The 72,089-nt window shown below is 38.2% G+C and overlaps 3 protein-coding genes across 9 annotated transcripts in view; 2 read left to right on the top strand and 1 right to left on the bottom strand.

Moving 5' to 3' along the window:
- The window catches only part of LOC108702277 (collagen alpha-3(VI) chain), a 23,309-nt gene extending 10,710 nt beyond the window's left edge, over positions 1 to 12,599 (bottom strand). Inside the window, exons 1-2 of the mRNA XM_041578533.1 lie at positions 12,389 to 12,599; positions 3,473 to 3,591 (exon numbers count right to left, since the gene is read on the bottom strand). Coding sequence (XP_041434467.1) covers positions 3,473 to 3,554 — 82 coding nt within the window. The 5' untranslated portion in view covers positions 3,555 to 3,591; positions 12,389 to 12,599. The remainder of the gene's footprint in view (positions 1 to 3,472; positions 3,592 to 12,388) is intronic.
- Positions 12,600 to 27,017: 14,418 nt separating this feature from the next.
- Positions 27,018 to 62,394, top strand: LOC108703030 (melanophilin). 7 transcript variants are annotated; one of them, XM_041578603.1, is made up of 17 exons: positions 27,018 to 27,112; positions 37,471 to 37,646; positions 40,224 to 40,445; positions 40,720 to 40,847; positions 43,020 to 43,058; positions 44,699 to 44,787; positions 45,621 to 45,746; positions 45,953 to 46,157; positions 47,242 to 47,468; positions 49,614 to 49,697; positions 49,773 to 49,940; positions 53,672 to 53,827; positions 54,575 to 54,667; positions 56,312 to 56,401; positions 56,644 to 56,701; positions 60,207 to 60,298; positions 61,745 to 62,394. In XM_041578603.1, the coding sequence occupies exons 2-17, from the start codon at positions 37,537 to 37,539 to the stop codon at positions 61,766 to 61,768; spliced, it is 1,911 nt and encodes a 636-aa protein (XP_041434537.1). In that variant the 5' UTR covers positions 27,018 to 27,112; positions 37,471 to 37,536; the 3' UTR covers positions 61,769 to 62,394. The 7 variants fall into 7 exon arrangements, with proteins under 7 accessions (XP_041434537.1, XP_041434541.1, XP_041434539.1 ...); XM_018238936.2 differs by having other exon boundaries at positions 27,019 to 27,112; positions 47,323 to 47,468; XM_041578604.1 differs by lacking the exon at positions 27,018 to 27,112 and adding an exon at positions 27,812 to 27,965.
- Positions 62,395 to 65,243: 2,849 nt separating this feature from the next.
- On the top strand, positions 65,244 to 71,070 carry LOC121399171 (prolactin-releasing peptide-like). The gene is made up of 4 exons (XM_041579124.1): positions 65,244 to 65,402; positions 67,472 to 67,627; positions 68,093 to 68,134; positions 70,519 to 71,070. The coding sequence occupies exons 2-4, from the start codon at positions 67,528 to 67,530 to the stop codon at positions 70,683 to 70,685; spliced, it is 309 nt and encodes a 102-aa protein (XP_041435058.1). The 5' UTR covers positions 65,244 to 65,402; positions 67,472 to 67,527; the 3' UTR covers positions 70,686 to 71,070.
- The last annotated feature ends 1,019 nt before the right edge of the window (positions 71,071 to 72,089 follow it).

The following is a 72,089-nucleotide window of genomic DNA, read 5'->3' as shown; positions in this document are numbered from 1 at the left end:
TTTTCCTGATTATTGAGTTGTGGTGATGTCAAATGCTAATCTCACAAAAAAAAATCCAAAACGTCTAAAATGGAATTTTACAAACCCAGCTAAGGAGACACTCAGAGGGAACATAATTGGTGTTTAAAATATATGGATTTGGTGTATCATCAAACATAGCCAAACTGATGACAACTGCATAAGTCCCAATAGTTGAATGCTTATTTTATGGTTAGCGTATCTAAAAAGGTGGTACAATATGCCAACAAGCATCTTCCTACCTACCTTCTGTAATAATTGTTGGGGGCTGTAGGACAATAGTCCTTTGTGCTACCCCATTAATATAGGGAAAAATGACCCTCTCTAAGGTGTTCAAAACCTGTATTTGGGAAATTGAAAACACAAAGGATTCATCGCTTGCAATTTGCTGTAATTCAGCAATGTCAGCCCTTTCCACCCCAATTCCAAAGGTGATTATGCTGTTTGGTTTCAAAGCATTTGTGGCCTCTTTGAAGTCATCACTGGATGGTCCAGCAGTGATTATAATTGGTGACTCCTTCTTCTCTACGGCTGCCTGCTGCTGTTGTGAAAACATTCTCCACAACATAATCAAGGGCAGAACCCAAATTCGCATCTTCACCACCAATAAAGCGAAGATTCGTAATAGCTTCTATTGGCCTTTAGTGGGATATGCATCCAAGGTAAGTTCAATTTTGACATTGTCACTATACTGTACCACTCCCACTTGCATCCGATTCCTCTCCACCTCCATACGATTTTGAACATAATTCACCAGGAAATCACAGATAAAAGGAAAATCACTGCATCCAACATTGTTTGAGCCATCAATAAGGAAAACCAGGTCAGCTGGTGTTAATTTATGGAGGAGTAAGGTTTTGCGGTGGATTTAGAATTTATAGATAAAATTAAAAAAAGGAAAATAGAACAGAGAGAAATGCAAAGGTGAAAGTTTTAATTCATGTGCTGTGATTGCATGCAGTTGCACAGTACGGACATGTTTCTCTGAAAACTTCATAAAGAAACATGATGCAATGGAAGCTGCAGATTTTACTATGGACATTGCTAATTCCTGTTCAGCTACACAAATGCTATCGATTTCTGTGATATAAGCACACACTTGGCATGGCTCTAATGTGGAGATCGTCAAAAGCACCAAATTCCTTGGTGTCCACCTGGAGGAGAACCTCACCTGGTCCCACAACAACAGCTACTTAGCCAAGAAGCCCAACAGCGCCTCTACTTCCTGCGCAAGCTGAGGAAATCCCATCTCCCACCATCCATACTCAAAACCTTCTACAGAGGGACTATCGAGAGCATCCTGAGCAGCTGTATCACTGTCTGGGCTGGGAACTGCACTGTCATAGAGCGCAAGACCCTACAGAGGATAGTGAAGACAGCAGAGAAGATCATAGGTGTCTCTCTTCCTTCCATCACGGACATTTACACCACTCGCTGCATCCGTAAAGCCACCAGCATTGTGGCTGATCCAACACACCCCTCACAATCACTGTTCACACTCCTGCCATCTGGAAAAAGGTACCGAAGCATTAGGGCCCTCACTACTAGACTGTGTAACAGTTTCTTCCTCCAAGATATAAGGCTCCTGAATATTCAGGGACCGGACAGTCTCTCTCTGAGAACTCTTTATTTCTTTGGTTATCTAAAGTAATATAGATTTGATAATCTTCTTTTACATAAATAAATCCCATCTGGGTTTTATGTTGTGTTGTTGGCAAACCATTGTAGTAATTCATGTTAAGTTTCTTATTAATTCATGTTAAGTCTCTTTTGTAATGGTACAAAAAGTGGACAATAGAGAAGTAATTGTGGTCACCTTGTTTGCTGGTCACCTGGATCTGGTAAATCGATTATTCAATCAAGCAATGCAGAATCATGTTAATGAAATATAGAAAATGCCAGTGATGACCAGAGACCTACAATCCATAAGACCGGCCCAGTGTTCAAGCAGAAACTCCAGACACTATATTCAGAGAAACATTTTCTGACCTATAAAGGTTTAACTGTTGGACAAAGGAAGCTTTGTAATTGTGTTTTTATTATATTGCAAAAAGAAGCTTGGCATTACCCAGTTGCAAGTGGAAATGGCCATCGGGCCAGGTGATTTTTGCAGAAAACCAAAGCTAAACCACAGGCTTTTAAGGGATTCTTCCTTATCGTGTTGCCCTAACATTTGTTAGACTCATTACACTGATTATTCCTTTGGTAATATAACAAAGCTTTGTCAGGCAAATCAGTATTTGTTGCCAGACTTCAGCACCATTACAAGTGGAAAGTCAAAGGTATTCTTACTCTTAACACTCTAACTCCAACCCCAGAAATATTTGTATTTCTGAATGTTGCAACCTCATAGCTCAGTACAAACTGTGCACTAGGTGATGGGACAATCATTTACAGTACAGATAAATGCAGATGCAATGCAGGAACTGCATCTTGATGGCCTACAGATGTTGGTGAGATGCAGTGAGTTGACAATACAAAGCTATTGATTGGCATTTCTGTCTTGAATTATGTGTGCCAGTCTATTCACCATACAAGTAATTCAGGGAATCAGTGGCCTTAATCTAACACTTCAACTTGCATCTATGAAGCCAATAAAAGCTATTCTCAGTAACCCAGAAGTCTGTTGAACATTTTCCCCTATGAAATGAAGAGCATCAAAAAATACAAGTATAGTCTAAATGGTTCCAATATTTTCTCAGTATATTAATTGTAGCAATTATTTTCTGGGCGGTCAGTGGATTGAGGAAATTGAATGACTGTTTTGAAAAATCTAAGTGACACCTCTAGAACAAGTTTAAGACACAATGAATACACAAGAAACATGCATCTGACACAGCTACCAAGCACTGGATGTGTAAGCCTGCAAGCTGAAAGACACACAGTCATAATTGAGTGCATAAAGCAGGTGTACCCGTAAACCCTTATTTACTGAAACCTAAAGTTTTTTAAATTTATGAATTATGTAATGCCCATGGCATTTATAGACAGAAGAGGCATCATGGAATTACAAACTTATTATGAAGTCAGGCTAATATATGTTCTATCCTCATAGCTTGATATTAGATGATGTCCTACTATCTAGGCAAGGTGCAATGGAAACTAATTTTGAACCAGGTTTTGCCCACTGCTGTGAGAAAGAAAAGTTAATGCCACACTCCATAGAAAGAACTCTGGAAAAGGACAAATGACAGGCATGGGATGCTGCAACTGGCCTAGTGGAAAATTGACTAGCAATTATGAGAAGTTATCAAAACCTATAGTGATAAAATAACAAACACCACAATGCATGTGTCACCAACAAGCTCCTAAAGAAGATAGAAGGACTAACTTTACTTTCAAGACAAGAAAGTTTATTCTTAATTTGGACTGCAATTATTTAACTTATTAAAGTTATTAACTTCTACAGTACCTTCATTCTCTCCTTACCTTCTGGCTATGGTTTGACACTTACCAACTTGTGCATCTACCTGGTGAATCGCTGAGAGCATGAGGCAGAACACAGCTACCACCAACAGGACACCACTTTCCCTCATCTTGCCAAGTATGGTAAATTAGCACCAGATGCTTGAACTGAAATGAAAAGAGATTTAATTGCAATTCTGCTCTACCAACAACGGTACCCTAAGGAACTCTATAAAGACTACAGAACAGTTCCATCAAAAAGCATGGATCCATGAATGAGACCTGTCCATATTAATGGGAAGATCAGTGGCAAGGAAACCAAACTTATAAATGGGTATATGTTTGTGTATTTCTGGGTAAGCCTCAAACATGTAGTTGATTAAAGCAAATAAAGACATGCCCATCTAACCCCCTCAGGTGTGTTTGCTTCCCATTTAAGAATTTTAAGACAAAAAAATACAATGGCTCAGTCATGGTCAAATCTGACTTATCAGCACCTTTATGAATGTTATAGGAAGCCTTGCAATAAGAACACAATAACAGATCCACCTCCTACCCAACAGATTCACCTCCTACACCAACCAGATAAAGGCAACACCATTTTAATATTTCTGTTAGCTGAAACTAATTTTGTAGAATGTTTTTGAAATTAATAGAGCTACAATATTAACAATTATTCTAATGGGGCAGGCAACATTGGTTCTTATTAGCTGAATAGGTACCCTTTCAAAAGTAGGTGCTGTCAATCACATGCTCTCAAAATACTTGCTTTTGGCCATTATCATAGTTACAGTATATCTTAAGGGATTTTACTAATAATAAAAAAGAAGAAAAAGTACCCCACTTGCTCAACCTCGCTCAGCAGTCTCTTAATTGTTCCAACTACCTATTAGACAATATCTATGTTAACATGCAATATTACTGATTACCTTATAATAATCACAGAAAAATTAAAGGTTTAAAGTGCAGTGCTATAATTAAACAGTTTGAACCACAAATTCAATTAAAACTTATGTTAATTAAAATTAAAGTGCAGATACGATACAGTTCATTCCGTTAAATATAGTAAAAAGCTTAAAACCGTATAGTGGTATGATCCTTACTAGAATCAATTATACTTCACAATGATTAATATCCTTTCCAATGAGGTGTATTATCAAATAAATTGTTAATATGCCCACATCCAAACAGATTTGCGAATTAATTACATTGGATTTAAAGTGCTTAATAATTGATTGTGACTATGGCAATTAACTTGAATTCATTCAAACTTAAAAATTATTTCATTAAGTTTAAAGTGCTTAACAGTGCTTGATAATTGATTATAAATTAGATAATTGATTTGGAAGAGACCGCAATTAATAGTATAAATATTACAAAAACATACATGTAAAACATGAACTATATCGTATCTGCACTTTAATTCTAACTAACATAAGTTTTAATTGAATTGGTGGTTCAAACAGTTTAATTATAACACTGCACTTTAAACCTTTAATTTTTCTGTGATTACTATAGGGTTATCAGTAATATTTCACAGTTAACATAGATATTGTTGGAACAATTGAGAGACTGCTGAGCGAGTTTGAGCAAGTGGGGTATTTTTTCTTCTTTTTTATTATTGAATCAATCCTTACTGACTTAGGTCAGACCTCTGCTTCAACCGCAGGATAAATAAATTTGGAAAGGGATCACTTTTTTGTTTGATTGGATTTTACTAATATCTAACACCTGATATAAATTCCAGACCAGACGTGTCGTTTTTACGTCATGTTTTTAAAAAAGAACCACACGCGACCATCAACATGCGTTTTTCAGCACGTAGGTTTTTTTTCCCAAAATGCACTTCTCATTGTTCTCATTGAGAATCTGGTAGCCATATTTAAAATGCGCTGCATATTTACGCAAAGTGTGGTTTCCGAAGTGCAGATCCCATAGAGTCTATTGATTTAGTAGTTTCTTGACATATTGGTGTTTCTGCTGAAAAACTCCAATACTGGCGTCCTGTGTAAATTGCCATAGTGTGTTTTCCATCAGTTTCAGTGGTAGTGCAGTTTGTGCGTATTTACAACTGGCAGATTTTTTTTAAAAATGCAGTGTAAAAACGCCACATCTGGCCTTGCCCTAAAAAGGAATGCAGCACCTGGAAATTATTAGCAGCACAGTTTGGGGAGCTTGAGAATTTTAATATTCGTAAGCCTGTATTTAGGGTCAGAAAATGTTTTGTCAAAAAGAAACCATATTTATTGGACATATCCCAAAATGCATCAGAAAGAACAAAAGCATACTGATTGTCATAGCTTATATATTGAAGTTAATTATCAAGTACTTCCTTCTCCAGTTCTAATTAAAGACAATTAGAGTACAAATTTACATACAATGATCAGCAATGTCAGATAGCTGAGAGAATAATGTCAAATAATCATTATATTGTTCAGTTTAGTCCTTACAGAAGAACAAAAGCCAACATTGATCTAGCACCCACTTTTCATTAGAGAAGGACAGAAGATGAATGTAAATATGGCATGATATGTTTATGTGATGGAATTCACAAGGGTTCTTGGGGGAGGAAAGGTTGATACTAATGGCCTGTCTTATGATGTGTTACTTCTACCTTGGTCCTATGGAGAAATAAGGGTAATGTAACAAAGATGCAAAATTATTTGCTACTATTTAAGTCACCTATACCAATCAATCAGCAGGAACTAGCCAGCTGTTTAAATGCAGTATTGGTTGGTATAGGTCACTGTACCTGAGCAAATGTAGTGCCTTTCATATCAGTGTCATATCAGTTATGGGAATTCTTGAAATATACATATAGGCTCTATTATCTGGAAACCCATTAATCAGAGAACTCCAAAATACAGCACTGCCATTTTCCAGTAGAGTCCTATTAAAACAAGCAATTCAACAATATTACAGAATTCTTTTTTTCTATAAAAATAAGGCAATAAGTTGTTCTGTATGGTAATTAAGCTGCATAAATCCATATTGGTGGTTAAACAATCCTATTTTTAATGCTTAAATGTTTTAGTAGCCTTAAGGCGTGTTGTTTCTTGTTCATAAAACCCTTATCCTTCGGTTTCAAGCATTCGAGAATATAGATCCCAAGCCTCTATCATGTTCTACTATGTAAGTCATTACATAGCAATAACAATATAAACTGTGGGGTGTATTGCTAGGGATGAGCAAACTTTTTCACTCATTTGGTGGCAAAATGCATAGTCTTGTACATGGCAAAAATATGCTTAAATCAATGCTAGAATTTCACCATGTCTTCTGCCCCTAGTAAATAAAAAACTCAATATGTTTGGCCAAAAAAAAAAAAAAAAACCCACAGACGTTATTATCCACCCCTTGTCTTCCACATCAACCAATGGGATGGAAGCCCTCCTCCATCTATCTAATGGGCTGTCCGGGCTGCATGTTTCAAAGAAACAGTTTAGCACAGTCAAAAGGAGCTTCTCTAAATAGCAGTTATGCATCCTGAGTCCCTGAGATGTTTTTTTATAATGGTGCCTGGAGAGCTCTAGTTCAGCCGTTGTTTTCTTGATGCACATTTGTATTCTATCCTCTCTTGTTTTCTTGAGTACACAAGGACACAATCTCAACCAGATGCTGAGTCACAGATACAGGCATTAAAAACTGCTAAAACACTAATTAACAAGAGTTTGACAATTAGCAACTAGTGGTTTAAACAAAAATACAGAGCTTTCTGTTAATTATACTGATTTAGACTGTGTGATCTCTTCCCAAAAACCAAAATGGAATGTAACTGTTCTATAACTAAAATATCATATGCTTATTTGCAGGTCACTGAGCTAGCAGCAGATGTTGGGAACTCTAGTTCGTTCTACAATAATTTGAAAACCAAAGGCAAATAATCAACTTTGAGGGGCACATTTACTTAGGGTCGAATATCGAAGGATAATTAACCCTCGATATTCGACCGTCCAAGTCGAATCCTTCGACTTGTGTATCGAAGTCGAAGGATTTAGGGATATTCATTCGATCGAACGATCGAAGGAAAAAGCGGATTTTATTCCGACGATCGAACGATTTTCCTTCAATCAGAAATTGGTTAGAATGCCTATGGGGACCTTCCCCATAAGCGGATTTTTTTATGATGTTCCCCAGTTAGATAAGTTGGTTTCTCCTACCAACTTAGCTAGCTGGGGAACATCATAAATTATACTTTCATGGCAGTTATATTGCTACAAGCTGATCATCTTTCGCAGATGTTTTTATGAACAAATAAACCGTTCCCTAAGTGCCCGCAGAGTTAATTTCCCTGCTGGATTTGACTTGTTAAAATATTTGCAATAAAAGTTACATTTTTGGAAGCTGGTTGGATTAGTGAATCATTACAGACATTTGTCTGAGAATAATCATAGGCTTGCTTAATAATCCCTGCTCACACACACTGTGCCTCCCCAGCTGAGTGAGTAAGTCATACTCTACTAGTGTAACTGCTCCATCTCTGGGTGATGACTTTAAACATGGTGACATAAAAAAGGGGCAAATCATGTCAGATAATTGTCTTTTGGAAATATATTCTACTATGTTTCAAGCAACAACCACATTGCATTTTGATTGGGGTAAAAGTGAAGGGAAGGCAATTTGGGCTATTTTCTTTCCACTTCCCAGGGCTGTTAAGTCACTGAAGACAACAAATACTATTTATCAGCGGTTGAAGGTAACCATTGTACTTGATTTGCAGATTCCAACTTAGCTGTTTATATAGTTTCGGCATACAATATCAAAAGATTGCTTGTTATACAGAGTTCATTGTGGAACAATGGGAAACTGGAGGTCACCAGGTGAGATAACTTTTAACTCACTGAATTGAATCTGGCCCAAAGTGTCAAAACAGGTGCAATTGAGCTTGTGCCTCTCCTTCCACTCCACCACCAATGTGCAAATGTGCTCTGTGAAAGGAAGCAGATCTGCATTTTCTCCTCTGGTGTATCTAAAAAAGAAATTTTGTTCCATGGCCTTCAGTCCTTATTTCCCCAGCAATAGCATGTAGGACATTGAAGCATTGTGGACCTCCTGCAGGATTTGAAATATGTATGTAACTTGCATGTCTGAATGAAGCACATGTCAGGGAAACATGTCCAGAGAAACCCTGGAGTCAACACCACCACTGTGGACTGTGTCAATAGGCACAGCAGACTTGTACTTAAAGGGATACTGTCATCGGAAAACATGTTTTTTTCAAAATGCATCAGTTAATGCTACTCCAGCAGAATTCTGCACTGAAATCCATTTCTCAAAAGAGCAAACAGATTTTTATATTCAATTTTGAAATCTGACATGGGGCTAGACATTTTGTCAATTTCCCAGCTGCCCCCAGTCATGTGACTTGTGCCTGCACTTTAGGAGAGAAATGCTTTCTGGCAGGCTGCTGTTTTTCCTTCTCAATGTAACTGAATGTGTCTCAATGGGACATGGGTTTTTACTATTCAGTGCTGTTCTTAGATCTACCAGGCAGCTGTTATCTTGTGTTAGGGAGCTGTTATCTGGTTACCTTCCCATTGTTCTTTTGTTTGGCTGCTGGGGGGAGTAAAGTACAGCAGTAAAGAGTGATTGAAGTTTATCAGAGCACAAGTCACATGACTTGGGGCAGCTGGGAAATTGACAATATGTCTAGCCCCATGTCAGATTTCAAAATTGAATATAAAAAAATCTGTTTGCTCTTTTGAGAATTGGATTCAGGAATTCTGCTGGAGCATTTAACTGATTCATTTTGAGAAAAAAAAATTCCCATGACAGTATCCCTTTAAAGAAGTGTATGCAAGCGTTATTTTCACTCCGATCAACAGAAATGACACGATTCCCTCTGGTAATGTTGAAAAATTTTGCATCAAATTCGAGAAAATATGAAAGTGCTCTTATACATTTTTAATGTGCTGGATGCAATAGTGCAGATATCAAGTTTGTGAGCCTACTGATGCAAGATGATCTGGGACCTGCTAGTATCTTCAAGCTGTAGGGTTCCTTTAATAAGCACTGCAGACCTGTACCCAACAAATCTGGTGTAAATATAATTATAACGCAGAGCAATGAAAATGATGCATAGATAGATAGATAGATAGATCGATGGATAGATAGATAATAACTAGATAGATAGATAGATAGATAGATAGATAGATGATAGATAGATTGATTTATAGATAGATGATAGATAGATAGATAGATAGATAGATAGATAGATAGATAGATAGATAGATAGATGATATATCTATGGATAGATAGATAGATGATAGATAGATAGATAGATAGATGATAGATAGATAGATAGATAGATAGATAGATAGATAGATAGATAGATAGATAGATGATAGATAGATAGATAGATGATAGATAGATAGATAGATAGATAGATAGATAGATAGATAGATAGATAGATAGATAGATAGATGAAGATGATAATGATAGATAGATAGATAGATAGATAAAAGATAGATAGATAGATAAAAGATAGATAGATAGATAGATAGATAGATAGATAGATAGATAGATAGATAGATAGATGATAGATAGATAGATAGATAGATAGATAATAGATAGATAGATAGATAGATAGATTGATTTATAGATAGATGATAGATAGATAGATAGATAGATAGATAGATAGATGATAGATAGATAGATAGATAGATAGATGATATATCTATGGATAGATAGATAGATAGATAGATAGATAGATAGATAGATAGATAGATGATAGATAGATAGATGATAGATAGATAGATAATAGATAGATAGATAGATAGATAGATAGATAGATGATAGATAGATAGATAGATAGATAGATGATAGATATAGATAGATAGATAGATAGATAGATAGATAGATAGATAGACAATATACAGATAATAGCTAGCTAGCAGACCCCTGTCTTCCTGTTCGCCTGAAGCTGTGGCTCAGCTCAGTGTGGTTTTTTAATAGCACCCCATTAACCACCCCTTTATACTAATGGTGGTCCTATGCTTTTAAATATAGGCGTTGGTTTAAGCAATCTCTCTCTCTTAAAAGCCCTTGCTGGTGGGGGAGGATTTAGCTTTCAGATTGAAACCAATGCACAACACACACAGTGTACAGGTAATGCTATTATGCAGAGAAGTATCTTTTTATATTGTGACCTGAGTTAAGTAAGTTAGGGACCGCCATATGGGGTTTACCTTGACGTGGTATGGTGGCTTTTCAACTTTATGATCATAACTTTGTAACTAAAAATCCCTGTTTTGTAAACATATGCATTTGCATTTATATTGAATTACTTATGAGACAGGGGCCCAGGGAAGTGCATTGTAAGTAGCACTTCCATTATACTTAAATATATTTTGTGTTAGCCTTAAGAGTGCTTCCACCAACCCCCTAGATTTTCATATATATATATATATATATATATATATATATATATATATATATATATATATATATATATATATATATATACTGTATATATATATATATAATACATTTTCTGCAATATAATTCATAGCAATAAACTTTAATACATCTGTAGATACAACTGTACATTTATTTATTATATATTATATATAATACAACTACAATTTAAATTTTCTATATCACATACATTTTATTTTGTTAACAATATAGTCATTACGTTATTCTTCATTTCTAACATACTATGTCAGTATGTTACACTGCATCTCACTGTAAACCACAATGGAACTAATCTGAAAGCATTGGTGCTAAACTGCAACAGTGCAGGTACCAACAGCAACCAATCAGCAATTAGTTTTCATCAGTTTATTACAAGTTAGAAAATGAAAGCAACATTCTGAATGGTTGCTTTTGGTACCTACACTAGTGCACTTTAGCACCTATGTTAGTATATTAACCCAGTTTATTGCATTGCATAGCACTTCATTCTGGTATCCCTCATTATATTTAGAATACAATAATGTTGGTCAAGCCGTTCTTCTTCTGCTAAACTGGAATATAGCAAATGACTGTACAGTGATATATTAATAAATTGCTCTGCACTTCACCATAAATTCTGCTTCTCATTCTGTAACTGTCCATATGAATACATTACTCTGCATTATACTGTATATCTGCATATCATGGGACAGCTATGGAATCTGTTATTTGGAAAAACTCACAAATACTAGAATGTAATTTCCCGTTGAGTCCTATTGAAGCAAACAATTCTTATTTCTTGACTTTTATCTTTAAAAATAAGTTTTATCTGATGGTAAAAGTATTTTAATGTTCATATGTTTTAGAAACCTTAAAGTATGGTGCTCCAAATTACAGAAAGACTCCTTATCTGTAAAAGCCCAGATGATCCCATACCTGAATGCTATTACATACTTTCACATTACTCTCAACCCCTGTGTACTAGTCCTTGTGGAAATACCTAAATGCCTAAATCACTGATAGATACTGAACTTTTGTGATCTCTGCACACAGCAATGGAATACTCTGCATCCTGCCTGTCCAACACAAAAACTGTATCTCACTGCACAGACGAATATTTTCCATTTCAGAACTTATATCATCATAATGCATTTTAGTAATAATAATGATAATTATCAATTGCATTTAGAGTATAGCATGTCACAGTCTTGCCCCATTCTATAGCTGAACATACTGCACATCCCCTACATGAAGCTACTCCCCTTTTTCTACCAAGTGTAGCATGCTGGCTGCTAGTGTTAATGAAGCTTGCACTTCAGTCATGTTTTACTCATTATTCCATTGCCCATTGCATTGTGTATTCACTCACTTTGTTAAACTGCCTTTTTTAATGAGTACCATTTCTGTTCACGAGCATACAAAAACTTTTACCTGGTTTGGTTAATGATGATGTGTGAATCAATATCTGTGTATTGTGCAAGGGAATATCTGCAGTTAGGTCTCATGTAAAAACTTTACTTTCCATTAAGCATTAATATACTGCCCCTCCCTTCTGTTCCCCTATTCATACCCCTGAGCTGAATTGATAGTAGGTCACTTATCAGCTTCACACATGCATGCCAGTCATGGTCTTCTCCCAGGACACTTTGGGTGCTCTACGGAAGGGGTGTTCTTGCTTCCTATAGGCTCTGATGAGGGGGTCTCAGTTACTGGGATGGTGGAATAGAAGGTAGCAGATCAGGACTGAATCCAGTTCCCCAGAATCCCAACCCAAAATGGGAAGCAGACATGGAACTTCCCTCCCTCTCACACTCCAAACCTGCCCTTTTCTTCTCCCCTCCCAGCCTTGCTCCCATCTGGCTCCCATCACAGGCTGATGTCACTCCTTTTCTTTTTTAACCCTCAAGATATTCTGGAACTTTTACATAACTACTACTCTCTAAACTTGTGCAAGTACAGGTATGGGTAAAAAGACATTCTCCAGAATGGTCATTTCCATGGAACAGTTCTTTTTAATGTTTTCCTTGATTTCTCTGTAATAATAAGACAGTACATTTTACTAGCTCTAATAAATCTATGTTGGTGCCATCTTTTTAATAGGTTTTAATCATACAAGTTATGGAAATATTTTGTATCCAGAAAACTTCAGGTCCCAAATATTCCAGATAATAAATCCCATACCACTAACAGAACTGAAGTGCTTTGCAGCTTTCTTCTATCCTCTGCTGCAACTGGGTCTGGACCTCAGCACAGAGCAGGGGACTGGCACTATTATTATCTTTAAATACCAAGATAAATAAATTCAAATAATGTTTTTTTCCTTGGTCACGTTTGCTCATGGGATGCTTGCCACTGGTATTACTAGTTATCCTGCTTGTGTAGCAGAGAATGATAATTCTAAAATTCTTTGATGCATGCACTCATATGAAGGCAATCTTCCACCAGATTATTAAATGTATGGGTTATTGGGAGGCCCATACGTTGCCCCATACCACTCCATAAAGAAGCTGTAATATTCCTTGAAATAGATTTTTTTTCTGCTTGGTGTTTGTCAGCCTACACATAGCATCACACAAGATTAAGGCTAATGTCACATGGGGGCTTACGGTATCTCGGCCTGCTGAAAAGCACAGACAGAGAATCAGCCTCAACACTGGCATTACCTTTCCTTTTTTGTCTGCGTTGGCCCAAGTGTAGGCACAGGTGGAGTATTTCAGTGCAGAAATGCTCGTGTTTGCTTTTTCTGCCAGTTGAGATCAGTCCAAAGATCATGTGGCATTAGCCTAAGAGACAAGAGGAAGGAGGTCCTTGCCTCATATGGCTTAAAGTCAAAATATTATTCTCTTGATAAAATTTAACAACGAGTATCAACCCTTTAGTTCTTCCCTGACTAAATGCAGCATAAAAGGTCTGAGGGGTGGAAGCCAGGTCAAGCTATCCGTTTCCATCCAAAGAGACCCCTTGGTGAACCCTGCAGAGAACATTTACTCAGCAGCACCTGGTTGTAACTGGGTAAATGCTGTGTTTCCTATGCACAGAGCCTGCTATTGCCAGTGCTGCATATAGTTCCAAGAGAGTGTCTGAAGATCTTCTATGTGTCTATGGCAATCGCATACCCAATTGCATTGAGCATCGCAGTGATAACAGTACTATTTAATATGTAACTATTGCAGTTGAGAAATTACTGACAATGTGATCCAACTGCCCTTCAAGTGTGAGTGCAAATGCGCTCACAGTCAGGTACTTGGAACTGATTCTGTAATTTATTTTACCTGTATTTGTAACAAAAATATCCTTTCTAATCAATATCAATTGAACTCCCTAAGGGTAAGAGCACTGAGTCCAGCAAATTAATTGTAGGCGTATGCTATAGACCCCCTAATGTAAGTGAGGAGGAGGCTAAGCTCCTGATGCAAATAGAAAAGGCTGCTAGTTTGGGTAAAGTAATGATAATGGGGGATTTTAATTACCCAAATATTGACTGGAGCAATAGTACTGCCAGATCAGTTAATGGGAACAAGTTTATAAACTCATTGCATGACAATTTTATGGCACAGGTTGTTGAGGAGCCTACCAGAAAAAATGCTATTCTAGATCTAGTGATCTCAAATGACCCAGAACTTGAACAAATGTGCAAGTCATTGAACCCCTGGGTAGTAGTGACCATAATGTTATATCATTTAATGTCTGGTGCAAAAAACAAATATATACTGGGGCAACAAAAACCATGAATTTTGGAAGAGCTAATTTTAGTGCCTTGAGGGCTGGCCTACAGATTATTGATTGGGGCATTAAGTTTTCAGCTAAAAACACAGAACAGAAATGGTTGTCATTTAAAATGATATTAAATCATTACTGTTCTCAATTTATTCCCTTAAGGAGTAAACATAGAAGCTCTAAGAATCATCCTATGTGGCTTAATACAGAAGTAAATAAGTTAATTGGAAAGAAGAGAAAGGCATTTAAAAACTACAAATCTGTTGGGACAGAAGCTGCATTTAATGAATGTAAACACTGTAATAAATGTTGTAAATCCGCAATCGGGAAGGCACAGAAAGGAAATGAAGAGTTAATTGTGGTGGAGGTGAAAACTAACCCTAAAAAGTTTTTTAAATATATTAATAGTAAAAAGATGCAGATTGAGAATGTTGCTCCATTAAAAAAACGGTACCAGTATGGTTGTAACAGATACAGAAAAGGCAAATGTGCTAAATCAGTTCTTTTCCTCAGTGTATACAATAGAGGAGTTTGAGTTCCCAGGCTCACTTCATAGCTGTACTAATGGCTCAGTCTAGTCAGTGGCTGACTCAGGATATGATTCATAAAGCTGTAATAAAAATGTATGTAAACAAGGCTCCAGGGCCTGATGGCATACACCCCTGGGTTCTAAGAGAGCTTAGTTCAGTTTCAGACCAGCCCCTATTTCTGATTTTCTCAGATTCACTTTCATCTCTTATGTTGCCTATGGATTGGAGAAAAGCTGATGTTATTCCAATACTTAAAAAGGGATTACGATCTCAGCCTGGCAATTATAGGCCACGAGGTCACCCATTCCGATTAGAAGAAAAGAGGTTCTGCCTAAATATTGAGAAGGGGTTTTTTACAGTGAGAGCTGTGAAGTTGTGGAATTCTCTCCCTAAAGCAGTTGTACAGGCTGATACATTAGATAGCTTTAAGAAGGGGTTGGATGGCTTTTTAGCAAGTGAGGGAATACAGGGTTATGGGAGATAGCTCATAGTACAAGCTGATCCAGGGACTAGTCCGATTGCCATTTTGGATCAGGAAGGAATTTTTCCCCATCTGAGGCAAATTGGAGAGGCTTAAGATGTTTTTTTTTTTGCCTTCCTCTAGATCAACTAGCAGGTTGAACTTGATGGACGTGTGTCTTTTTCCAACCTTACTTACTATGTTACTATGTTAAGATTGGGGGAGATTTAGTCGCCCGGTGACAAATCGCCTCTTCTTCGGGTGACTAATCTTCCTGAAAAGCCTTCCCGTCGACTATAATCAAAATCACCGGTGGGATGGCACTCGGAGCGATTTTTTTTCCAAAATCACCAGAAATTTCCTCGTAAGGCAACTCCGGGTGACTTAAAAAAACTAAGCACACCAAGTGACATCCTGCCGGCATTTTCGATTCTAGCCGGGGGAAGGCTTTTCAGGGAGATAAGTCGCCCGAAGAAGAGGTGATTTGCCTCCAGGCAACTAAATCTCTCTGAATCTTAGCGTGTGATCTTACCCCATGGGGGGACCTACAATGGTTTAAGAAGGGTCCAGCCAAATATAGTACAATATGAATCTATTAAATCTGAATTTCTTAGATGTCATTACCCTATTCACATTCCTCCTCCTTCCTCACTCTCTAATTGTGTAGTCAGTGCATGACAATGGGCATCAGATACCTCATTCTGTTGCATAAACTAGATTTTGGCACGTGGCAAAATTTGCCTTAATAACACTTTTCACAAAATGGTAGTTGCCTGCTTCTTGTGATTTTGAATTCCAAGACTGAAAGAAACAAGTAAGTGAGGTTAATTTTACTTGACCATAAAATTAGATTTGGAATTATTTCTTAGGGTGACAGGTCCCCTTTAATATGTTTGATAACCCTGCATCTATAGGAGAGTGACTTTTGTGTCCATGGTTTCATATAACTTTGGCCCAACCAAATGTTTGACTGAAATGCTTTTCCAAATGTTTTTCGTTATTGCAAGGTAAATTGGAGGAAGTGGAACTGAAGAAAGTAACATCCACAGTTTTAATACCTTATGAAGGAGGGTTGCTCCTGTGCTAAATATCTCTGACTCAAGTGGTAAATATAACTGATCTATAAGTTAGTAATGAAAGACAAGCTATTGCTGCTCAACATCTGTAGACCTCAATGTAATTGCAGGTGTTTTGCTAAGTTAGTACAAGCAAAATTAGGAAAATTTAGCTGCATTCTATCAAAGAGACTACTGTCAGACTCTAGAATACATTTTCTGAACAACATCAGTCAATTCAAACCCTCTTTTTCACTCCAGGTCAATGTTCAAATAATGCCCATATTCCCCTTTGACACAGCCAGAGGGGCTGCTATAAAGTGCCTTAGAAGTCAGTATTTAGTGGGCTGGTGGGGGCTGTTTGAGCTTCTGTGTAAATGAAATGGCAGGGCCTATTCTAATTCTCAGTCCGGACCTGGTTCCATCAGTCCTTTATTGGAAATTTTGTATGATATTTATACTTCCCAATAAAGTAATGAAATGGCATAGACATCTGATGTAAACATCTATAGCCTCTTGTGCAGAATTCATCCAGGCATCATTATTCAATCATAATTGTATATTATGTTAATTAAATCTTTGGAGGATGAAAGCTAATTGATTTCCCTAAAACTAGTTTGTCTATCCTTCATTTGGATCATCTATAATATTATTTATAGTATTATAATCCTGGGCACTGGCCTTAGTCCAGACAGCAATGTACAGGAATGAATGAGCAGAACATACACGGTCTTGAAGAAATAAAAGATGACCACTTTTTTAAAAAAAAAATCTCAATGGGTGAACCATATGGCGGAACAAGCACAAGAAAAGAGTCATTAATAAGTATGCTGATTGGACATCAAAAGCTAGATCTGGCATAAAATGTATGGAAACATGACAAGCACAGGGATACCAGATTACAGCAGGTTACAACTGTCAAGATTGGATGGAATGAGGGTCATTATCAACAGGATGGCTCAGATAAGAAGGAAACAATAATATTATATAAATCAGAGGATGATGGATACAGTCTGGGATCTAGACATTCTTTGATAGTTTCACTTTGACACCCAAGCTAACAGCAAAGGTTGTGTTGAGGTTTAACATGTATTTTATGTCTTGCCTGCTCTGTGGTTCCACTTTCATAGCTGCCCCTTTTATAGAGTTATTGTAGAGTAGTACACGAGACACAACAAACCAGTGCAATATTTTAGAGACACTTTATGAGAGGATGAGTCATGCAGTCCAATTTCTAATTTACAACACTATTCTTCTAAAGGCACAAGATAGTTTTCATATTTACTGCTTGCTGTCCGCCCCCATAGTCTTCCCTGTCCCTTCCAATCCACACAATCCAACCTGGATTGGTGCCAACAGCCAGCTGCAAAACATCAGCCTGACACAATAGAGAAGGGGGTGCAGAGGAATATTTACCCTGAGAGAGGGATTTGTGCAGCAAGAAGACAAGTATACAGGCAGACAAAGTCACTTAGCATTGGCTCAACTCCAATATCTGCATCAGGGATGGGAACTATAGTCTCTGTTCATGTACGGTAAAACCCAAAACTTACAGTGCATTGTTTTACTCTATGTTTTTTGCTGTAAAGGGTTAAGCTCCAAAGTTAAATTAAGATGCCAGGGGATGCAGGGCCGCCATCAGGGGAGCACAGGGGGTATAAGACCCAAAAGTCCCAAAAGGAGGCGAAGTTGAAGTCCTGAAGCCACGAGTTCAATTGCTTTGAACATCAATGTATGTTGTTTTTTTTTTAATCCCCTAGCCACCAATGTAATATTCTATAGGCCCCTGCCATCAATGTTTTTTTTTTTTTAAATATTCTTTGGTGCCCCAATTTTTTTTAACTTGTAAGGGGGGCCCTGGTGCCAAAGTTTTTTTAAAAAATATTCTTTGGGGTGCCAATTTTGTTTTTAACTTGTAAGGGGGGCCCTGGCGCCAATGTTTTTTTTTTTTAACTTATAGGGGGGTCACCAATAGCTTTTTATAACCTGTGATGTACCGTGGGGTCGGGGCCCAGGGGGCCCCAAAGATTTTGTTGTATGGGGCCCCGTGATTTCTAATGGCGGCCCTGAGTGGATGCACTAAGACAGTGATCCCCAACCAGTAGCTCGTGAGCAACATGTTGCTCTCCAACCCCTTGGATGTTGCTCTCAGTGTTGTCAAAGCAGATGCTTATTTTTCAAACACCAGGTGTACTGCCAAACAGAGTCTCAATGTAGGTTGATAATCCACATAGGGGATACTAAATGGCCAACCACAGCCCTTATTTGGCACCCCAGGAACATTTTTCATGCATGTGTTGCTCCCCAACTCCTTTAACATCTGAATGTTGCTCACGGGTTCAAAGGGTTGGGGATCCCTGCACTAAGATATATACATATATAATGTTGACCTCCATGGAATGTTTAATAGAAAGTAAGCCAATTACATTCTGGGAATCCCATGTCCTTGAACAATTAGAGGGCTCTTGGGAAAGGTTGACAACAATCTAAATGGATTCTTTATCACATGTCATGGGATTGCAGCAGTGTATGTTTTGCTGTATCAATTTATTGGACCTTAGAACTCAATCGGTACTGTTTATTAGAATCCCCTTTGTGTCTACCAGTCTCTTATTTTCTAAACCTCTGTACACAATGAAATTCTCTTGCTTTAACTGACTTTAACTCTGCCCTTTTCACATCCTGTTTGGATAACATTCCATTCTCCATAGCATCTTCTCTACAAACACCATAGTCACATTAGTTGTTTATGCAAACCCTCCTTTCTGTATATGCAAGGTTAGATTACATTGGGGAAGGATGCAAAATGCAGTGTGATCTCCTACTTCCATACCTGAGGACCACAGATTGTATTATTGCTTATTAAAATGGTTATAAAGTTTTGCAAATTGGATATGGCTCTTCTTTGCCAGACAAAGAATACATGTCTGAAACCTTTCCTTAGGAATAAATAAAACTGCTTCTGCAACATTTGGTGTCCTTCTTATAGCCTACATTTAACCTTTTAAGAGCCTGATCATTCTGCATTAGATTTGCAAGAAGTCACTTCTCTATTTAACAATTAATACTGTAGTGACAAAGCAAAGCCACACAATGCTGCCTTTACAATATGCACTCATAACACTGGGCCAAATGAGACATATTTTTCACCTAGATTTCTATAAATTCCCCTATGAGGTTTCTATATATCTAATGCTGCATTATGAGATTATGGCTGCCCTGAACAAATGTTGGAGTACACCGGGATTCTTTATAACAGGCTAAAACATAGGATTGTAAGCAGAAATTCCATTTTACCAATTTCACCAATATTTTGCCACTGTTGATTCCAAAGGTAATGACACATAAACAATCATTGCTTTAAATCAGTGCTCTTTAGTTTCTTTTTGGCTTAAGGCCCAATGTAATATTGGCCCCAAACTTCTCCCACAATTGACTTTTAAACTAAGCCCTCAAGGAAAGCAAACGTATTCTCCCCATATGTTGCCCTAACTGGTGTTGAGGTCCACCACAGTCACTATTCTGCATCCCACTAGGTGCTAGCCCCACAATTTGGGAACTGCTGACTTACATAAAGTCCAGGATGATTACCATACCACACTGCATTGTATACTGTAATGTGTAGCCTGTGCCAGGCTTTTATGCTCAGCCTTGGAATTCACCTGTAATACCTCTGTAGGCTGCACAAATCACTGCATATATTTCTGAATTCCCTTTCTGTGTTCAACATTGTCCCATATTTTTTAACCAAACTCACCTATACTACCAGCTGCAGTTCATTGTTTTTGTCCAACCGCTACACTTTTGCTACATTTTCCCATAAATCTCTTACAATATACAATATCTGACACCAACACAACCACTAAGCACTGTAAAGTCAAACATGCTAAAGGCTTCACCAGGGCTCACTGCACTCCCTAATAGCCATGTGATGGGATAAACCCCAAATAAATATATACATGGAGACGGTTTAATTGAGTCAGATGGTTCACACAGTCACATCGTTTTTCATGCTAAAATAAATTGTGCACCCTGTACCCTATGTACAGCAGATGTGTGAGTAAAGATACACAAAAACAAATTATTGTGACTATCACAGATAAGAGCTGGAAATGCCACTGGCCAGAAGGCACCTCCTAATCCCACATGTTCAGTGAATTCCATCAGGAAGATTAGAGGAAGAAAACACACATAACCATCACTGTTGTGTCTGTTTCTTTCTGATATTGAATTAAAGAGTAATATAAACAAGCTACAACTACATGTTAATCTCTTTTATTAAAAAAAAGTTCCTCTTTTTCCATAAGAGCATGAGTGTCATGTCCATCTACCTCATCTTGCTTTAAAGGGATTCTGTCCTGGGAAAAAAAACATTTTCAAAATGCATCAGTTAATAGAGCTGCTCCAGCAGAATTCTGCACTGAGATCTGTTTCTCATAAGAGCAAACAGATTTTTAATATTTAATTTTTAAATCTGACATTGTCAGTTTCCCAGCTGCCCCAGTCATGTGACTTGTAGTGATGGGCGAATTTGCGCCGTTTCGCTTCGCCGAAAAAACCGCAAAAAATTCACGAAATGGCGCCGGCGTCTCGTTTTTGGCGCCCGTTTTTTCGAAAAAAAAAATTTTCGCGGGTGTTTCGCGAATTTATTCGCTGGCGGCGAAACACGCAAATTCACCGCGAATTCGCGCCTGGCGAATAAATTCGCCCATCACTAGTGACTTGTGCTCTGAAAACTTTAGTCACTCTTTACTGCTGTACTGCAAGTTGGAGAGATATCATCCCCCTCCCTCCCCAGCAGCCTGACAACAGAACAATGGGAAGGTAACCAGATAGCAGTTCCCTAACACAAGATAACAGCGGCCTGGTAGATCTAAGAACAGCACTCAATAGTAAAATCCAGGTCCCACTGCGACACATTCAATTACATTGAGTAAGAGAAACAACAGCCTACCAGAAAGCAGTTCCATCCTAAAGTTATGGCTCTTTCTGAAAGCACATGACCACGCAAAATGACTTGAGATAGCTGCCTACACACCAATATTACAACTAAAAAAATACACTTGCTGATTCAGGAATGAAATTTTATATTGTAGAGTAACTTATTTGCAGTGTAAACAGTGTGATTTAGAAATAATAACTACATCATACAAATAATAACGACAGAATTAGTTAAAGAAAGTCCAGCAATGGGTAATGGGTAATTCTACTTTGGGCAACACTCAGACAAGGTTGATACTCTCTTTAAAGGGACAATGGCAAGTCATGATTGGCTGCATAGAGCTGCTCCTACAGATAGCTGGAAAGCCACATTCATAAGTAAATATTTCAGATGGCATTTACTCATCTGGCTGCAGCTTGGTAAGAACTTGCAGATATTTTGAGATGCCTGCATAATAGTGTCTCACTGGGATGATGCAGTGTAAAAGATTGGCTCAAATGTTTAGGAATATTTCCCACAAAGATACTTCGATGCCATCAGGCCTGTTTCTAAATTTAAAAACAATAAACATAAGCAAGTTCTCATTTCCGAAATATGTAATATACTTTGATGAAATGGACAGTGTGTCTTCATATAGTATTATGATGTTATGGTACATTAAGGCTAGTCAATTATTCTTTGTATATCTGGCTCATCGTGAAAAGGGGCCTTTATGCATTGTATCTAGTGTGGGCCATGGTAAGTCATTCACTTACATAAACCTATACATACTTTAGTCTCATTGTACTTGGAACAAATATGTGATACATATTAGATCTTTTTAGTTTGCTTCACTGTGACTCTGAGACGTATGTGTTTAAATGTTTCTCTTGTGAACAGTGAAGGTTTCAGGAAGGGCAGAGAGTAGACTTCTAGAGTATGCAGGACACTGTTGGTCTCCAGTTCATATATGGACTAGCTGAGGATTTAACAATTGTCAAGGGCAATATTGCCATGTGGCAAAGTAAGAACCTCTAAAATTATGTAGAACCCTCCCTAGCTGCTCTCCTAATTGAGCTGGCGGGGAGTGGAGAAAGTGGGCAGACAGGTGGGTGGGTACTGGGGTGGGGGGGCTGTGCATTCCGGGCAGGGGGTCCAGCGGCAGGTTTTTATGCCACTGGTACTATTAAATACTGTAGATAGTTCCCGAAAGGGGTACAAGTACAAAGTGGTTTTAGCGGCCAGTTATGTTCCTACCCCCATACATCACCTAACTAAGTTAGGGAGCACGGCCAGGTGCAGACCACATCAGGACTCTGTACTTGCCAAGGAGAGTGCAGCACTGCCTCTAACACAATTTGGAAGTGAATCAACACTAAGGGGAGCTCTCATGCAATTAAAGAAATTGCAGCAATAATATAGCCCCATTAACTAAACAGAGCAAAGTGGTTCCAGGGACTACTCTGGTCTCGCTTATTGAGCCAGGAGGGAAGGTTTCCTGTTCTCAGTCATCTCAGGGCTGGTAGTAATTATCTTAATAATAGGCTAATTGCCATTGTATAAAACTAGACAATTATTATTTTCATTATCTTAGTTCAATTTGCATGTTGCAAATATAGAGTCCTCAAGCTCTCAGTTACAGTCTGATCACATGTAGCTAAAGAATGACTGTGCTAAAAATACTTGGAAAAAATATTTAGAAAGTTATGTAACTGGCGTATTAAGCAATGGCAAGGCAGAGCAGCATGACAGGAGCAGACAGAAGTTTTAAGGGATAATGTCATGGGAAAACATGTTTTTTTCAAAACACATCAGTTAATAGTGCTGCTCCAGCAGAATTCTGCACTGAAATCCATCTTTCAAAAGAGCAAACAGATGTTTTTATATTCAATTTTGAAATCTGACATGGGGCTAGACATATTGTCAGTTTCCCAGCTGCCCCCAGTCATGTGACTTGTGCTCTGATAAACTTTAGTCACTCTTTACTGCTGTACTGCAAATTGGAGTGATATCACCCCCTCCCTCCTCCCCCCCCAGCAGCCTTACAACAGAACAATGGGAAGGTAACGAGAAAGCAGCTCCCTAGCACAAGATAACAACTGCCTGGTAGATCTAAGAACAGCACTCAATAGTAAAAGCCAAGTCTCACTGAGACTGATTCAGTTACATTAAGTAGGAGAAATAACAGCCTGCCACAGCCTGCCAGAAAGTAGTTCCATCCTAAAGTGCAGGCACAAGTCACATGCCTGGGGCAGCTGGGAAACTGACAATATGTCTAGCCCCATGTCAGATTTCAAAATAGAATATAAAAAAATCTGTTTGCTCTTTTTAGAATTGGATTTCAGTGCAGAAGTCTGCTGGAGTTGCACTATTAACTGATGTGTTTTGAAAACACGTTTTCCCATGACAGTATCCCTTTAAGATCAAATTCCACTGACACCCAATTAGAACCACTTTTAAAAGATGTAAGTGGGAATCAGGTAGCACTATCAGCGGGACACCTAGACAGCTCTGGACCCATCATCCCTCCCTTCTTCTAGCCTGCCCATCCTAACTCCCACATCCATCCCCAGTTTTGTGCAGCTTATGAGTAAGGATTTCTTTAAAAGTATAGAGGAAGTAGACCCCGTGTTCTGGGTCACCCTATTTCTCGGGCCCTAGGATTGCCACCTTTCCACATCCCAATTTCCAGCTGTGGGGCGGGGCTGATATCATAGGGGGGTGTGGCTGTGATGTCAGTGTGGGGTTGGGTGATGATGTTGCAGGGCAGGTGCAATCAGTGTGATTGCAAATGAAGACTTTGCATTTATGACACAGCATGCAGTCTTCCCTTATATCAGATGTGTCTTTGATGATTTTATACTCTGACAGATCCGATAGTATAATATATAGATCGATAGAGATGAGTAATGGATAGATATATGGAAATTAGATAGATGATAGATAGATAGATAGATAGATAGATAGATACATACATACATACATACATACATACATACATACATACATACATACAATAGATACATAGATACATAGATGATTCACTTTCTGCAGAAAACTGCACATTCCTTTTCCACCACTAGATGGTGACACGTCTTCATTCGTTCAATGTCTGAATATAGGTTCTGCTCCTGAGAGTTCCTTGGTGTACTATAATTGCTATTTGCCTGATTTCTGGTCCCTGACCCTTCTGCTTCAATTCCTGACTATGCTGTTTGCCCCTAACTTTTTGGCTGGTCATCAACCTTGATTTGCTATCCTCTTGCATACTTACGGGATAGTCCCGATTTTGACAGCTAAACCTGCAGCCTGGATTGTGCCCTGACTTTCTCTTTGAACTGCGCATGCATTTGGGAAATTTGAAGAAATTGGGAAAATTTGAAGAAAAAAGAAGACGGAAGTGGATAGATATGTGGTGCTCACTGATATAACTCCAGGCCGGTGCAGTTTTCTGCTGATAGGAGCACCGGCCGGGGTTTCAGATAAGTCAGTACAATCACTTGAGATGCCTAACATTTGGCACCCCCCAGTGTATGATGCCTTTCCTTCTCCTTTAAAAGGTAATTCACCTTCATTAGCAAAACTGTAATAACACGTCAAAACCCCAGAAATGTGTTCAAATTTTCATAACCTGACAAATTTTATAAAATGAACATGATAATAAGGGGGTGTGGACACAAAAATGGGCAGGGTTAAAACATTTTGCCGTGCTCACCATGGCAAATCCTTTTGTCCCTCTTTCTATTTACAAAATGTTGGGAGGTATAGTACTATGCATTGAACTATTCCTGCTTGTCTGCGTTGCGGCTTACTCCTTGGTCCTGACTTCAGCATTATAAGCTATTAGGCCTTGACTGCACATGCTTAGAGAGATACTGACACCAGAAAATTAACATTTTTACATCTACCATAAAATTGACTTTGCATGTATCTTATCATTTTGCCCAGTGCTTTTATATTACCTATCTGACTCCCTGTTATCGCCTATGAGGGGACTGCCATATTTGTGCAGCAGGAGTCCATTAGCATTAAAACTTTAACTGACAAGCTGAGATGGGACAGTCAGGTTGGCAAAACAGTCAGGTTTATGAACTTTAACAAACAATTACTTACAAAAACAAACCTCTCAGTAAAATGAGTATCAGTATGACCTATAGGTAACTTTTAATGTACGTTCATATTTTAAAAAGTAGTTTTTTGTGTCAGTATCACTTTAAGCACTAAGGAGCACAAGAGCACCACTTAGTACTCACGCAGCAAGCACTTGTGCCCCATGGAATGCTTTATTGTACTTTGGACATGGCACTTTTAAAGCCTGTACCTTCTGCTGCTCCCTAACTTGCTCAACAGAATGACAAGCAAGTTAGGGGACAGGAGTTGGGACACCTGTGTGCCCCCTCCACCCAATCCACCAGTGTCAGACTGGAGCCTTGCGGGCCCACCGGGGCTGGTAGTTCCCGGGGGGCCCCTCACAATCTTATAACTCTTGGTGTCAGCACGTGTATGCTAAAAAAAGTCATCTTCCCGGGTTCCTGGGGACTCTAAAAACATTTGTTGTGGGACCCAGCAATTGTTGATACTACGCTGCTTATTTCAGCACAGATCTTTTCCCTTTAGTAGGAATTTAGCAGAAATTCAATACAATTCAATACACAGCAAACACATCCTCTATAAACACTGTTGGGAGAAATAGTATTAAATAGTTTTAAATTATGTCAGTGAGTAAACAGGTTAAGGACTCTATACAGTAAATGTTCAAGTGTTGGAAGATAATAAGATATGTACCACTGAAAGCTTCTTTTCCCACATTTTCAGCAGGAGATAAATTTGAAGACCTGGGTGATTTGAATAGCTTTGTGTGTGGGAAATGAGTCACAGACTCATTAATGAGATCTCTGCGCACACAGAGCTTTATCAAGCCTTTAAAGGAGAACTAAACCCCCTCTACCAAAAGTCCCCTTAACTTCCTGCCATTGTCCACCTCCCCTCTCCCTCCCTGCACTTTGCACTATTCAAAAAACATCCCCTTAAAAAAATTTGAACATAAAATGCAGAGCGGCACAGTGGAGCTCCCGGGTACCGTCTTCCACCGCTTCGTAATTCTTTCTGGACCGATTTCAGCATGCGCAGTCTGATTCTTGACTTGGGCCAACTATGCATGCTCCTGCCCCGAAAGAATACAAAGCGGTGAAAGACTGTGCTCGGGCAAGGAGAGGAGAGGGTGGCAATGGCAGGCTGTTAAGGGGGGGCTTTTTTGGTACAGGGGATTTAGTTCTCCTTTAACCATTGTAAGACTCCATACTGGAGTGGCTTGCACAAAGAGAACACTGTGATATTTCAAAGGGCCCTGTGCAGGGGCCCCATCCCTTTTGATTGATACATGCAAGTTGTGTTTTCCCTACTGCAGATCTAGATGTGTGCCCTTGCTGTGCCCAGCCCTGTGCTCATGTGATGTGTGAGGCTGATTATCAGAGGGTACTGGAGCTTCCCCCAGGCTTTGGGAGGAGGAACATGTGACACAGGGCAGGGCCTTAACCCTCCCTTCACATGAATACAATCTCTCAGAAGACAGCAGGCCAGCCCAGGCATTCTTGCAGCAGCCAGCAAACAGGTAACTCATTCCTTGGGACAGGGCAGGGCTTTTCCCCATATTCTGCACTATATTTCTAATCTTATTGCAAAGCTTCTTACTCTAAAGGATGGTGTTGGTGACAGGAGGGCTCACCATGGTTGCTGTTTGCTATGTAGAACAGTATGTATTTATACAGAGGTACTTAGCACAAAGCAATATACAAAATTAACAGGAATGTAATACATTGACCAATAGTCACATTACAAGAAAAATATTACATTATGAAGAGGTGTTCTCTGCACCAAAAAGCAGAGCCAACCTAATTTAAGCTTTGTGTGCAGGTGCAGAGGCTGTAATGTGTTTTAGAGATGTATGAATCTGCTCCTTCTGCTTATTGTTGCTCAGACAGTTGCATTTCCCTCACACTACAACTTCTCAATATTCAGCTTTTCAAAAATAAGTTGGTGATCTATAAATCACTTATAAGGGCTGTAAAGTGTATGTGTCTTGACAAGGCAGAAATCCAGCTTATATGAGCTAAATCCCCTATTATCCACACCAGCCTCTATGGATCCAAAATATATCCCATGATCTCACAATACACCGGTGCAAAAACTCAAATTACTTGTGAAATATTTGTAATCAAGAAGAACAGTATGGCGGTATTTTTATATGGGATATAAACACTAAAATAACATTTGTATCAACAATAGAACTTATCATTTAAAGTCATTTCCAATATACATGTATTACAGGTTTTCCAATGGTTTTAAAGTGTATTCCTATTCCCTATCCTTGGGGTTCTGAGTTTGGAAATGATGTAGCAAAAGCCATCTGATTTTAAGACCTGTGAAAAAACTAGCAAGACTCACTTCTGCAACATTGTTTCAAGGTACAAAACCCGCAATGCAGAATGGAACATAAATATACTTTATAGCTATTTTAGCTGCATTTACAAATAGCTTTAAAACTATTGAAAACGTGTATTTAATGTATAATGGAAATTAGCTTACAATTATATTTATTTCTCAATAGGCAACATTTTATTTTGAGATTTTCTTGCCCTTTAAAGAAGGGCTTGCACAGAATTCAGTACAGAGTTTTAGTTTTTATGCATTCATGTAGTGCTTGGTTCTGATACTGTAGGACAGAGTATAGTATAATTCTGCATATATAGTATTATTACTTATATTTTTGTAGTGTGCTGAATATGTTGCCTTTTATTTGCATAGTGAGGCACAAAAATTGTTTCCCAGTGCCTTAATGTTCCATTTCATCCAGTTTGTTTTACCATTATCATACAGGATCACAAAAAAATGCCACTGGGCCCTTTAAATAAAAATGTTTTAATCTCATCAATTGATCTTCACAACAGCCACAGCCAGTCAGTCATGAGATTGTCTGAAAAACAAGCCAGAATCAAACACCATGTACAGATCACTCTGTATCACTTGCTTTAGTTCAGGAGGTTGTGCTCCTAATCCATTGTTCATACATCCCAAATGATGTGTCCAGGAAAACGTTCCAGATCCTGCTTCCTTGTCTACATTGTTACAGCCACACTTTAATTAAAAGGGAAAAGCACTTTATAATTACCATTGTCTATTGAAGGGGCAGTAAAATAAGTAGGTTTATCTTACTGTATGCAGCTGAAATTCATTTCCATGGGGGCCTGTAGAAAAGCAAACCAAAAACCAAAGAGTTATTATAGGAAAGGCTCACAACAGGGTATGGTGAATACTTATAAATGTAGGACCATGTTTACAGGTCTGTTCCCAGATTACTTGGTGTTTCCCACCATGTTTGTTGATTTATCTGGCTGGCATTCTGAGGAGTAGGCAATCCTTCACCAGAAAGAAAGATAGCAGCCATAGTTTGTTGCATATGTATCCCTAGGATTTAAAAAAAAAAAAAAAAAAAAAAGCGTGATATGGAGCACTGTGATGTGGGGCAGTTACAAACCCAAGCCTGACTTGGTGCAAATTTTGGTAACTTGTCTTCCTTTAGTAAATAAACTGAATGCTCTCCTGACTGTTTATTTTTTAGGCAGAATATGTGGAAAATAAACAGTACTGCCCTTTCATGGCAATAGATGACACTTTGTAGTCGTGAACAGTGTTGGACTGGCCCACAGGGATACCAGGAAAAGTCCCGGTGGGCCCAGGTGTCAGTGGCCCTCATGCTGCTAAACATTTGGCCTATTTCATGGTCATTTCCTATTTCTATGAGAACAAAGAGGCTAAATAGATGGAATAATAGATTATAGTGTAGTAAAGAAAAGAGACTAGGAGAATAGAGGTTGAGTGAGGAGAGGAAGATAAATAGTACTAAGAGTGGGCCCCTGGTCTAAGATTAATTGGTAGGCCCTGGTCAAAGGTTTTTGGGTGGGCCCCTGGTGTCCCAGTCCGACACTGTTCGTGAAAATGGGATTGATCATAGCTGGACCTTTGTACTCTTCAAATTATTAACTGGATGTAGCAATAAATATTCAATGGCACAAAGGAATGTACATGTTCTAGAAGGGACATATATCATCTTGCTATTTTTACTGAAATTTAACCCCTAGGCTAACGCTTATAATGAAATGTTGGCTTCACATCAATTTGTACAGGAGTTTGCAGTTTGGTTATACATATATTTATATTTGAATCCATTGTCCAGAAGTACCAATGTTTTTGACACTTTTTGCTTTTATGTTGGTGCATCACTCTGAAACGGTTTATTTATGATCAGACCTTTAAACAAATTAGTATCATAAGTATCAGCATACAGAAGAATTCCTTTTTAATGCTCCCTCTGAGTATGTTTATTATGTTTATCTTGCCAATGCTGATGGCACAATCCCAGCAGCCTGGTGTTTACAGTTGTTTTTAACGGCAGGTAGAAGATAAGTCCACTCAGGCAGCTCATGTTCCAGATACCAATAAGCATGTGTTTGAATGCATCTTAACTGTGCCTGGATTTCCCAAACTAAGGGCTATTCCACACGGGGAGATAGTGACGCGTTTGCGGTCGCGGCGACAAAGCGCCGCGACAGTCGCCGCGACCGGCGCAGGCGACAGTTTTGTATGGGCGCCTATGTAAAAACGCCTGTGCTAACCACACGAGGCGATGCGCTTTTCAACAGTCGCCTGAAAATGACTCGCCAGGCTTTTTCAGGCGACTGTTGAAAAGCGCATCGCCTCGTGTGGTTAGCACAGGCGTTTTTACATAGGCGCCCATACAAAACTGTCGCCTGCGCTGGTCGCGGCGACTGTCGCGGCGCTTTGTCGCCGCGACCGCAAACGCGTCGCTATCTCCCCGTGTGGACTAGCCCTAATGGTGCATAATTGGGCACAATCTTAAAAGTTTATTTCTTTATATTTTTACACACAAAATAGACAAGAGCGATTGCTTTGTGGGAGTGGTTTTATTTTAAAGTAGGTGTATATAAATTGAGTCACATGACACAGGTCATTATTATTTATAACTAAATTAAAAGCATGGCTTTTATCCACTGAATTGTCATTGTACCACCAGTAGTAAAACCCAGTATTTATTATTATTATTATTATTATTATTGTTGTTGTTGTTATTCTCCTCAGTATTCTCTAAAAAGAACTCCAAAAGCATATACAAGCCAAAATTGATTTGGTGCATATCATGATAAATTATATTTTCACACTTTCATAAATATTGCTTTAGTGTTTTACCTCTTTACACATAATGCCTTTATTGCACTTGTTATCTGGAGCACTGTAAAGTCAATAATAATGTAAATACATGAAGTTCCTATTTATCACTCCCTTTCTAAAGGGAAGTTTTATTCTATCCTATTTATTTTCTTTCTTTATTTAAATAGAAGGTATGTATATTGTTTAGAGTACGATGTCTAATGTGATGGTATCATTCAACTGAAATGTACTCTGAAGTGACATAAAACATATGTAGTTATGGAAAAGCAAGTTCATGCATGGGATATATTATCCAGAATGCGTGGGACCTGGTGTTTTCTGAATAAGGGATCTTTCCATAATTTGATCACCATTCCTTATGCAAACATTAAGTAAACCCATTGTTTTGCCACCAATATGGAATCTTATAGCCAAGTTACCTCCAAGTTCAAAGTACTGTTTTATTACAGCAAAGAACAAGAAAGTGGTTTAAAAGGGATGGTTCACCTTTAAGTTAACTTTTAGTATGTTATAAAATGGCCAATTCTTAGCAACATTTCAATTGCATTTATTTTTGAGGCTAGAGTTTTATTGTTGTTAGTATTATTTATCTGGATATTCAGACTGTCCTCTATTAATATCTTAGCTTCTCATTTAAATTAGTTCCTGGTTGCTAATGTATTTGGACCCCAGCAACCAGATACCTGCTAAAAATGCAAACTGGAGAGCTGCTGAACAAAAAGCTAAATAATTAAAAAAAGACACACAAATAATTAAAAAAACAGCAGTTGCTAATTGTCTCAAAATACCACTCTCTACATCATAAAAAAAAGTTCATGAAAAGGTTTATTTGCTTAAAGTAGATTCTATGGGAGACAGCCTTCCTGTAGTTATCTAATTCTCAAAGACTAGACATGGAGAAGCGTAAATGTCGCTGTTTGTCCTGTTTAGCTAAAAAAAATGTTTGTTCAAACATTCGGCAAAAAGTATGTTTAGCGCAAGTCCTATTCATTGCTCTCATATTGAACTAGGGAGTATACTGCCCCTTTAAGGAGAGAGAGAAGGCGTAACACTTGGTAAGAGATAACAGGAAAAAGCTGCCAGTTGCAATAGGATGTGTATAATGCACTGGGAGCTGCCAAAGGCTCAGTAATTAGCTACCAGTTATAATCAAGAAAAGCAAACAATGAACAGGTGCCTAAGTAAACACTGAACTGAATCCTGTATCTACCTGCAGGCAGGACAGATTCTGAGAAGTGAGAGCCAATGCAGGGCAAGGACAGCCCTGGCTTTTCAACCAGCATGGCTGGCAAATGTTACACGCCTTAGGGCTCTTACAGAGGAGCGTTTTTACCTGCATTCCGTTTTTCTGCGTTCAGCCGTAGGGGAGCGCAGGGATAGATGCATTACATTTTTTCCAATGGGGCTGTACTCACACAGGTGCGTGTAGGCGCCGAACGCAGGAAAAATGCAGCATGTTGCGTCTCAACCTGCGTTCGGCGCCTACAGGCGCCTGTGTGAGTACAGCCCCATTGGAAAAAATGTAATGCGTCTATCCCTGCGCTCCCCTGCGGCTGAACGCAGACAAACGGAACGCAGGGGAGCACAGGTAAAAACGCTCGTCTGTAAGAGCCCTTGCAAACACTTATAGGCCCAGGGACATGACCACAGGGTGGGAGAGTCCACTGGGGGGGACCAACTTGGGAACACATCATTTAATTCCATTATTTAGAAGGTTATCAAAGTCCAATTATACATGGAGACATTAAGGGGCAGAATTAAGATTAATAATCTCACATGGAGCTCCAAGGGGCGTTTAGGCCATGATGATGCCACTGTTTGTGTCTGCAGTGAGCAAAGTGAACCTTGTTCTTACCAGTGACTGTACTTAAAGGATTTTTAGTCTTAATGACTTAGGGGAGGGTATTGTAAGTAATGTATCAGTGTTTGTAGATGACACAAAACTATCCAGCCCAATAAATTCCATCCAGGATGCGGCATCCTTGCAAAAATTGGCAATCTGGGCAGACAAGATTCAGTGCTGATAAATGTAAGCCCTGGAATGTGAATATATGCAAGCCACTTATACCCTTAATAGGACTGCACTAGGCAAATCCATTATGGAAAAGGACCTTTGAGTCCTTACAGATAATAAATGTGGCTGTAGCAAGCAATGCCAGTCAGCAGATAAAAAAGCAAACAAGGTTTTAAACTGCATTAAAAAGGGCATAGATTCTCGAGAAGAGGCTTCATTCTACCACTGTACAGAGCACTGATAAGGCCCCATCTAGAATATGCAATGCTGTTTTTGTTGTGTCAGTTGTGTCCCTGAATCAGTTGGACTGGTACATACATTAGATAGCTTCAAGATAGGGTTGGATGGCATTTAGCAAGGGAGGGAATACAGGGTTATTGAAAATAGCTGTTAGTACAAGTTGATCCAGAGACTGGCCCCATTGCCATCTTGAAGTCAGGAATGAATTTTTTCCCCCTCTGCAGCAAATTAGAGAGGCTGCAGCATTGGCAGTTGCGCAGGCTTTATACAGACATAAAAGGTTGAACTCAATGGGTTTTTTTTCAGCCTAAATTGCTATGTTTCTATGTGACTCTTTTGGACAGGGCACTCTTATATTGGTTATTGTTCAGTGCTGCAGAATATGTGAACTCTTATAAATACTATATGTGCTGATAAAAATAAGCATTGTAATTTTTTCCCTTTTTTCACTTGCATTTTTATAGTTAGGCTCATTCTGTATTAGTATTACCAGATCACTTAAAAACAGGACATGTGTAATAAATTTATGTAGCAGGGATGGATTGATTGTGTAAATTAGATTGTAATCAGGGCAAACCTTCAATATGGATTTTCTAGATGTGTCCCTGCATTTTCAAGTGATCTGATAACCTTATTCTATACATAAGTTGTTAGTAGTGCTTCTGTCAAAAGCTATATTTTGTGCTCCCTGTAGTGGGACATTTTGTTAAAGAACATGCTGGTTTGGATGATATGCTTTATTAATGATTGAGTATTAGGCATCATCCTCCAGAAGTCCTGTTACTGCCGTGGCTACATTGCAATTGTCTAGATGTGCATTTGTGACCATGAAGAACAACAGGGATGTCGCGGACTGTTCGCCCACAAACTAATTCGCGCGAACATCGACCGTTCGCGTCCGCCGAATGTTCGCGAACGTCGCGCGACGTTCGCCAATTTGGGTTCACCTTAGCTGGCGCTTATTTTTGCCCTCTCACCCCAGAGCAGCAGATACATGGCAGCCAATCAGGAAGCTCTCCCTCCTGGACCACCCCCACACCCCCTGGACCACTCCCCTTCCATATATAAACTGAAGCCCTGCAGCGTTTTTTCATTCTGCCTGTGTGTGCTTGGAAGAGCTAGTGTAGGGAGAGAGCTGTTTAGTGATTTGAGGGACAGTTGATAGTAACTTTGCTGGCTAGTAATCTACTTGATACTGCTCTGTATTGTAGGGACAGAACTCTGCAGGGATTTGAGGGACAGTAGGTTTAGGTTAGTTAGCTTTGCTGACTAGTAATCTACCTTCTACTGCAGTGCTCTGTATGTAGCTGCTGTGGGCACTGCTTCTGATCTCATCTGCTGACTGCTGTAATAACCCAATAGTCCTTGTAAGGACTGCTTTTATTTTCTTTTTTCTTTTTTTACTTTGCTACTATAAGAGCCCAGTGCTATTAGTCTAGCTGTGTTGGGGAGTGGGACTGGTGTGCTGCTCCTCCTAGTAGTTCACCACTACCAGCACCAACCAGAGTCAAAATTGTTACAAAGTATCTTATTTGCACCTGTTAGCTGTTCTGAGCTCTCTGCCAAAAGCTAATTAAGTTAGAAACTGGTTTTTTTCTGGCTGTTCAGTTCAGAGAAAAGAGGGACTGGTGTGCTGCTCCTCCTAGTAGTTCACCACTACCAGCACCAACCAGAGTCAAAATTGTTACAAAGTATCTTATTTGCACCTGTTAGCTGTTCTGAGCTCTCTGCCAAAAGCTAATTAAGTTAGAAACTGTTTTTTTTCTGGCTGTTCAGTTCAGAGAAAAGAGGGACTTTCCAGTACAAAAGAGGGACAGGGGGTTGAGTGGTCAAAAGAGGGACAGTTGGGAGGTATGCAAGTGCCACCTAGCTGTGTGAGCTTTTTCACATTCTGTCTAAATAACAATAATAATTCCGTGTCCGTAAACATCACCTGAGTGATGTTTTTACAGCAGCAATAATATATTCCGTACCCACTACTGTATACGTTGCCCTTGCAGGCATTGTTTGCCCAGTCTTTAACCAAGTGCCACCTAGCTGTGTGAGCTTTTTCACATTCCGTGTCCAGAAACATCACCTGAGTGACGTAGTGTGATTTCTGCCCTTTACAGCACAAAACGCAGCGCTGTGTCAACAATGTATTTTTCAGATACATTTTTGCCCTTGATCCCCCTCTGGCATGCCACTGTCCAGGTCGTTGCACCCTTTAAACAACTTTAAAATCATTTTTCTGGCCAGAAATGTCTTTTCTAGCTTTTAAAATTCGCCTTCCCATTGAAGTCTATGGGGTTCGCGACGTTCGCGAACCGTTCGCATTTTTGACGCAAGTTCGCGAATATGTTCGCGAACATTTTTTCCGCCGTTCACTACATCCCTAAAGAACAATGATAAAAGTCTGTTTTAGGTTAAAGGCCAGTATTACCTCAAGGCATGATGTTCAGTTAATTCATTGTGATCTGGAAGAATGTATGAATGAATATAGTGAATTTGGACTGACAATAAGAGCATTGATAGTGGCAGACCTAAAGGGATATGGTCTGTGTTCAGACATCAGCTCTCTGCAGTATGATAATCAGCTGACTGCACTGGTCACATACTGCAATGTGCCAACACTCTCACGCTCATTATGGGATGTTACCTCCCCAGCTACGTGCAATAAAAAAACTATCTGGAATCCTTAAATAGCAAACAAAAGGAACAAAATGTTAAGGCATGTGATAATTAATTTTTTGTTCATTTTTTATTAAGGATTGCATAGCATTCGGCAAATCAGTGGCACTTTTAATGAATGCAGTTTGCATGTTGCGCTTGCAAATGGATTACATTATTGAAATGCCTAATATATAATATAACAATATCATATACATTATTGTAACCTTATTTTATAAAAAAGTAACAAATCAGACTTTGTGATACATTAAGTGGTCAGCACTTATTGTAAGCAGAACTTCCCTTGAAGATTGAATCTGGCCTATCATGTACCACGCTATAATTTCCATTGCTCTGGCTTAAAAATGGAATGGTTTTCGCTGTCATTTTTTAATTGGATTATTATGGTTATTATTATTTATTTCTATGGTCTCTTTTAACATGGGCATCAACTAGGCAAAAAAGATCTCACAGAGCTGTAGCACACTGAAGTTTTATGAAAATGGGACATTCAACAAAATCTGACAGTTATAGAATTGGTATTCCATGTTTTTGACATATTAATTAGTTGTTTAAAGGCCTCCATTGCGTTCTAAGTTGTCAGTAAAGTGTTGTAGTGTAAGGACTGCTGTTTCTTTCATATTACTATGACCTGTTGGCTGCAAAATGCATTCAATATGGCTGTATTTTCAAAGGGCTCTTTGCATATTCACATATATAACATGGGGCACATGGTCTTGAATTGAAATACATTCACGTGGCCTAGAAACCTGCAATTATTTGACTTTTCATTTATTTTATTGAGGAAAAATACAGAGCTGTTTTTATGACTAGGAAAGTAAAATGTAAAGTAAAATGACACTGTGATGGGCATGGAACAGTGCTGTATGTCTTTCTGTTACAATAACAAAATGTATTACAGGTATAGGATCCCTTATCTGGAAACCCGATATCCAGAAAGCTCAGAATTACGGAATGGATGTCTCCCATAGACCCCATTTTATCCAAATAATCCAAATTTTTAAAAATGATTTCTCTTTTCTCTGTAATAATAAAACAGTAGCTTGTACTTGATCCCAACTAAAATATAAATAATCCTTATTGGAATCCAAACCAGCCTATTGGGTTTATTTAATGTTTATATAATTTTCTGGTAGACCTAAGATCTGAAGATGCAAATTCTGGAGCATTCTGGATAACAGGTCCCATACCTATACTGTTTTTCTGAAGGTAGAAACCTCACATAATCTGTTTGTGTCAGTAAATGCAGTTTTTAGCTACATACATCCATACTGTCATTTCTCTTAGTTCCAGTGGCCCAGGCCACTGTACAGCCATATAGTATCTGAGCTAAATGTTGCGTATACCATAGTGCTACACATATTGCTAGAGGTACAGTATATAGTCACACTGATAAAAACATTGGCAGCATAAAAAAAAATAATGGACTTTGGGTCCCTGTCAAAAATAAACCATTTGTATCTACATATGCCTTTTATAATAGTATCAGCTATTGATTTTCAGAGTCCCAGAAATGATGGAGCCCTGTATAATTCTGCTATGCACACTTTCTGGCACCTTGATCCTAAAGATATGTAGAGCTATACTGTGCATTTATTCTGTTGCTCCTGGGCTTCTGAGCTGAATTAGTGTTTAGGTCCCTTTTTAATGAAAATCCATTGGCCCTGATTGCAGTGTTACTTCTGGTAGAACAGCTATAGCTATCACAAACTACTGGCTGTGCAGAACTTTATTATATATAATAGCAGTTTACTATCTCCCTTTAATTGTATCAATGAATTGTCTTTTCCTTGTGTCAGATAATAAAGAAATAATCCCAGGAGAGAAGCGTACAGTGGCACTGGGATTCCAAACGTTTATTTATCATGGAGAAGAAGCTGGATTTGTCCAAGCTAAACGATGATGAAGCTAAACACGTCTGGGAGGTGGTTCAGAGAGACATTAACCTGCGCAAAAAGGAGGAGGAGAGAATTGAGTGAGTAAAGGTTTTCTGAATAATAAAACATAACACGTTTATGAAAGTCCAATGGCCATGAGATCAACTGTATTGTCAAAGGTTTTCATGTTTTAATGCTCAACTTTACTGAAATTAGTTTCAAGCTCTTAGAGCTATGTCATGTGTAGGTTTCTAGTGTTGCTGAAATACAACTGTCTGTCCGGGGATGCTGGGAATGGCAGGTATACCTAATGTCTGTTGTCTCACTCCTGCCAGCTGTTGCAGAATACCCATGGCAGCTTCCTAACAGTGGAGGTTGTTGTGTAGTGAGAATCAGAAAATTAACAATACTGCACATGGCATGGGTGTCATATTCAAGAGTCTCTACCCTCATAAACTCATCCTACTAACTAAACACTGCTTCTGCTCCACCTTACCCAAACCCTTAAAGCAAACAGCACTAGCTATGTGACTCATGCAGAGACTGGTATAGAGGCAGTGATGGAAAACAGTAACTCTGTTCTAAGGAAGAGGGAGCATAAATGGGTGTGCTGCTAGAATGTTATACACCTGTCATGTCAGTTAACCTGGCCTTGGACTGCCTTACTATCAGTAGTAAATATTTTAGGCTTTACAAAAAAAACACTGGTGTATTAACTGTAATGTAAGACATTATGGCAGATCCATCTGTATACTGGTTTATAAATCTGTATTTCTAAAGTTAAACAGGCAACTTTGCACTAGTTTACCAACACAAAATTTGCTATGGCAGTATCTTTCTATGTCAGAGCACTCTAATACCGGAATAAAACTGCTATTCACAGAAAATTTCCCCTATACAGTTCATGCACTGAAATTCACAGTTACACAGTTATACTGTATATACAGTATATAGTGAATAAAGTACCCCCTCTTGTAAAATATATAGTGAATAAAGTACCCCCTCTTGTAAAATATAAGGATATTATAAGTTACAGAGGAGTTTCATGACCATATAAAAACACGAGGCCTAAGGCCATGGAACTCCGAGGTAACTTCTAATATCCTCATATTTTGCAACTGGGGGTACTTTATTTACTATAATACACAAGTTTCAGTGAGTCATGTGACAGAAATGACATCAGAACTCACCGTTTATAACTGATGACATCGGAACTCACCGTATATAAGGATATAATTTCAAGATATTCATGGCATTTGTGCATAATATGACTATATAACAGTTGCTCTCATTTAGAGGAGGCTGAGCATCACTAAATCTTCATCTCCACCTACAGCACTGACAAGTGGTATATAATACAGGCAATGAGGGCACCCACAGATCTGGGCGGCCATAGCCGTTAGGCAGTCACAACCAATAAAATACACAATACAAGCTCTAATCAATAGCCCAGGCTGGAATGAGTGACAGGAAAGTGGCCAATGCTGCCAGGCTGCCTCCAACTCATTGGTAAGAAGTGAATTTGGAGAAGCCTCACATCTCACAAAACCTGGCAAATTCTTTTTCCTGGTGCCCAGTGACAGAGGAATCGGCCACCTCTTGTCCAAGGTCAGAAGAAACTGGCACTGGCACACAGGAGTTGCAATAGCAGGGCAAGCCCTTGCGGTTTATTAGTGCAGTGGTGCAACAATTCGGGGACACGCCCCTTTGCCAAGCATAATGTGGACGTAGTGCAGACAACATATAAATGGTGTTCAATTAACATAATTAACATATAGTTAACAATTGATGCAGTGAAAAAAGGTTAAAAAAATGCATAGCAAATAGTCAAATTAAGATGGTTGTTAGATAACCCTTGAAGAGAGTTTGTGTAGTGAGATATTTTTAACAAAAGTGAAAACAAGTACCTAAAAAAACAATAAAAAAGCAACAAAAAAAGTTGCAAAGTTACTGATAAATAATCAGGAAGCATAAAGGTTAAAACGTATCAATTAGGATAACCCTACAGTTTAAGGGAGGGGGAATGGAAACATTACCTGTCCCTGAAGGGAAATCAAACAGAGATGATTATCTGAAAGGAAATACCATTAGCATTTGCTAAGCATACTACAATATTTTGTAAAAAGCAGGACATATTGTACTCTTCATTAAGACCATTAGGCGATCTGGTCTGCAACAGCCAGATCCAGTAGCATTCCCTCTGTAAAAGTTGCCTTTTATTATCCTGGCCTTGTTTACTTATAACCTTATCCAGGACTTGCCAGCGGAGTTGGGTTTCTCGTTATTTTTTCACCAACTCTTTTTCTTTATTTGCCTCTTTATTACCAATAGGGGCGTGTCCCCGAAACGTTGCACCACTGCCCTAATAAACGGCAAGGGCTTGCCCTGCTATTGCAACTCCTGTGTGCCAGTGAATTTCTTCTGATCCAACGCATTGGTGCAATGCTGCTCTTATTCAACACAGCAAAAGCTCATTTGTTGATAAAACAAATCAGTCATAGACAACTTTTGAGGGTGCTGTGCTTGAACGGTGGCTGCTTAGGTGAATTGCTATACTGGTAGATTGGGTTGTAATGTCTTTAGAATAGCACAAGTGGTATGCTGATCTGGGACAAGCATCAGTAAGTTCTTAAAAAAGCCACGCCAGAAGTCCTTTATTGCCCTTTGTTCTACAGGGACCTGAAGGAAAAGGTAGAAAAGGAAAGCAGCAAGAGGGAACTTCTCTCCAACCAGAGACACCTGAATGAGACTCACTGTATGCACTGCCTGCAACCCTTCCAGTTCCTCCTCAACAGCAAGCGCCAGTGCAAAGACTGCCAGTTTCATGTCTGCAAGAACTGTAGCCGCTACAACAAGAAGGAGCTCGGCTGGGTGTGTGACTCATGCAGAGTGGACAGGTAGCAATATTTGTTTATAAAATATTATTTCAGCCTTGAAAGGATGATATTTAGATGGATTGCTACATTACATATGTTAGTGGCAGGGGTATATCTAGAACATTTAGGCTTGGCACCCAAACCTAACAAATTAACATAAAATTATGTTAATGCATCATTAATAATTTTTGGTTCCTTCCTCTGCATTTCTGAATGTGTCTTGATCTTATAACTTGTATAGTTCTGTTTATATTGTTCAGCATGTGTTCTCATCTGCTACTTTTCCTTTGAAAAGGTTGGTGAAGGCTGGATCACTGGACTGGTATTATGATCATGTTCGATCTCGTTTCAAACGATTTGGCAGCGCTAAGGTAATGCGCTCCCTTTACATGAGGCAGCAGTTGGACGCAAGAGGAGCATCAGGTGTGACAAATTTAACTAATAACTACAGCAAATGTTAATGTGTCATTTGAGGGGTTAAAATAACCAAATGACCATTTGTAGGAGCTTTGGCTGACTGACTTGGTGTACTTGGCAGTCTCTGCCTACTATTATTTTTGTTGGACAATGGACATATCAATCGTAAATAAAAATCCCATGCCAGAATTTCAGTCTAAGCTTAATTGTACTGTATATATTAAAAAGTAGTCTTACAAAGAGAGAACTTCAGTGCTGTTCAAATTCTTAACGAGAGGGAGAAATTCTGAAAGACAAAAGCTGACCTTGTGCTTTGAGAGATCTTGTTTGGTGATCTCTGCCCAATTTGGCCACCCACATGGTAGGCGAAATCAGACTAATTCCACTATTTCCTTAGGGTCCAACAATAGGATTACACTGTAGGTCTACAGAGAACTGTAGGGTGTCTCCAAACCTGTAAAATAGATTTCTTCACTCTACAGAGCAATAAATCCTTTTTAATTCTGTGCCCAATGTATCTCCATACTTTCTATTTAACATTCTCTCCCCAGCTGTTTTCTTTTAATTTTTATTAACATTCTTTGTGTTTCTCTATATTCCCCCTTCCTCTCTGCGACTCTAGTTCTTAGTTTTCTTATTTTGTTCCTTTTTGCATTTCTCTGGCCCTCTTCCCTATTCTTTTATGCAATGTCCTTTACTTGTTTCTCTTCCATTTAGTATTCCTCCTCTGCATTAGGTTCTCCCCTTTCTACTTCTGTTTTGCTCTACCCCCTTCCAAAGAGAGAACTTCAGTGCTGTTCAAATTCTTAACGAGAGGGAGAAATTCTGAAAGACAAAAGCTGACCTTGTGCTTTGAGAGATCTTGTTTGGTGATCTCTGCCCAATTTGGCCACCCACATGGTAGGCGAAATCAGACTAATTCCACTATTTCCTTAGGGTCCAACAATAGGATTACACTGTAGGTCTACAGAGAACTGTAGGGTGTCTCCAAACCTGTAAAATAGATTTCTTCACTCTACAGAGCAATAAATCCTTTTTAATTCTGTGCCCAATGTATCTCCATACTTTCTATTTAACATTCTCTCCCCAGCTGTTTTCTTTTAATTTTTATTAACATTCTTTGTGTTTCTCTATATTCCCCCTTCCTCTCTGCGACTCTAGTTCTTAGTTTTCTTATTTTGTTCCTTTTTGCATTTCTCTGGCCCTCTTCCCTATTCTTTTATGCAATGTCCTTTACTTGTTTCTCTTCCATTTAGTATTCCTCCTCTGCATTAGGTTCTCCCCTTTCTACTTCTGTTTTGCTCTACCCCCTTCCCATGTCTCTTTATCCCCTGTTGCTTTGCCCCTTCAAAAAGTAGTTTTCCTCCACTTTTATCCCTAACACCCCAGGATCACATGCAGGCCAGTTGTACAGCCCAGATCTAGATTTTTGTAAATCCAGAGAAATGAGGAATATCATTTCCTTCCCACTCTACCCCTTTCCATTAGGGTTATGAGTAAATACTGATGTATCAAGTAGGGATGCACCAAATTAAGGATTTGGTTCGGCATTTGGCCAAACCAAGTCTGAATACTTAGGGGCCCATTCACTAAGCTCGAGTGAAGGAATAGAGGAAAATAGAGGAAAAATAGTTCGAATTTCGAATGTTTTTTTTGGCTACTTCGACCATCGAATTGGCTACTTCGACCTTCGACTTTGAATCGAACGTTTCGAACTAAAAATCATTTGAATATTCGACCATTCAATAATCAAAATACTGTCTCTTAAAAAAAAACTTAGACCCCCTAGTTCGCCACCTTAAACCTACCAAGGCCAATGTTAGCCTATGGGGAAGGTCCCCATAGGCTTTACAAGTTTTTTCTGATCAAAGGATAATCCTTCGATCGATGGATTAAAATCCTTCGAATTGCGCTAGATCCTTCGACTTCAATATTCGAAGTCGAAGGATTTCAATTCGGCAGTCGAATATCGAGGGTTAACCCTCGATATTCGACCCTAGGTAAATGTGCCCCTTAAAATCACTTGACTTTTCATCACAAAAGCTGCGTGCAGTTTGGCCAAATCCCTAATGGTGGATTTGGTGCATCCCTAGTATCAAGTAAGTTAGTATATTCTTTGATTGAACTAACAATATGTGCTTATTGACCTAACTATAAGTAATTTCTATTCAACTGCAGGTCTTCAGAACAAAGTGAACAGCTTACCAGATATCAATAGTAAGTTTTATGCAGGTCACAAGCAGTCCTGTCCCAGATAACCTGAGAATATCTACATAAAAAAAAGATTGATCCTAACAAAAGACCCAAAATATTATTTGAGTAATTTGAACTAATCAATAAACACAGTTTCTAGGTGTCAGATTCTGACCACACTGTATCCACACTTTAGGGGCTTTTAAGTCAAGTTATTTGCATGGGGTGACAGACTCCCCAACCCTCATGAAATAAAGATATAGCGGGCATCATTGATTGTGCATAACAAACTCTCATATCTTTTTAGATTTAGACAGAAAGACATTTATCATGTATTTAGTGAAACGCACCTTGTCTTAACTATGGCACTGTAAGGAGAAGGAGATAACTTAATGCCAGGTCAGATTTCAGCATAGCCCTGCATACAATGTTTTTATGTAAGTGTAAATACACAGAGCAATATTCTGTGTCCCAATATGTTGTTACAAGTTACATTTTTTCTGTGTAAATAAAAGGAAGTTAACCCCTACTAAATGGGTATATTTTTCAATAGCCTTAAATACATTTGTAAATTTGTAAATCATAAAGTTATTGTAGGATGTGGCAGTGTATTTTCTATTTGAGATTAGCATTTAGTAGGTAAAAGGCCATTAAAACTTTGAACTTCTTTAGTTAAGGTATTTTGAGGGATCTGGTTACAATTCACCATACCTCACAGCTTTTATTGTTCCTCCCACTCCTTGCGGTTTTTGTATTTAATAGCACACACGCAACAATGAAATGCTTGAAGTTCCTGATAATTTGATAATGATGTTTGTACTTTTAGCAGAGTTCTGTATATACCGTATCTAAGGATGATGTCACACACAGGCATTTTGACCCGTGTTGACTGTTGTCTGTCACCACTTGTATGGGAAAACACAGTGTCCAACATAAACACTGAGGTGTTAGGCAGACCTGTTACCAGAAATGCATTTAGGAGCAGTGTACCCACTTTTCAACATAAATTCAAAGAATGGGGCTTCTACTGAACATTTTGCCTGTTGTTTTAATCATAAAACATCTGTGAGACATTTTAGCTATTCTATATTTGTTCCTGCGAGGTACAGAATTCATTTAACAGTTCATAGATAATCCCGCTGCACAATGGACGCCTGTTAACAAAACCATCACAACAAAGGGTGAAGGGGATATTATACTGGTGATATAATAATCAACCTTGTAAGGGACAAACATGGAGCAACTTCAATCTCAGATAAAATAACAAAAAACATAGTTCTCTTTAAAAAACAAAACAAAAAAAAAACAATAGGCAGAAGGTACAGTATGTTAAGCACAAGCCCTGTAATTTGAACAAATGTTGAAAAAGATGTTATACTATCATTTTCAGCATCAAAGTGTGCTTTAGGGTCCTTTTTTTCTTATAAATGAATATGGGAAGCAGTGACAGTTTGAGTGTTTGGCCCGCCTCTAATGGAAGCGTAGTTGTGGGAAAAGCAGAGGAACCACAGGGACATTCTCCATTGCTTAGATTAACATTTGTTATTTCATTATTAAAAATGACAATTTAGATGGAAAACTCATTTAACTATGTTGAATAAGAGTAAAAATAATCAGGTATAACAACTGAGCTCTGCTGATTGTTTTCCATATTTCCTCACTAGGAGAATATCTACGCCAGGCTCGGGCTGGGATGTTCCATGATGATGAGGAGGACGTCATAGATAGTGCTGAAGCTCAACGCTACAATATGGTATTGACATTAACTCCTGCCACTCTAGACTGTGCTAAATGCTGTTTCTGCATGCGTTAGTTGCATATTGTATGCTGTCCATACTACATCCCCATACTGCAATATACGCTACCATGCATGAACAAAGCAACAGTGACTATTTACAAATAGTTTCTTCATACTGAAAAGTTCCTTGCAAGTAGCTCACAATTTATGAAATCACCAATGTTTTTTTTTAATAATCCAGTAGTAAAACAAAAGTGAAAAGATTTAATTTGGAATTTAAATTTAGTAGGATAATTGGTACCCCCCCTGCTGATGTAAGCAGGCAGTGGGAGGAAGAGACAGTGAGGAGGGTTTGCTGTGAGTTCCGGGCCCCTCCGAATATATATTATAGTGTATTGCTTTAGTAAAATTTGTTTTGCTGAAATTCTTGTGTGAATGTAAAAGACAGCACCTCCTTTAGAAAAGTAGTGACCTTCAATCTAGCTAAGGGATCAAACCTTCATATCAAAGAAATCTATAAAGATATAGAATTTTGCTTTGCACGGTGGGCAAGAAAAATGAAATACCAAAATTAATTTTTTAACCCAGGGAGTGAAGTTGATGGGTCGGTCTCAAGATGGATTTGTTAGTTGGAGTTGCTAGAAAGATTATGTTTATTCAGCATTTGGATGTTGTCATTATATAAAGCATTACTCATGTTACATGTGGGGAGTGTTATTCTACTGTTGCATTGCTTCAGCATGGCTAACACTTTGGCATTAGTAAAGCAAAATTGGTAATTGGGGTCTTGGTGGCACATAATTTTTATGTCCTTCACTTCTTCTTCTTTCTGTCTCTTTCTTTCGAAGATGCGCAAAACCAAGCGCAAGCTCTCCGTTCACCCCTATGATTTTGATATGGATTCTGAGTACTCAACTCAGTCCCGCAGACAATCAATGCAGCTTTCACCAACTCTAGAACAGGATGTTTTCCAGGTATTTTCTGGGACTATGCCTTACTCCTACACTTTCTACCTCAAACGAATGGAATGGCGTCTGGGAAACATAGACAGAAATGGGTGGTGGTTGCTGATATTCCTATACCTATACCTTTATCTACCTCTCTTTCTGTAGAAACCAGGTTAAATGGTCAAATGTGAGATTTAGTCATTGTTATATGTGTGTGTTGTGTTTGCCCTCAGTCATTCTCTGAGCGCCCCAGTGCTGGTAGAGATTTTACATCTCAGAAGGAGTCTTTATTTGCTGAAGCTGATCTTGCATCCATGTTCCACCACATCCTACAAGAGCAAGGGCAGAATGCTGCATCCCCAGAGCAAGAGTTCAGTACTGAAGTCCGACTAACTGTCAACTCTCGGCGCCTTAGCCTTGACAACACTGGGAGGCCAAGTAAGAGCAAACCACTGAGCACACTTATCATTGGTCCCATTCTTTATACAGGAAAAGAAGAATAGGTGCAGGTGAAAGCAGTAATAATCTTGCAACACCCAACAGTACTGGGAATAGGTGTGGGGTTTTAACATCCATCTGACTTCCATACCACATATAAAATATAGGATCACCATTGACAATGCACAAGCATAGCTAGAATGCAGTGCACATAAAACAGTCAATGCCTTAGCATGTGTCACTGTCTATACATATAAGCTTAACATCACTAAAATAATTGCACATACAGGTAACCCTTTCATTGTTATGGGATACCTCCATGGTTTACCCTATTTCAGCAGCAACTAACCAGGAGCTCATTTACAATCAGTGGACAGTAGTAATGGGCAAATAAATACACCAGACACAAATTTGTGACGAATTTCCGTGTTTCACCGCAAGCAAATTAATTCGCAAAACTGAGGCAACAATTCGCCAATGAAAAATCCGACACGTCCAAAAAAGTTGACACACCCATCAAAATTGTTGAGCACATAAAAATTGTTGCGCGTCAAAATTATTTGGGCGCCCGTTGACTTTAATGCACTTCGCCGTTTCGCGAATTTCGTGCTAAACTCACGAAACTACACAGATTTGTCCATCACTAGTGGACAGCTCCTTTGTTATGTGACCATGTGCCAGCTAAGCCTTTGATAGCCCATCTGAGAAAAGTGTTTTGTATGCAAGGGAGTCCTAAATTATGTATGGGGTTCTTAAAAAGCGCAGCGTCAGGTTTACATATGTACTTTTGGCTACCTGCAAAAATAACTTGTTAATAAATTGTACTGAATATTTGTAGTTTGTTACTGAGCTGCCTTCTTGCCTATAATTGGTGTTCATCATATGTACTAGCCTGGGGCATTTGCCCCTGTTGGGACCCCCAGATCTGCATTCATGTTAGGTTTAATTGTTATTCTCTGCTCGACATCAGATTCTTTTGCAACATAATGCAAAACCTTGTAGCAGGGAAGAGGTTGAACTGAGACTGTTTGAAATAATATGTCTTTTTCTACTCTCCCCCTTTCCATTTCCTACTGTCCTCCAGAACTTCCCTTCCTAACAGAATCCCAAATTAGCAACTATTTCCCTGACCCTCAACTAACTCGCACCCGCTATCTCCCTAAAGGCAGCCCCTCCCTTGCACCCAAGAGGTCACAGTACTCTGGAGACATGGACACCTCAGAAGAAGAAGGAGGGGCTATTCCTAAAGCTCCCCCTAGGAGGCGAAGCAGAGCTTCATCTCAAGAGAACGTGCATCATGGTGGTAGTCAGGTATGTAGGTTGAGGAGCTAGCACTCCAACACTGGAATGTAGAACTTTGGACTATGACATCTGTTTAACATTGATACATTCCCTAGTACTGGGATTTCACTAGAAACTTAAACTGTATTCTTAAGTATACAATGTTTGCTTGTCTGTCTGTGTCTGTTTGTAGTGTGATGTGGCCAGCATTCATGGGTACCCAGCATGCAGGACACTGTTTGTATTAAGAGGAAGTAATTATGATTTTCTATTCACCACTACTAATTAGACCTACTGCCAATACTCACTTTATGATAAAAAAATATTTTTTTATTTTCTCAATTCCATCTCTAGCCTCTTTAGTTCTTTTGTGTCTTTTGCTAATTAGATTTTATAAGAGGATATGCTGGTCTTGAGAGTCTCTTAAAATGGAGCTAACAGCTAATTGTTATTATTAGATAGGAGCTTCTGTGGCACAGTGACAATAAAGTTTTGTAATCTTAAATATATAAAGTCATATGAAAAAGTTTGGGAACCCCTCTCAGACAGCATAATAATTTACTCCACTTTCAACAACAAAAAAGAGAACAGTGGTATGTTTTTCATTTCCCAGGAACATCTGTACTGGGGTGTTTTCTGAACAAAGATTATTAGTGAAGCAGTATTCAGTTGTATGAAATTAAAAGTGAAAAATTGGCTGTGCAAAAATGTGGGTACCCTTGTAATTTTGCTAATTTGAATGCAGGTAACTGCTCAATACTGATTACTGGCAACAGCAAACTGCTTGGATTAGCTCATTAATCCTTGAACTTCATAGGCAGGTTTGTCCAATTATGAGAAAGGGTATTTAAGGTGACCAATTGCAAGTTGTTCTTCTGTTTGACTCTCCTCTGAAGAGTGACAGAATGGGATCCTCAAAACAACTCTCAAAAGATCCAAAAACCAAGATTGTTCATGGTTTAGGGGAAGGCTACAAAAAGCTATCTCAGAGGTTTAAACTGTCAGTTTCAACTGTAAGGAGTGTAATCAGGAAATGGAAGGCCACAGGCACAGTTGCTGTAAAACCCAGGTCTGGCAGACCAAGAAAAATACAAGAGAGGCATATGCGGAGGATTGTGAGAATGGTTACAGACAACCCAAAGATCACCTCCAAAGACCTGCAAGAACATCTTGCTGTATCTGTACATTGCTCTACAATTTCGCTCAATTTGCACAAAGAACATCTGTATGGAAGGGTGATGAGTAAGAAGCCCTTTCTGCAATCACGCCACAAACAGAGTCACTTGTTGTATGCAAAAGCTCATTTAGACAAGCCACAGTCATTTTGGAACAAAGTGCTTTGGACTGACAAAAATTTAGTTATTTTGGTCATAACAAAAAACGCTTTGCATGACGGAAGAAGAACACTGCATTCCAAGTAAAACACTTGCTACCTACTGTCAAATTTGGTGGAAGTTCCGTCATACTGTGGGGCTGTGTGGCTAGTTCAGGGACTGGGGCCCTTGCTAAAGTGGAGAGTCGGATTAATTCAACCCAATATCAATAAATTCTTCAGGATAATGTTCAAACATCAGTCACAAGTTACGCAGGAGTTGGATATTCCAACAAGACAGTGACCTTAGACACACTTCGAAATCTACAAAGGCATTTATGCAGAGGGAGAAGTACAATATTCTGGAATGGCCGTCACAGTCCCCCAATGGGATGATTTGAAGCAGGCTGTCCATGTGCAGCAGCCATCAAATTTAACTGAACTGGAGAGATTTTGCATAGAAGAATGGTCAAAAATATCCATATCACTGCAGCGCTATACATTTTTATTCCTTTGTATTAATTTATATGGCTGAAATATCCCACCAAAAAAAATACCAAATTACTATACATTTGAATAACCTGATGGCTCAAAACAGACTATGTATGCTGGCAAAGGGCTGTTTGAAGGCAGGGCTGTACATTTGCATAGCTCAGGGATAGGAATATGCTTGGCAGAGCAATGTGAAACTACACATTCAAGTTGAGTACAGTAAAAAGGGTCATTTCCAACACCTAGTGAAAATTTCCTACTGAGAAATGAGTTTTTGTAAGGCTTCTGTTTGTGGTGATAGAAGTTGTCTGTCTTGGGTTACCAATCTGGTGGTGGGATCTTTCCTATTCTCTACTCTACCTCTTTCACAGATCTCTGATTTGAACAAGCGTATGTCAGCTATTGAACGGATGTTAAACCGTCTAGAGGAGAGACTATCAGTAAATTCAGATGAGGTAAACAGTGCTTCTAATCTTCTCAACTAGAATATGAGCATATCTATACCGTAATATAACTCGCTTTCCCTATAGTCTGCAGGCCCTGGAGTGCATACAGATGCCGACATTGAAGAGGAGACTCTAAAAAGGAAGTTAGGTGAACTTGCCAGTAACATTAGTGACAAAGGAGGATCATCAGATGAAGAGAAGATCCCCAAACTCAAGTCATCTAATAAGGAACAGACTACTGAGGCCCAGAAGGTAAATGGGAAGAAACAGCAGGGAAATAAATAGGAAGAGACAGCAAAAAAAGATTTGTTTTGATTATACTATAACAGGTATTTGGTCATGCTATGCTGCAGAATCATCTACTAAATGCTGGTATCAAAACACTTGTAACATTTTGCAAAAAATTGTGAAATCGTAAATAGATGAAATCCTACACTTGTTCACATAGTCAAGCAATAGAGGACAGCATTTGGCCTTGTGTTCTTAGAGGGTCAACTGTCCATACATTGGAGATTTTCTCAGCCATGCCATACATATACTATGTGACCAAAAGTATGTGAACTCCTGTTTGCCCAACGTCTTATTCCAAAATGAAGGGTGGTAATGAGCCAAGGGGAATATTCGGGTTGGTCTTTTCTTTTTGCCACTAAAACTGCCTTTGCCTTTTGCTTCTCAAGGAAAGTTCCATTTTAACTAAAGATCTGAACAAAGATTAATAGTAAACAGTTTATAAATCCAGTCTCAGTCTGTGCAAACTTGGTCAATGCAGTCAAGCATGGTTCTATCCAAAACTAGACTCTCACAAGTGAAATATTTAGGAAGGAAGGCACGGAAGGCATAAAAGGTCTGTTTTTTCTCCATAACATCAGTCAAGTATAAGCACCGAAGTACAGTGCCAAAGCCAGAAGAAGCACAAAATACATTGTTTAATACCTTGGCCAGCATATGACAATGGGTGGTGATTCGTTCTGACATGACTGAGGAAGCATTCAAGGTTTGGAGCAATGGCTTCCCTCTTGCTGCCTTCTCATCACATATTCTGTGGGTATGTCACAGAGTAATTTTAAAGGCTGACATTTGTTTACCGGTAGTTTTTCTCTGAAATATTTACAGAAGTCAGAAGATGTAACAAGCATCCTTAATGATGACATGACCGCTGCCACCTTGTTTCAGCTTGTAATTCAATATAAAATGGATTATTTAACATTCACATATATACAATATATGTAAAATCTCCCAATGCCTTGATAGCATGTAGGTTTCTTGACATTATGCATAACGTTTTTATCCACCTCTTAAAATGCTGTCCATTTCGTGCTATTTCTTCTGAGAAAGAGACTTTCTGCACTGTACCTATGGCATGGCAATGGCATATGAGACATTTTGATGAAAGCTACTTGTAGTAGTTGTCATCAAAGGCAATAATGGCAAATGCTTAGCCCTACACTTTGTGAGAACTACAATGCTCTATTACATCAAAGGAAGTTATCATCTGACGGTAGCAAGCATTTTGGTCACTGCTCTAAGAAGGTACAATTAAAATACCTACACTGCAATATCTGCAAGGGGTTTATAACATGCTTGTGTGGGTTTCCTCCAGGTACTCTGGTTTTCTCTCATACCCCAAAAACATACAGACAGGTTAATTGACTTCTGATAAAAAACTGACCATAGTGTGTGAATGTGATAGGAACCTTAGATTATAAGCTCTACTGAGGCAGGGACTAATGTGAATGATGTCTTATCTCCATAAAATATTGTGTTAAATGGGATTTCTTAATTTTTCGTTTCTTACATGATAAACTTGAGCCTACCACAAGTGAATAGTAGAACAATTCTTTCTAGTTTTCATGAATGTAAAAAAAAATGACCTCCAGGAGAAGGATTATTAGTAGTCAAAACTGAGAAAGGCAAAGAGCATAGCATATACTGTATTTGTTGATGTGGCTTGTCAACCTTTTATATAAAGTCGTATTCATTCATTAGGTTTAGTGAACCATTCGTATTTAGAATATTTTTTTAAAGTGGGACATGTATTTTGTGCCTCTGTCCCTTTAAAGGGTAGGGTGGGAAAAGTACAAAGCAACAAGTGGATTCATGCAGATTAATGGAAAGAATTGCAATATCACAAAATTGTTTTTGTTTAAGGTGGAAGATTGTTACCCTGCTGCACTCATCCTTATTTAAGACCCTCTAGAGAGAGCGCATCTTGAGCTGTCATAGTGGGATGGGTACCTACTAGCAGGGGTGGTAGCACTGCTTCTGTGACAGCTGGAATGTTGGTATTCAATTAATGTGCACTTTCCAGTGGGTAATGGAGAATTCTCTGGTGCATTAGAAAAGCATGATTATTAAGCCAAATGGTGACCCGAGAAGGCGAGTTTCAAAGTAGAAGAGACCTGCACATAAAAGCAGTAACTTTTTAAGAGACTATTCCAGAATAAAGAATCTATTGCTTGGGGTGTTACAAACAGCCTCAATGAGATCTCATTCCACTAACCCTCACAATAAGGACCTGTTAATGGGTGCTCTCTGACTCCTTTGGAGCTTCTGCCTTTGTTCTAGGTTGTAACTAGATGATACTGTACATCATTCAGATCAAAGAACCTCTTTTGCATGGTTTTAAAGCGTTCAATAAAAGCTCTCCAGAAACTGCACCAATGCTGGCGGCAATAAGAGCACATTCAGCCCCCACAGCCCCAACACAAGAGAGGTCCTTCTGTTATGTTTAAAAGTATCAATAGACTCTGAGCATCAGGATGTTGTTGTTTTAAAGCTAATGGATCTCTTTAGCTGAGAGAAACAAAGAAGGAAAAGGTCACACATGTGTGCTGCTTGTTTGTGTGTTTTCATTCATTATTATGAGTAATTTCTTTTTGCATGCCCACTTTACCAACAGGCAATTTATCCAATGCTCTATGGTTCCATACCAAGCAGTATTGGCGTGATAGGTCTGTTTGGTGTTGGAATATTCTACTGGTCAATATTACTAGGATGTATTAATGTCAAGTACAGCCCAGTTCTTTCTATTTAATCAGTGGGACCAATAGGTAAAATGTACCATTACAATATAGGGTTTTATGTCAACTCTATTATCTTTAAAAAGATTACAAAAGAATATTGATGTTAATTAATTAATTAATTTTTATCTGCAAATTTCTATTGAAAATGGTAGTTGCCATATTACGCTAAATAGGAATGACATAATATTCTCTGTTGATGAGCAGTGCCCTCCAGTGGCCATTTTTCATGATTATCAATGCCTTTTGAACTTGGACTGGACAACGACATTACTTTTACACTACTTCCTGCTTTGCAGCTCTCTTGGTATCCACTGCTTACCAGTCAGTAACCAATCAGAGAGTTGATGGGGGGCATAACTGTTGCTTTGGAATCCAGGCTGAATGCTAAGGATCAATTGCAAACTCATTGAACAGTCATGTCCCATGTGGCCCCCTTAAAGTCACTGACTAACTCAGAGTTAGAGAGCTGAAAAGCAGCAATTTGTGTTCTGTTATGTTAGACATCCAGTCACTCCAGCCTTTATAGATTCCATTTTTGGATAACTAACTATATTAGAAACATGTTTTACTTTGGCAATCCATTTACCCAGTTTTTTATTTTTAAACTGAACTGTTCCTTAAACAACAGCTGAATAAACTCAGTTTGCCAAATATACATGAGATCATTGAGTTGTCTTGTCTTTGCTTTAGGAAAATAATGCTATCCAACACTGAGAAATGGCTGCAGATATGCAGCACTTATTGGAAAACTTTAAGTTTGCATTCTCTTATTATAGTTATCCCTGAGACCCATAAGCCAAGTGTTTTCCATTGACAACAATAGAAAAGTAATTAGTAGTAATAGGGACGAAACCACCATACAGAGGATTCTGTTTCCCCCACGCTCTGCTTCAACCCACCTTATCAGGCTGCCCCGGAGTCTGGAAACCTGTTAAAACAAATGTTTTCCTATCTAACCAGGTTTACAGGGCAGCAGAAAAAACATACACATTGGATAAGAATCTGCGAGAACTAGAGGAGCGTGCCTGTCAGAGTGGTACCACTGATTCTGAACTGTCAGAGCTGGAAGTCAATGTGGCATCAGCAATTGCACAAGTCCAGCAGACAGAAAGTGAGGTAAGAAATGGAGAGAGAAGAAGAAGAATCACTATTCCTGTCAGAGCAATTACATTAATAGCAAAGTTACAGGGAGTTGTGGGACAAAAAAAGTGACAAGTTTGCACAACAAATATTAGTTCTGTGCCATATTATTATAAGAGTTCCACTTTCCATTGAGTTCTGTTATCTTATAGCGCAGTGTAGTAAATATGGGGGTGATGTGTACAGTAGAAATAGGAGCTAGCATGTTGCAAAGGGATAGGCCTATATATTCAGTTTATATATAATGAAATGCATTTCCATAGTAATAACTGGAAGAGTTTATTATAAGAGTATGTATTGTTCTATATCAGCACAATAAAATGTAAAGCAAAATAACAAGTAAAAGCAAAAATATAGTGGTCAAAAATATGCAACCAAGTTCTAATACATAAAGATTTTTATAAACCATTAAAATGTGTTAATTGTCTAGGCAAGTAAGTATCTAAGGTGATCATATTTTCCAATAATCAAGGGTATTATCATGTAATATAGATGTTAACTCTTCTATTTTCATTATATGTTCCACCTGATTAATCAAATCCACATGTATAGGTGGTTCAATGTTTTCCATTTTTTTTTGGAATTAATGCTTTGGTAGCTTGGAGCATATGAATTAGTAGGTTATCTGATGTGACTTGGAGTTATTTTGCTAAAACAGTAAAGCAATGAAATTGGATTTTACACATTTTCCAAAAATTTTAATAATTTACATTTTTATTTCAGGTATCAGACATTGAATCGAGAATAGCAGCTCTGAGTGCAGCAGGACTCACTGTCTCCCCTGTAGACAAAGCCAAAAGAAAATCAAGTTCTCGAGTAAGAGACGTTGGTACCCAATAGCTTTTTAGTTTGGTTTGACTGATTGATGAGTTTTGCCTCAGGTGTGAAGGTGAATTTATAGGAAGTGCGTTCACCACTATTATTTTAAATACACATTAATTATGCATGCCAAAATCATGCCATCATCACATCTTGCGAGTAGCTGGAGAGCACAGATTTGTTCTAAATTTAGAACATTGTTGGATTTTGATGCACTAGCTATTGATTTATGAGTCTAGTTGTACTATAATTTTATGCACTATATGAAAAGCCTTTAAAACACTAACTTGGCCCTATATTAAAAGGAACTCTTCAGCTCACGAGTGTATACACTACCCCCCATATGTAATAAAAGGCACAACGTTTATCCAGATGCATTAAACCATAGCAACCAATAAGATGCTTCTAAACAGGTGACCTGTAAAGGCTGCTTGCTGATTGGTTGCTATATGTTACTGCACCAGGGCAAACACTGCATCTTTTACTACATAAAAGTGTCTCCCTGCATTGAGACCTGGTAGCTTATAGACATACTTATAGTTTAGGGATTTTTTAGATATTGGACAAAATGTGTTGTTCACTAGTTGAAGCAAACTGTTCTGAGCTAATGTTAATATAAAGGGGGCATGGCTATTTTGGCTACAGTTACTGGGTTGTGGGTTTTTTCCATGTACTACATAAAACCAATGTCTTATTGACACCTTATCAATAAAATATTTATGCTATGCAGTCTGGGGTTTTGCAACCCTTTGGCAAATAAGGGACATTTTATTGGCAGTTCTAGTTTCCTTTTAGTTACTCCACCATCAAAACATGGGTTATGTAGGGAGCAGCCAAGGATCTAACAAAGATTCTAGTTGGTTATACTTGTAGTGGCACCCAACCGTAGAGATTGTAAATAACAAATGTATAGGACTTAGTTGATGAAACATTTAAGAAGGCAATTGGAAAGTGCAAATAAATTATGAATAAATGAATGTGGCTAGAATCACTGGGAAAAAAATGAATTACACTCACACACCCTGGCTGTCCAATAAATATGAATCCCCGGTGCTTGATGAAAGAGGAATTGGCAACCTACAAATTCAGTGTAGAAGAACAGAGAATCACCGGCACAACTTGGGTAATACTAGTAGGGAGAACCCTTGCTCTTTTATTTCGGATGCAATGTTTCGGGTCGTAACGCCTTTATTTAACAAGCGCACAAAACATACACTTTCCGATATGTTTTTTTAACAAATGGGCCAGGCAAAGGGAGTCATAAATGTGGATACTGTTGCCCATTGTTATTGTGGTTCCTGTTTTTGTATTAGCTAGTTGATATCATAATTCTATGCTTGTCATGCTTGTTACTGAGTCCACCTTGATATATTTATGAGTTGCAGCACTAATTGCTAATTTTAGAATTCACATAAATTCAGCAAGAGAATGAGGTCAACTTGCTGGATGAAAAAGGTAAAATAATTAAGTTTACCCTTCCACATGACTATCTACAAACATCTGTATAACCTGCAAGGAGGTCATACTCCGTTATATACCTCAAAAAGGTATAATTGGTAGAGTGGGTAACAAACTCTGAGACAAATCAGTAAAGTAAATATATAGTAAAAAAAAAATCGTTTTTTTGCTTTTATCTGCCAGGTTTTTGTTCCTGCCATTTCCCGGAGTATAGAACCATTCCAGGAATCAACTCCTGATATGTACATCATGTCAACTCCTAGTGATGCCAAGGTTGGTTTTTAACCTGCAAATAGGGGATAACCTTACAGTACATGTTGCTAAAATTGACACATACAGGTACTTATACCATTTCCTAAATATAAGCGAAGACCGGTGTGGTGTCTAACCCTAAATGCTCCTGGTATACTTTATTTAATAAAACAATATTAGTATTAGTGACTATTCATTTGTAATATACTGTATATATGTTCCCTTAAACTGATGATGACTGTCCCTCATTCTTTGTCTTTCAGATTCTAGCCATGCAGCATGCTCTAAGGAAGAAGTTTAACATTGACCCAGATGCCACAGGTACATTTCAAATGTGTGTCCTCATTATTGTATGTCTTAAATGGTGAGACATACCATAGTATGAAGCTTGGCTTTAGCAAATCACAGGGACTCTAACATGCTCCAGGACTCGCTTCTACCTTTTGTTGCTGTAATAGCCCATCATTTATGGCAAGTGAACCAACATTTAAAGGAGACATTTTGTGTAAAAATGAAATTTTTCCAGTGCATTATATTCTCCTAAATATAAAAAAAAAATGTGCTTAAAAAATACGTGTTTGGGGCTGATTTATTGAAAAACTCCCCCAAAACCCTACTAGTCCCGCCCATCTATTCCACTTGCTGCTACCTCCTTTCCCAGGCTGTACAGGGGAGCCTGCGGCACACTGCACTGTAGGACATGAACCAATCAGCAGCTAGACTGACCTGATAGGGAATTGAAGGCTGTCTTTGCTTGTGCTACTGCAGGGCTGTGATTGGCTGTCCCCCAACTAATGTGTTTCTGGCAGGGACCATTACGACACACCCACCCCGCATTTGAAATACAGACAGGGGCCATAGCAGATATATAATTCATAATATATTATTCATAATTGCCTACAAAATTCGTTTTTTATTTATTTTTTTATTCCATATGTCTCACAGCACAAAAAATTGGCAACTGGCAGGTTGGGTAAACTTAACTCTAAATTTCTTTTCAGTGTATTTAACCAGCCTTACTGTTGGTCTGCTGCCAGTTCCTCAAGCTATTGCTCTTTATTTCTCTTTAAATTACTGTGTATTTTGTGAGATATTCTTTTATTTAGTCATTAAATGCAACTGATTTCATGTATTTATGATGTACTACCAGCTCTCATTTTCTGAGCTTGAGGCATAGGGAGCTGCAGTAATTTAGCTAATGTCATTAACAAATAATATGAGAGACTAACAAAGGCTCTATTATGTCTCTCCCACAATGTCATGGTGTGATCCTTGGCTTGTTATTGTATGTGCATCAGGCCCTGTACATTACATTGAGTTAATTAATTTTTGTACTGTTGTGAGCCTGGTGATTTGATTGCCAGCCTTACGATATAAATCACTTTTCTTAATGTACTGGGCATAGGATCAAAGCAAGTGCGGCTCAATACTAGTTCAAAAAAAGACTCCTCACTTTAAACTCAGACTAAAGGAAAAAAAAGTTGTCTTGCATAAAAAAGGGCATTAACTCAAGGGATAAAAACATAATTATGCCTCTTTATAGGTCCCTGGTAAGGCCTCATCTGGAGTATGCAGTGCAGTTTTGGACTCAAGTCCTTATAAGACATATAAATGAGCTGGAGAGAGTGCAGAGGTGTGCAAATAAATTGGTTAGAGGGATGGAAGACTTAAATTATGAGGGTAGGCTGTCAAGATTGATGTAGTTTTCTCTGGAAAAAAGGTGCTTGCGAGGGGACATGATTACACTTTACAAGTACATTAGAGGACATTATAGACAAATAGCAGGGGACCTTTTTACCCATAAAGAGGATCACCGTACCAGAGGCCACCCCTTCAGACTAGAAGAAAAGAACTTTCATTTGAAGCAACGTAGGTGGTTCTTCACAGTGAAGTTGTGTTTTGCACTGCCGGGTGATGTTGTGATGGCTGATTCTGTTAATGCCTTTAAGAGTGGCTTGCATGATTTCTTGGACAGACATAATATCAAAGGCTATTGTGATACTAAACTCTATAGTTATATAGATATGGGTATATAGAATTTATGTGAAAGTATGGAGGGGTGTGTGTATGGATGCTGTGTTTTCATTTGGAGGAGTAGAACTTGATGGACTTTGTCTTTTTTCAGCCCAATTTAACTATGAAACCCGATTTAACTATGTATATAAAGGTGGCCATAGATGCACAGATATTATCATACGAAACAATGTACAATATTCGGTGTGTGTATGGTGTGCAACAAGATGGCCAATATTGGCAAAAAACTTGGATATCGACTAGGTTTGTCGATCAGCCAGTGTTTACTGCTGAATCATCAGATACAGTTAGAATTTAATTCTATCTTTATATCTGACAATTCTGGTCTAAATATCTGTACTGGAAAGGAACGATCTTTCCTAGAATAACTAGGACCCCACAGCACCCTCTTTTTAGGGCTTCAATCATTTGGAAAGATACTTGCTTTCATATATTGATATAGTATTGTTACTCATTACAACGCACCCTCAGTCTCAGCTGCTAGTGCTGATTCTCTATTGTTATGTCCCTGCATTACCAATTACCTTCCTGTGGCCCTCCAGTCATTGCTGCACTCCAGCTATTTGCATCCAGTGACATCCAAACGCTATTAGATTTGCATTTTACAAAATCTGGAGGGTGGCAGGAAGCACATTTCTAACAAAGAGGAGCAAGAGTTTTAGCCATTAAAGCTGGCCATAGACGCAAAGATCAGATCGTACGAATCAAGGATTCGTACGATATTCGGACCGTGTGTGGAGAGTCCCACATTTTTCGTCCGGCGGAGATCGTTCGTTTGGTCGATCGGACAGGTTAGAAAATTTCTGTCGGCTGCCGATAATATCTCTGCGTGTATTGCCGATCTTACGATTTTCAGTGGGAGACTGTCACTAGCTTTGGTTGGACATAGATATCGTACGATTGCTGTCAGGGGCAGAACATTGCTGATCTGTTCTTTAACTAATCTGACTGGTAAGACTTTGATCTGAATGGTTAGTGGCGGGTCGGGAGATGGGAAAATCTTTGCATCTATGGCCAGCTTCAGGACCATCCTTCACAAATTTTCAGAGCATTTAATAGAGACAAAAGGAGTAATCTGATCCCCTTACTTCAATTAACCTGCATGGCATCTCCTATTTCACACAGACTTATTTTACTTTCATTAATTCAAGGTATTAAGGTGTATGTGTTAAATATTAAATGTGGTCAACTTTTGCCATGTCCTCAAATTACGGTCAATGGATGGTGATATGGAATATTTCCAAATTTATTTCAATAAAAATGTGTTATTACATCCCATCATATTATATATTCTGTATTCGTAGGCCTTTAATATGGGTTCAAGGTTATGTAAGGTTATGTAAGCCTGGGCATAAAGATTCTGGGTACACTATCAGGAGGAAATTATATTTATTGTATTAAAATAAGTCATATCAAAGTTAGTTACACTGCTTTTGCCCTGCACCTTCCACTGGAAATCCATGTAATTTCAATGGCTAGTAGCTCATTGGCATATTCACCTATAAACAAATGTTGCTGTGAAGCAAACATTTAATTGCCTAGGGCTGTTCTGTCCCAAGATACATGAATTACATAGGCCACAGTGTTTCATGCTCACCGTGTCTGATAAGGGGATGATGAATACAATAGCAGCATATTTTTAGGACCCTTTTATGACAATGTCAGGCCCAGCATTTAATAAGAGAAGGTAATCATGTGACTAATGACAGATAGGTGCAAGTATCACTAGGTAAAAATATATAATTGTATGCTGCATTTGTAATACATGTACAATACTCATTTATTATTTTAGATTTACCAGTTGAAAAAAGTGCAATGTACTGCGGTTCCTTGACCCAGCGCAATCCAAATGGGAAGAACAGAAAGGCAGACCGCATCTTTTCCGTGAGAAATATATGCTAATATGTTGAATGTTATTATATGTAGCAGGTTATGCCACTTTTAGGAATTGCCTGCTTAATCTAGCTCCACGTGAACTAGGCTTCATAGACTCCCAAGTATTGTAAAAAAGTATTGTAAAAACAACCTAATGTTTACACTAAAAGCAAATAAGTAACTTCCATCAGTAGCTCTGTATACCTCTAGGCAAGTGATCCCCAACCAGTAGCTCGTGAGCAACATTTTGCTCTCCAACCCCTTGGATGTTGCTCCCAGTGGCCTCAAAGCAGGTGCTTATTTTTGAATTCCAGGCTTGGAGGCAAAGTTTTAGTTGTATAAAAACCAGGTGTACTGCCAAACAGAGCCTCAATATAGGGGCTACTAAATGGCCAATCACAGCCCTTATTTGGCACCCCAGGATGCTTGTGTTGCTCCCCAACTCCTTTTACTTCTGAATGTTGCTCATGGGTTCTAAAGGTTGGGGATCCCTGCTCTAGGCATATACTACAGCCCTATAACCCAGAGCAAAGAAGATCTTTTTCTGAATATTTCATAATTATAATTTTCTGCTGAACTCTATTTATATTTGCAATATATCCATATATTTATATATATAGCCTTATATGTATACGTAATCTTCTGTTTGTTACTGCAGGTTTGTATATTAGGACAGTATATAATATTACAGTTTTTCAAACTGTAAGGCTGCCCTCCTGGGGGAACTGCAAAAGTAGTAGACAGGCACAGCCTGACAGGCAGTTAGAGTGAGAGTTGGGGATACTTATTCACTTCTAGAAATACCCGATCGCAGCTTAAAGTTTAGATAGGGATGAGATTTTGGGCAGAAACTTATATGCACTCTAAATATTATCGGAGCTATGACTGAATTAGCTATTTCTGTATGTATACTTTCCTATATGCCTAAATCTATATACACCTTGTTATGAACTAAGTGAGGACATGACCGAAGACTGTAAGGGGACTTGAACTGAAAAGGTCCAACCACCCCTGAATTAAGGTGGCCATAGATGCAAAGATCCGCTCGTATCGTGGCTAATCTGATTGTTCGGCCGATGTGCAATGGGCTCTGACGGGATCGGTCAAAATCAAACCTGACCGATCGACCAAACGACCGATCTCCGCCAGACAAAAGCTGTCGGCACTCTCCACACACGATCCGAAAATCTTACTAATCCTCCATTCATACGATAGGATCTGTGTGTTTATGGCCATCTTAAAGATATTCAGCTGATGTGCTAAAAGGTTTATATCACATTTCTAATGGATTCCATTGTTTACTGTGAGTGAAGAAATAACACTAGTACATAGAGATAATGAATCCTATCAATAGCTTTTTATCAGTAGCAGCTACAACCATCAGCACTAAAGCAACATAATATAGTGTATATATATTTATATATAGTAATAATATAACACTCTTCTATCTTTCAGAAACCCATTGTGACTCAGAGATGACGCACTGATTCCTTTTTTTGTCGTTCACACCTACATCCAACTGCCGTACTGCAATACTGCCCTATATAGACCCATGTGATCCTCAGGTTATGTTATGTTTCTGATATTTCTGCTCATGGAGGAATAGAACTGGAACATGGATAAATAGGGAATGAGAGGAATGAAAAGATAATGTAGTCTGAATTTGAGGGATGTTTTTATATTGCAGGTCCAGAAAGTTACCTTCACCTATATCAAATTAATATACTGTGTATCCCATGCATTCCCGCAACTTGATTTTCTGGCTTTAGGTCTCCATGTCATTAGAACATTTTAGATGAAATGTTCAAAAGTTCTCGTGCCTTTAGCTATTGGTTTCCAATATGTGGCCCCCCAGTATCATGGACATTGTGAAAAGAGTCATTGTAACAGCTATAAATGACATTCTGGAACTTCAGCAAAAAACTGGGAGCTCCAAGTTACCTAATCCTGACTGAGAACAAGCAAAGAGCATTGTGAGATGGAGCCTCATTATATACTCTCTGTTGTATCTAGTCCTTATTTGTATTATACATTATTGCTTTAAAATAAATATATATAGTTTGCTTGTTTACCGCTGACTTGAATTAAAATCTTGGAGAAACTAAGCTGCTTTGTCTCCATTTTCTGTTGAATGGCGTTTAATTCTGACATTCAATGTAACTGGATATAATAAATTACCCAATTCACAATTTAACACCAAATTAATTATATCTAGAGGTTGCAAAAAAACTCCCAGTCAGAATATTCAGGGCCACCATCAGAAACATTAATTATTACCACTGGGGCCCTTTACAGATCAATACTGCAGGCCACTCTACTATACTGAATAATATTAAATACTGGTTTTGAATGGCTTTAGAAATGACTGGCCCAGTTCTATACCCAATGGCCACATCAGAGGTTGGGTAATATAAAAAAAAATATAATATACTGTTGAATATTTTAACAATACTGAGGAATAATCACACAGGCAGTGTGACCTCTACCTCTATATTTATATACCTCTAATATTGTTTTAATGAGGGCTTTAGTTGTGGCCAATCTGTTCATGGACGAACAGACCACGACAGAATGATAGGCAACCTAATGAAGAAAAGGAGCGACAAAAAGTAAAATACATAAAATGCATTCCTTGAACAAAATTACACTCTAATCAAACAAAATGATGAACAGACTATTGATCGTTTAGTAAACCAGCCTCTCTCCCACACTACCTTTTAGTCTGAAAAGTGTCTTTCTTAAAGGGATCCTGTCATCAGAAAACATATTTTTTTCAAAACACATCAGTTAATAGTGCTACTCCAGCAGAATTCTGCACTGAAATCCATTTCTCAAAAGAGCAAACAGATGTTTTTATATTCAATTTTGAAATCTGACATGGGGCTAGACATTTTGTCAATTTCCCAGCTGCCCCCAGTCATGTGACTTGTGCCTGCACTTTAGGAGAGAAATGCTTTCTGGCAGGCTGCTGTTTTTCCTTCTCAATGTAACTGAATGTGTCTCAGTGGGACATGGGTTTTTACTATTGAGTGCTGTTCTTAGATCTACCAGGCAGCTGTTATCTTGTGTTAGGGAGCTGTTATCTGGTTACCTTCCCATTGTTCTTTTGTTTGGCTGCTGGGGGGAAAAAGGGAGGGGGTGATATCACTCTAACTTGCAGTACAGCAGTAAAGAGTGATTGAAGTTTATCAGAGCACAAGTCACTTGACTTGGGGCATCTGGAAAATTGACAAAATGTCTAGCCCCATGTCAGAATTCAAAATTGAATATAAAAAATTCTGTCTGCTCTTTTGAGAAATGGATTTCAGTGCAGAATTCTGCTGGAGCAGCACTATTAACTGATTCATTTTGAAAAATATTTTTTTCCCCATGACAGAATCCCTTTAAGGTGGCCATGCACAGGCAGAGTAAAGCTGCTGATATCTGTCCTTTAGGGCAGAGACACATGTGGAGATTAGGGGAAATTGTTGCCCTGAACTGCCTTCCCTTAATACAACCTATTGCCAAATGGTAAGAGTATTGAAGCATTATTTAGAAACTGGCATAAGTCGGATAAAGGTGCATAGAAAATGGCATAACTAATAACATTATCTAAATATGCAACTTTACTACTACTCAGATTTCTTCTCGAGTTTGCTAGATATGTGGCTGTTTATTTATCAAGCATTCTGTAGTGCATAATATGGGGCAGCTTTATTAATGTTGGAATTTTTACTGTGATTTAAGTTTTTTGCAGCCAAAATAGTGAATTTAAGTTTCCAAAACTGGAATGTTGGTGACTGGGAGTTGTATTCAGGGCTGAATTTACATAGCGGAGGCGCCCCTAGGTCCACTGCCGTTCATTGCCCCTTTTACCTTCCCTTTATTCATGCAAATTTCCATCACCGGGACTGAAGTGATGGGGGGATTGGCTCACGGGAAATTAAAAAAATCATTGTATCTCCTCTGCATCCCCAGTGTTTCTGAATCAATGTGGGTGTGGTTGGGCAGCATGCCGCCCCCTAAAATCCTGCCGCCCTAGGCCCAGGCCTTTTTGGCCTTTCCACAAATCCGGCCTGGCTGTATTAGCCAAATTTAAAAATGTTTTTAATTAGAGTTTTCAAGACTAAAGGTGGCCATACATACAGAGATCCTCTCAGTTGGTGAGGTCGCCAAATGAGCAAATCTCTCCCCGATATTCCCACTTTGAGGGCCCAACAGTCGGATCACAATGAGCAGAATACAGGCAGCATTAATGAACCGATGCAGTCCTTGATCCAATGAGAATTTTAAACCTGTCTAATAGACATCTGGCTGACTTTCCGCCAGATATCAACTGGGAAAGCCAGGCGGAGGGCCCCATACACTGCCCAATAAGCTGCTGACTTAATCTGTCAGCATCTTATATCGACCCATGCATGGGGACCTTTATTCAATACTTGACAGACTCATTGAAAACAATTATTAGAATGTGATTTTTCTGTGGTTGAGTTTTTTTCACATTTTCATGTGAGTGAGGGTTTTTTTTAATGAAAATTAAAAACTTGCAAATTATAAATTCAGAGCTGTTACACCTTAATTTACACCAAAGAGGAAGTTCCACATTAGTTTTAATGCTGCAGTTTTATAAACATGTATTCCATTTTATGGCACATGTTCTTGTGTAGTAAAATCAAAAGCATGCTTTTATAAACATGTCCTGCACCCTGTGTGAGGCATATTTCCCTACAATCATGTGAAAGAGAATAAATATGATAAAAGATACTCGAGTTACAGTTTCTATAAATAGAGGCAAAATTCGAATCATCAGAAGATGAAATATGCATCTGAAACACTGGCTAATATGAAAAGACAAAGAAAAGAAAAGGCGTCCGTCCTTGCTTCATTCAGATCAAAATGGAATGAGAAGAGATAAGAGTCACAAGTGAGTCATTAAAAGCCATACTTGAGTTGTTTTTTTTTAGAAATTATCATAATGGAATTAGGGGCCAAGTAAAAACTGGGAGGGTGTAAGTATTAATGGAGGGGCTGTAAATGACGTCAAGAGCAAGACAACTAATATAACCATGATTTGAGGGGCTTTATCTTTGAGAGAATACTGCTGGGGACTACCAACCCCTGACCGAAAGACACAGTGAGTATCTCATGCTGCATGGTGGAAACAAAACACTTATTTGATTCATGTCTATCAATAAAAAATGATTTAGACAAGGTAATGCATTGTAGTTACGAGTAGTGTACAGCACACAAACTTTTATCATGGAAATGTACAACGTTTTTTATTGCTTTGTAAATCAGTTTGAGCTGTGTCAACTGTGTACAAATATTTGTATATTAAGATGTAATACTGCCTATGGCACTGAGCTCAATGAGGATATTTGTATTTGTGATATTTTATTATATATACACTGGCAATTTACAAGCAACTAAAAAGAATGTAATTATTTATGTATTCTTCTCTCAGACTGCTGTCTCAGAACTTTTTGCATTTATTTATTGTTACATTGTAAAAGTCCATGTCTGTAGCTTGGGGTTTTGGTTCTTAGAACATGACAACATTATACACATGTCCAAGGTGTATATACAGTATCTGATCAGTCTGTAATATTTATTTTTGAAATTGGTTGTAATGATTCCATTGATGTGAGCATATTATGTGGAAACGTGAGATACTACAAAACATGTGAGCAGTGTGTCTATCCCACTACTGACATTGGTGAGCCAGTTTGGTGCACTAAAGTATTTGTACAGTGAGCACATTTATTGGTACTGAAGCATTCCTTGTTTATTGATGAATGAACAGAATATATGCTGCATCACAAAAAATCACCCCACCTTTTTCCATTGAAATTAATGTTGTGACACATTGTGCCACTGTGTGCTGTGTGATATAAAACAAAGTTTGTTTCTTTTATATATACTGTCCAGCAAAACCAATATCCAGATAGCAGACATTGATGGAACCTGTGTAACCAAATAATAGGGCACATCAAAATGCCATAACAGTTGATCCTTTCACAAGCTTTATATACTCTATATCCCTTTAATGTTGCACAATATTTTTGCACAATATTAATTACACAATATGCAATATGAATTGCACAATATGAATTGCACAATATTAATACAGGGCATAACTTTAAAAGAGTTGACTATTTATGTAGGATCAACTACGGAATGTGATAAATGTAACTGAACTTAATTTGTATACCTGTATTATGCAACACATATGATCTAAATCTTACTTACATAAATATAAATCATCCGATATGACTGTATTCAACTTTTGAGATCAGTTATGTCATATATTGATACTGTACTTCAGAAAAGACAAGAGTAGATTAAGTAAGAGACATGTAACACTTATGTCAGTGGAACAGTAAAGGGTTTCAGTACTACCATTTCCCAACCTTTCTTATATGATCACTGGAAATTAATCTTTGTAAGCATAAAGCTCTGCTACAAGAATGTGTAGTTTCTTATTTAAGAAAGCAATCTCAGTGATTCAGCATCTAAAAAGAAAAGATGGGAAAACGTTAAAAATTAGTTGGTAAGAAAAAGAGAAGTAATACAAATAGACAACAGAGGAAAAGGAAATAAAATTAGAATGAATAAAATGAGAAAAAGGGTGAAGAGACTGGAGGGCAAGAGGAACATCTGATCACTGGGGGATAGAAAGAGAGAAAGAAATGATGCAGAGATATAACACATGACAGAAAATGCAGAAAAAATATAGGCAAGAAAAAGGGAAGAGGAGAGGTATGCAAAACCTGAATGAAAAACAAATGGAACAATATAATAGAGAAAAAGGGGAAACTCAATTATGAATGGAGAAAAATAACCAGGAGTAAATTTGTGATGACATAAAAGATGGAAATAGAGGCCTGAGAGGAAAGTTGGACAGGAGAGACAGAGGGGCAAAAGAAAGTGTAGAAACAGGAGAAAAGTAGATAGCTGAGCTGAAAGAAATAAAGAAGAATGGTTATGAGGGTAGGCGGGGAATACAAGAAATAAAGTGAAAGCAATAAAGACAATAAAGAGAAAGTGAGAGACATATATAGTAGATAAAATGAGTAAAAAGTAGATGCTAATTAGTATTTTAGCAATTAAACTTTATGTAAATTTATATGGAGAAGTCAATGGCAGGGCACCTTTTTTATAATAGGAATCCATTCTAATCCTCAGGATTTCTCCCTCTTACAGATTATTTGGGACCAAGCTGCCTTTTACCTGCAAACAGCGGGTACGTACAGAATAGAATGAAACTGGTGTGTGGCCTTATCTCTTGCCTGCTCCTGCTTTGCCTTGTACTGCCTGAGACACAAAGCCGAGCACTGCAACCCTCTCTGGATATAAGAAGTGAGTATGTTGTGTGCAAGTTGCAACATAATTGTGATTTATTTCTACATCTGAGCTTTGGTATCTTAGGAAAACTAAAAAAAAAATTCATGTGTGCTGCCTTTTTTTATATATATATAAACATTATATAGACACTAGCTGCAATCAGAATTTTGGTTGGATATCCAGTCTGCCTCAAGACAAAGTGCACAGGATAATTTACTCTATATGTAACAATAAATAGCAAGGTTCTAATGCATATGAATATAAAAAAAATTATTTATGTGATCCAGTACAAAGGTATGAATATATATATTATAAAGTGTATCAAGAATCATAATGATTTCATTATGCTAAGCATACTCTTTTACTTCAGGTCAAAAATAATATTATATAAGCTAGGTATGTACAATTTCTTGAATTTTGAGTCAGCATTTTCGCTATAAAGAAGACCATGTTTGTAAACTGTATTTTAATCTCTTGCAGGCCTATACCCTAAAATGGCATCTGCAGCTCAAAGGAGGAGTGGTATGTTTGTGTGTGTGTCCATGCCTGCAAACCATCTGTTGGTGAAAGTTTAGTGATTTACACATGTATTAGCGTACATACTAACAAGAGTGCATAGGCACATATACAGTATATAACACAAATGTAGAGCTTTGAAATGGCATACTTACACACAGATGCATGCAGTAGAAACCCTAGCATAGTTGAACTGGACAACAAGATTCAAGACACTTACTCGTATTCATTGCTATATAAACATACACAGCACTACAGCATACTTATAGACATACTTGTGGGGGCAGATTTATCAAGGGTCGAATTTCGAGGGTTAAAAAACCCTCGAATTCAACCCTCGAAGTAAAATCTTTCGAATTCAAATATCGAATTCGAAGGATTTACCCCAAATACTTTGATCGAATGATCGAATAAAAACGATTCTAAGTGATTGATCAAAGGATTTTTATTCGACCACAAAAACCTTAGAAAAGTGCTGGGGAAGGTCCCATAGGCTAACATTGAACCTCGGTAGGTTTAATGTGGCGAAGTATGAAGTCGAGGTATTTTTTAAAGAGACAGTACTTCGACTATCGAATGGTAGAATAGTCGAACGATTTTTACTTCGAATCGTTCCAATCATTCAATTTGATCGAACTTGATCAATTCGATGGTCGAAGTACCCAAAATAATACTTCAAAATTCTAATTTTTTTCAATTAGAATTATTCCCTCGAGTTTAGTAAATCTGTCCCTAAGTGTGTGCTTCCATGTCCTTTCGAATACCAGCCACGTCCTACCACACAATGCTTTCTAAGCCCACCGTATCACTTTAAGGAATGCAGTGATATGAGACACCACATAACACAGTTTCAGTGCAGTGTCGATCTCGTCAGTCGGCTTTTCCTACTCTCCTTATTCTACCTCGTAATCCTTCTATTATCTTTATATACTAAAATCTATTCTATTCAGCCTCTTTTTACATACAAAAATAGGTAATAACCATATTCAAATGGTAAGGAGTAGGAGTGCTCACCTGGAGTTTTCCTACTTTCCCGGTGAGTCAGAGATGTAGGAGCTATATCATCCTTTTCTGCCATAAAGTCAATGGGGAAAAAATTTTCCTCAATTAATTACATTTTATAAGTTCCTGTGCATCAATATAGTGATTTTAAGCAGCATTATCATATGGACTTAACAAATAGAAAATGTTCACAATAACATCAATAATCAATTCATAAATATAACTGATAGAAAAAAATGAAAAATGAATACAAATACCCATTCTAATTGCATATACACAGAATACATAGCGGTCTGCTTGATTTTATGCACCAGGAATAAATAAACGTGGCAATGTAGTGTATGTGCACTCATAGATACAGGTCATAAACTGCTGGTTCCATGGGTAACTGTGCTAAGTATCAAATAAGAGATTAAACAGGGTTAAATCTTCAGTACCTTGGTCGACAAATCTGAAAATATAAACAAAATATAAAATTAAGATTGCCACAAGTAAAACTCGCTGTGTCTAATCTAGGGAAATTGCCTCCCTTTACATTTTCCCACAAACCCAGATAATAGGTTTTACTTGCAGCAATCTTAATGTTATACTTTGGAAAGTCTTTTTTTGGAAGATTTATTGTCTGTGGACTGTGCACTGCTGCGATATACAAGTCTTGTCATGTGATGTGCCATCACCCTTAAGTGCTTGTGCTTTTAAATGGAATAACAAAGAAATATGAGAGTTACTGGTATTTGTCTATCGGAGCCCTAAGAAGACAGAATCCCCAATATAAGGGCTTTATTTTCCATCTACCTTACTTATAAAGGTGAAACACTGTGAAAATGTGCATAGAAATATTTATAAAAGTTGTATTTTAAAATTCAGCCGAAAATATTTCAATAGTTTCACACCAAAACTGTTTTCTGTTGTTGACATAGGTTCAGATTCAATTATATGAGAAAGCTCTCCTTATTAAATTACAGGTTGTCCTATGGAGACAGATTCAGTTCAGTGACAAAAACATATAACTCTATAGAAGTCTATGGGAAAAACTCAACCTGAATTAGAAGAAATTTTTCACTATAAATTTTCACATGATAAAATGTAAAATAAGGTATTCTCATAGATTTGGGTCTGGCCCAAAATGCGATATACTGTAGGTTCTAATATACCAAAACCATGATACATTTGACCTCCAGTTACTTTTGACACATCTCACTGAAAGTGGCACGTATGAGTTGTTCAGTGCTACTTCTAAGAGTAATGTCTTAATTTAATGTCTACAGTCATTCAGCCAGTCTTGTTCTCCATGCACACACAATGAACTGACTCTGCTTGGATGGATAACATGATATCAGAATGGATCTGAAACACGTATATTATCAGCTTGTTTTTCTCTGCCATAGATCCTGACATTGACCCTTCTTGGTACACAGGAAGAGGGATCCGTCCAGTTGGACGCTTTGGAAGGAGAGGCACAGCCTGGGAAGATGCTCAGAAATATTTATACAAACAACTGGGGCAGGCCTGTATCCCAATAGTGGAAAACACTGAACTGAGTGAGGAAAACTGAAACCTTCTTCAGACGAACAACAACAATCTCACCCCATCCTCAATACATGTTTACAATGTTTACTTGGAGGGGTTTACACATCCTTCAACCTTCTCACTGCCCACAGGAATTGCAACTGTTGCCTATAATTTGACAGTAAAAGGACACATTTTGGCTTGGCCCACTAGGCCTAGTCACACTAGTGTATTTAATCTGATTTATTTACAAATATATTAGTCTGTCTTTATAATACAACAATATCCATTGATGACTTTCAGTGTCAGAATGGTCCAATCACAGTATGCTACTGCAAGAATGTCAAAGCAAATCAATTGATGGGTTAAAAGCCTATTAAACAATTATCACTATACATTCATTTTAATCATGTATTTTTAGTATAGGTATTTACACAAATTTTCTGCTAATTACATATGGTCTAATTAGTTGAAAATAATATCAACTAATTGATACAGACACACATTCTAATCCACTTCTTTTGTCTTCACCGTGCAGTTATGTCTGTCATATAACTACTTTATGTCATCCTAAATTCTGAAAGGATATGTACACCCTCTCTAAAACATTACAGATGCAAGAGGGTTCTTCTTCAAAAATGTTTGTTTACCAATATTACACTGAAATCAAGTTTAAGAATGGTAAATATAGTACTGTTTAGAGATCAGTGCTTGAACCACAAGCCACACCCATTGTTATAATAGTTAGAATAGTTTATGGTTTCAGCCACTTTAAAGCAAAGCCATTTTGCTATTTCGATTTTAGTATTTCCTTCTATTGCCCAGTTTAATGCCCAGTATGCATAGATTTAGCGAAGAATTTGAACCGTAGGGACACCAAAATGAAAATTGTGAATATGACTTTTCTTGGCTGACAATTCCACTTCTGCAAACACAGCACCTTGCCTATGTTTTGTGTGTCATAACATAGTTCAACCCCATCATATTCTACCCAAGGTTATTTCATATATTTTTATATATATATCATTCTCTCACTATTCCTTAATCTGCTGCTGTTTACTACCTTTTTTTTATCCCATATTTTCTTCTTCTTCTTCTCTTCTTTTCTCTATAACCCTCTCTGATGTCTACAGCGTCTTTATCTGTTTAACACTACTCTAGCTCTTCTCTACTTCTCTCTCAGAATCTTTTTTCTCCTTTTATCTTCTATATATTTAACTATATTATATTTATACCTCTGCATTTTATTTGCACGCTGAAGTGGAGAGGAGCAAAAGAAAGTTCCCGGGCTTCAAAACTCTTATATCCCCACTGAGGGGATGCTATTTCACAGAAATAAAAAAGTGAAGGGATGGCATCCCTGTGCATCCCTTCCCAATTTTGTTAGAGATAGAAAAAGTTAATTTAATGACCTTGACAACAACTGTATAAAGAACAGAGAGTCAAGGGT

Source organism: Xenopus laevis, chromosome 9_10S (assembly GCF_017654675.1).
Source record: "Xenopus laevis strain J_2021 chromosome 9_10S, Xenopus_laevis_v10.1, whole genome shotgun sequence".
In the NCBI taxonomy this organism is placed as follows: domain Eukaryota; kingdom Metazoa; phylum Chordata; class Amphibia; order Anura; family Pipidae; genus Xenopus; species Xenopus laevis.
This window is presented reverse-complemented; position numbering and strand designations above follow the sequence as displayed.

Coding starts and splice junctions, on each gene's coding strand:
- LOC108703030 (XM_041578603.1), top strand. CDS start 37,537: ATGGAGAAGAAGCTGGATTTGTCCAAGCTAAACGATGATGAAGCTAAA. Junction 43,059..44,698: donor CAGCTTACCAGATATCAATA/GTAAGTTTTATG, acceptor TTTCCTCACTAG/GAGAATATCTACGCCAGGCT. Junction 56,402..56,643: donor CAACTCCTAGTGATGCCAAG/GTTGGTTTTTAA, acceptor TTTGTCTTTCAG/ATTCTAGCCATGCAGCATGC.
- LOC121399171 (XM_041579124.1), top strand. CDS start 67,528: ATGAAACTGGTGTGTGGCCTTATCTCTTGCCTGCTCCTGCTTTGCCTT. Junction 67,628..68,092: donor ACCCTCTCTGGATATAAGAA/GTGAGTATGTTG, acceptor AATCTCTTGCAG/GCCTATACCCTAAAATGGCA. Junction 68,135..70,518: donor TGCAGCTCAAAGGAGGAGTG/GTATGTTTGTGT, acceptor TCTCTGCCATAG/ATCCTGACATTGACCCTTCT.